This window comes from Sciurus carolinensis, chromosome 11 (genome assembly GCF_902686445.1).
Source record: "Sciurus carolinensis chromosome 11, mSciCar1.2, whole genome shotgun sequence".
Lineage (NCBI taxonomy): Eukaryota > Metazoa > Chordata > Mammalia > Rodentia > Sciuridae > Sciurus > Sciurus carolinensis.
Genome location: NC_062223.1, coordinates 73,836,912 through 73,909,000, shown reverse-complemented (window position 1 = coordinate 73,909,000; position 72,089 = coordinate 73,836,912). Strand labels below are relative to the sequence as shown.

At 37.7% G+C, this 72,089-nt stretch overlaps 6 protein-coding genes across 6 annotated transcripts; 3 read left to right on the top strand and 3 right to left on the bottom strand.

Annotated features, from left to right (window-relative positions):
- Positions 1–2,935: 2,935 nt before the first annotated feature.
- LOC124960160 (olfactory receptor 51I2-like) lies at positions 2,936–3,898 on the bottom strand. The gene has a single exon (XM_047518732.1). The coding sequence runs from the start codon at positions 3,896–3,898 to the stop codon at positions 2,936–2,938; it is 963 nt and encodes a 320-aa protein (XP_047374688.1).
- Positions 3,899–19,055: 15,157 nt separating this feature from the next.
- On the bottom strand, positions 19,056–20,054 carry LOC124960408 (olfactory receptor 51E2). Its single transcript, XM_047519163.1, has one exon. The coding sequence runs from the start codon at positions 20,025–20,027 to the stop codon at positions 19,056–19,058; it is 972 nt and encodes a 323-aa protein (XP_047375119.1). The 5' UTR covers positions 20,028–20,054.
- Positions 20,055–29,491: 9,437 nt separating this feature from the next.
- On the bottom strand, positions 29,492–30,436 carry LOC124959918 (olfactory receptor 51F2-like). The gene has a single exon (XM_047518398.1). It carries the CDS (start codon positions 30,434–30,436, stop codon positions 29,492–29,494), a length of 945 nt encoding a protein of 314 aa, XP_047374354.1.
- Positions 30,437–44,464: 14,028 nt separating this feature from the next.
- On the top strand, positions 44,465–57,374 carry LOC124958677 (olfactory receptor 51F2-like). Its single transcript, XM_047517013.1, has 2 exons — positions 44,465–44,557; positions 56,391–57,374. Exon 2 carries the CDS (start codon positions 56,427–56,429, stop codon positions 57,372–57,374), a length of 948 nt encoding a protein of 315 aa, XP_047372969.1. The 5' UTR covers positions 44,465–44,557; positions 56,391–56,426.
- On the top strand, positions 49,936–50,880 carry LOC124958678 (olfactory receptor 51F2-like). The gene has a single exon (XM_047517014.1). The coding sequence runs from the start codon at positions 49,936–49,938 to the stop codon at positions 50,878–50,880; it is 945 nt and encodes a 314-aa protein (XP_047372970.1).
- Positions 57,375–65,568: 8,194 nt separating the features above from the next.
- Positions 65,569–66,516, top strand: LOC124959895 (olfactory receptor 51F2-like). Its single transcript, XM_047518355.1, has one exon. It carries the CDS (start codon positions 65,569–65,571, stop codon positions 66,514–66,516), a length of 948 nt encoding a protein of 315 aa, XP_047374311.1.
- Positions 66,517–72,089: the final 5,573 nt, after the last annotated feature.

Here is a 72,089-nt window from a genome sequence, read left to right as displayed (position 1 = left end):
AGGTCCACCAATATAGGCATCTTGATTTGAAGTAGTGTCAGGGCTTCTGAGCCCTTGCCTGAGCTACTTCATCCATTAACCACAGAAAGGGAACTAACCTTCTTGGTCTTTTTTTTTTTTCCTCTTATGCAAAGCATGTAACTGCCAGTTCGTGATATTCAATACCTAGGTTTCTTTATTTGCCTGATACTTCTGCCTCTGTCACTTCTTTTTCTTTGACTATTCTTTTGGTGGAGGGGAGGGGGATCCCTCCAGCACTCTGGAAGTAGAGCACAGTGGGCCAGGATTACTTACCCTGGCTGCTGGTCTAGCTGTTCTCTTGTACCACATCTATAGAAGTCTAGGAACCCTGGAGAGCTAAGATGCTCTTTTATTCTGCAGCAGGAAAATGCAGTCAATCTCCAGGGAAAACAGGCTTTAGGTCACAGAGAAATTTCTTTCTGCTCAGCTTCACTCCTGGGTTGGCAATATTTGATGAGAGGGTAATGGGGCTGGAGGGAGCAATGAGTAGAAAGGAAAGCTTAGAGGTATTAGAGATGAGAGCAATCAGAACTCTCTACCTAGCCTTCTCCAAGACATTGCTTCTGGCAGGTTTTGTTGTTTCAGTGATCCAGTTATACTTTTCACCTTGGTTTTAGAAAGTATATCTTTCTACTTATTGGAAGGAGGCAGACTTAGTTGACCCTGGAATCAGACTGCATAGGGCTAACAATAGGTTAAAGATTCAGTAGGTGTCTGAGGAAGGAAGTAATGGATAAGAAGGAAAAAAACAACATGATGCACCAAAAGAGCTTCAAAACCCAAAGAAACATGATGTATCAGTATGGATGTTGAGATTGCTGAACAAGGTGTCAGAAATCAGCAAGTAGCAAACATTTGAATGCCCCAGTAAGACACTGTTTTGATTAACTCCTCAAACATTCATCAGCCTACCACTTTAGTGAAATTCTTACAGGTTCAGTAGTCTTTGCCCTGATGGTGAACCTTCTGCAAAGTAAGGACAGGTTATTGCTCCTTATCCTTCTTACCTACAGGAAAGAGGCCAGGGTTTGGGGCATTGGCACACTTCTTTAACCCCAGCTAATCAGGAGACTGAGGCAGGAAGATCACAAGTTTGAAGCCATCCTGGGCAACTTAGCAATCCCTATCTCAAGATAAAAAGTAAAAAACAAAAACAAAACAAAACAAAATCCAAAGAAAACAAAACAAAACAACAATAATAAAAAACTGGATTTGTAGTTTAGTGGTGGAATACCTTGGGGTACTGCAAGCAAAGAAAATGAAAGAAAAGAGGCTCAGCACTTGATAGTTTTCTTTGGATTTCAGAAATAGCACATAATACACTTAGAAATAATTCTGTGATTCACTTATCAGGTAATTCATCAGGCTGTTAGTTGTTAGAGGACCTAGAGCAAGAGAGGACTATGCAGCAGATCCAATCTGTGGGACAGGCAGTTTTGGTGTTAGTGTCATATAATCTAATAAAACCATTCCAGTTTTATCTGTGGTAGACAAAGACATTGTGTGGAGTCTCTATCAAGTCCAAATAAGAGATGATTTGGAGGTATTTAGACAAAAATAAGGGAAAAAAAAAACCCTCCCTCATGTGGAAGTGACTGCAAATTCGTCATCATTAGAATACAGAGCAGATGTAGTAAGTGTTTTATAAAAAACAGGATTCTTTTGGGATCCCATTTGCACTTCAGATGGTATCTGACCCATGAAACTAGAGTGTAGCTCATGTTCAAGAACAGATCCAGCACTCTTGCTTGGCACAGCCTGAAAAAGCTGTCCTTGTGCCAGTCTGGCCTTCTACTCCAACCTCACCCTCTGCCACCTCACGCTCTTCTCTCCTCATACTTAACCACTGTTTTCCCATGCAGGTAGGGTACTTACTCCCCGATTCGCAATGTCTGCTCCCTCTACATTTCTCCACTTCCCCATACCACTTCACATCCCTTCATCAGCAAAGTGTGCCTCTTTTTTTTTTTTTTTTTTCTAAGTTGAATCAGAACACTTCGGAACTCTGTGCTCCTGTTTCTCCCACCTCATTCCTCTGTTCTTACCCAATATCATTACCTTGTTACTGGTCATTGTATTTCCTTACTTATTTCTCTCTCTACTCTAATGGATTATGTGAGCCCTAAAGGCAAAAAATTATGTCTTATTCATTTCTGAGGCTTCAGAATCTTAAATAAACACAAATAAAATATTTTTTTGATGAAAGAACAATGAATAATGAATACACTAAAAAGAATGGAATATCTTTATTTACATTTACTATATTTCATGGGTCACTTAATGTACAATGATCCTCACAATACTGCCAGCTAGTAATAGTTTCCATTTAATCATAGAAGGAACTAAATAATATATGGGTAAATAACTTGTTCCTGTGCTTGCCTAGCACTTTAATATTGTGCTTATTACATTGTATTAAACATTTACCCATGTGTCTATTTTGTATGTATAATCAGATTTGAGCTTTTGAGGGGCAAGTTATCATAGAAATCATTGTTGAGATCCTGGTACCTAGCATAGCACAAGAAAATAGTTGTCATGAACAAAATGCATGTCAAATAAATAGTATAATAGATGAAGAAAAATAATTTTTCAGGACTAGAAGGTAGCTCAGTGGTATAGCACTTGCCTGGAATGTATGAGTCCCTGAGTTGGATTCCCCAGAACATATAACCTTGTAAAACCATGGTGCTTGTTGTATCTAATTAGACAAAATCATTGTACCACACAAACAAAATAATAATAACAAATTTTCACCATAATCTGATACCTCCCTTCCCACATACATATAATGAGGCTGCAGGTAGGACTTGATTAACTAGCCAGGAGTTGGCTGTTTAATTTTTATTTTTTTGCCTGGGGGGTGGGTTAGCAACTCTTTCAGGGCTCCAAGTTCTGCAAACATTCTACATCATCAGCTCTGGTCTCTCTTCCTCAACACCCTGAGCATGGCCCCCCTGATGGGCTTGGACTTGACGCTGTAGATGACGGGGTTGAGCACAGGAGGCACCACCAGGTACACATAGGCAACCAGAGCATGTACAATGTGAGGCAGGTGCCTCCCAAAACGGTGGATCATGGACACACCTATGACTGGGATGTAGAAAACCAGGACGGCCAAGATATGAGAAACACAAGTGTTGAGGGCCCGGGCACGCTCCCTGGGAGAGGCCAGCCCCATCACTGTGTGAAGAATAAGGGTGTAGGACAGGACAATAAGCAAGGAGTCCACCCCCACGGTGGACAGAACCACATAGAGCCCATACAGGATGTTGACAGTGATGTCAGCACAGGCCCTTTTCATGACATCGGCATGGAAACAGAATGAGTGGGACAGGAGGATCTTGCCAGGGCAGTAGTTCAGTCGTTTCAGCAGGAAGGGACCTGGGAGGAGGGACAGAGTGGCTCGAGCCACAATGGCCATCCCAATCTTGATGATGACATTGTTCGTGAGGACAGTTGCATAGCGCAAGGGGTTGGAGATGGCCACAAAGCGGTCAAATGACATGGCCAGGAGCACTGAGGACTCCACTACAGAAAAAGAGTGCAGGAAGAACATCTGGACCAGACAGGTATTGAAACCAATGAGCCGATGGTCAAACCAGAGCACAGCCAGGGTTGTGGGCAGTGTGGACAAGGTGAGGCCCACATCTGAGAGGGCCAGCATGGACAGGAAGTAGTACATGGGCTGGTGCAGGCTGGGAGTCCTCCTCACAGCCAGGAGGATGAGGCAGTTTCCAGTGAGCGCCACAGTGTACATGGAGGAGAAGGGGATGGAGATCCAACCATGAAAGTCCTCCAGCCCTGGGATGCCAATCATGAGGAAAGCAGGTGGCTGAAAGAAGGAGATGTTGACATAGGACTGGGAAAGAAGCATCCTTGGAAGGCAGCTGAGGGGTCTAGAGAGATGTGACCTCTCCAATCTGGGAAGAAATGTAAGGGAGAAAAGATAAAGTTATTGACAAAAACAACTCTGATATCTGGTAACATGGGTGTAAGCAGAATAGCAAATATGATGGACATGAAGCAGATTAAAAATAAAACATAGTTCCATTCTAAAGAAAAATGGGTAGAAATATGCTATAAACCCAATGATTCCAAAAGTATCACATCACTGTGTGAAATACTGTTTTGCCTTCCATTGAACAAGGCAATGCTTTCTTTAAATATATGCAAACTAATTTTGAGGAGCCCAATGAATAATACTCCATTTTGAACAGCAAATAGTGACTTCATGGAGATAGACTGCAAACATATGTGGACATCCAAAGGGTAGATATTAGGGACTTATTTTTCTTTTCTACAATTCATTTTTTAAGTCAGAGAAAACAATAAACAAGCAAACAAGAATATAAAAAATAGCTTGAAGGCAGATCAATTAAAAAAAACACAAGAGAAACAGTCACTCTTACAACTTTTAGCACACATATAAAAACATGCCAAAAAGAAAAATAGATCTGTGAGCTAAAGCTTTATTATGATCACTGAAGTCTACAGTTAATGCCAAATCTGGCAGTGTAATCAGCTCACTCTGAAGGAATGGTAAAAATGACCAAAAGTTTTTGTAGTGTGGGAATAGAAGGACGTAGGGGGTTGGCAAGCTTTGGTCATTTGTGCCTATAGGGTAGAAGATTGTGTATGTATTTGTAGATTTTTTTTGGTGGAGGTACCAGGGATTGAACTCAGGGGCACTCAACCACTGAGCCAAATCCCCAGCCCCGCCTTTTTTAGTTTCTTTTCTTTTTTTTTTTTTTTTTTGTATTTTATTTAGAGACAGGGTCTCAATGAGTTTCTTAGTAACTTGCTTTTGCTGCGGCTGCCTTGGAACTCGTGATTCTCCTGCCTCAGCCTCCCAAGTCACTGGGATTTCAGGTGTGTGCCACTGTGCCTGGCTTATATTAGTAGATTTTTAAAGAACACGCAGTAAAGTTACTGGTGGTGTTTTTCCAGTCACAAAGATGAGCAAAGAACAAAGAAGTTCCAATACAAAATTTGTATGGATCTTTTTTAAACCAAAAGAGACAAAACAAGGTAACAATATGTCAAAATAACTTTTTGAGGTAAAGAATTATTAAAGGAAAGAGGAAAATTATATATACAATTTTTCTAAATACTTTTAAAAGTTAAAGAAATCATGTACCAGATTAAAATTTTTGATATTAGGGGATAAAATTGAATTGATAATAAAGGGAGAAAATGAAAATCAAAATAGTAATGCAAAAGAAAATAATTTATAAAATCCAATATAAAACTGAAATTTTCTTATTACAAAATGACATTCTGTTTAAAACACTCAGAAATATGGAGAATGTGGTTGGGGATAAACAAAAAACTCCCTAAATGATAAAAAATATTAGAGTATGAGATATATTGAATATAGTGGAATTATAAACATAACATGTATTCCTGAAGAGAACTAAAATAAAAATGAAAGAAATAGGTGATATATTCCAATGTATAATAACATATTTTTATGAAAAATTAAGAAAATCTTTATACACATATCATTAACATATATCAGAAAATAAACACTAATCTTTGCAAATATTGATATATTTAGACATAGTTATTGTATTGAAAGGATCAACAAAAATCCTACGAATACCCTGGTTAGTAGCAAAAATATCTCAAAGAAAAAAAGAACAAAAAAATAAACCAAAATAAAGATTGATATGTATGGAGACTTGTGGAAAAGTGGATATAATCTGAGTATCCTTAACATGTCTAGAAAATTGTTCTGAGAGAAATACAGAAGAAAAATACACAGAATACTATTTGTAGTGTGAACTAACATTTTAGGATAACTCTTTTGATTAATTAAGTGAAGGTCTTTTGGAATGGAGACTTTCAGGATAAGGACTAAAGGATGTGTGTTTAAAATCAAACGAGTTAGTTAAAATGTTGTCATTATGAAGCTGAGTCTGGAACAGCAGAACACACTCAAGAAGAGAAAACAAAGGCAAACGAGCAGCTTAGAAGCAAGGAGCACAGATGCTTAGATGTGGTCTCTAGCCTTCTGCTGAAAGGAGTCAGGTGTTCTTTGGTAAATGGATAATTTCAAACTTTGTGCTAGAAACACATCAAATAAATTTGAACACCTTTCAATACAAGAAAATGGGGTTAACTTTAAATAGCTGGTGTTGTTTTCCAAAGGTCAACTTGAAGAGGCTTCCACTTGCCAAATATGGGTTTACTGAGCATCAATGAGAATAACTGCAATGGAATGAAATACATTAAATGTGTGCCCATTTGTCACTCTTCATTGGTCAGTGAACACTGATAAATAGCCTACTCTTATTCTACAACCTACTGCATGATATAAACAAAGAATGGAAATTTTCTCTTTATATAAGAATTAGAGCTAATACAAATGACAAAACTGGTTATTTTACCAAAATAAGAAGTCTGACTCAAAATTAACTATCGGTTTATAGAAAATATAGGAGAGAGCAAGCAATTAATCATGCTAAAAATTACCAGCAGATACAATCAGAAAAATTCAATGGAGTTTTATTCAGTCATAAAGTTTTCTCTGATATGTGGATGCTAAATCACAATAATGAGGGGATAGGGAAGAATAGAGTTACCTTATAATAGGTAGAGGGGAGTGAAGGGAGGGGAACAAGGATGGGGGTAGGAATGATAGTAGAGTGAAACAGACATTATTACCTCATGTACATGTATGACTGCATGACTGATGTGATCCTACAATATGTATAATCAGAAAAATGAGAAATTATACTCTATTTGTGTATGATCTATCAATATGTACAAATGCATTCTACTGTCATGTATAACTAATTAGAACAAATAAAATAATTTAAAAAAGAAGAATGAATGAAGTTATGTCATTTGCAGGAAAATGGATGGACCTGGAAACCCTGATTTTGAATGAAGTACATCAGATACAGAGAGAGAGGTATTCTGTTTTCTCTCATATGGAAATTAGTAGGAAAAATCAGGAGAAAAAGGGATACCAGAAGGGAATTATTAGGGTAGAGGAAGGGGGCCACGGGTGGGGAGGCTGGGAGGGTAGGGGAGATTTGGGGAATAAAGTTGATCAAATCACTTTTTTAGGTGATATTGTATATACAAATATGCCACAGTGAAACCCACCATTCTATATAAATAATACACCAAAAAACATACACCACCCCACACACGAAGTACAAACCCAATGAATCTGAGAGGACAAAATGCCAGTTTCTTCCACAAATAAGTTATAATAAAATAAAACAATGAAGAGGGAAAACCTATTGAATTAAAGTGACCTCACTCCTATCAACTAAGTGCAATGTGTAGACTTTGTTAGGATCTTGTTTAGAGCAAATTAAATGTAAAAAAGTATACAAACTAACAAAGAAAAATATTTTTAACAGAATAATCAATAAAATGTGAATAAATACTGGTTGAAGGTTGTAATATCTGAAAATATTTTAAAACTACAGAATGACACAGTGGCTTAGACTGATTTAAAAATTATTGGAACCCTTATGACTGCGAGAGTGGCTAGGAGCTAAAGATTATGGCAGCTGGAAATGGTATACAAAGATCCATTTTATCCTTTCTCTAATTTTGAGTACTTAAAATTGTTTGTATAAAACATTAGTAAAATCAATAGCATCCTCTATAACAAGTAACATTAATGGAAAGAGTTAAATAAGGACATAAGTGCAAAAATTTATCTCCACTCTTTCCAAAATCTCATTTAAGTGATAGTAAAAAAAGGAAAGTTATTAACTCACAAAGAATAGGATGGGATAAAAGGGATGCAAACACATTATGGTTTATGGGTAAAAATAGGAAGAGTGGTAAGGAACTGGCAGAAATGGTCTAATTTCTTATAGATAGGTTACACCACAGATCCACTTCAAAAGAAATAACAGGATCTTCCATTCTGGCAGAAGACAGAATATTTCCTGGAAAAACTTCACTAGGAAGGCTGTGGACCCAGACATGCCAGACTGAAACCAAAGATACACAGTATTGAAAACAAGTGACTTGAAGAAAGATGAAACTGCTGAGCTCTCCTCACTTCGTTCAGGGTCCCCACCTGAGGTCACAGAGTCTTCCGCCCTCCCAGGTGGAAGAACATGACCAGGAATGCTTTTGGAAAAATGCAAGTCCAGACAAAGGGAGATAAGATGCTGAACCAGTGCTGAGAATGGCACTCTGAAGAGAATGGAAGAGAACTGCACACATCCACTCATTTACTCCATGAGGAGCATCTCTCCCTGAAGATAAGGTCTGGGATTCCGATTTATATCTGAGCTATAAAAACTTTAGGACCTTGGGAAGGCAGCCTCCTTCAGCCCCTCTTCTTGCAATAAGACTACTGTCTCTCATTGTTCTAGATTGCATATTTCTCCTTCTTTTCTTTTATATCTAGCTCTTTCCCACTGATACTGCCATCTGAGCTGAGATACGGTAGCCATCCATCTGGGAAGTGGAAGAGGGGATGTGTTGAAGCCCCAGGTACTCACCCTGGCTGTTGTTCCAGACTGCCCTGACACTCACATCCTTCAGGAGCCCAGGGTGTCTGCAACAGAGGGATTGAGTTTTATCTCACTACACAGGACACCTTGGCAGAGCACCTGTCTTCAGGGAAGGCTAAGCATGAGCCACAGAGGAGTAATTCCACTCAGGTCCTGTGGGGTGGGAAAGCTGAGGCTGGATTTGAAATCATGGGCCAAGTGTTTGGAAGAATGAGACCCATATAAGGGAAAGGGAGCCCAGAATCATAAGTTGGTATAATATTCCACCAAATTAAGTTGTCTTTGGAGACTCTTAGCTTCAATGGTCTGAAAGAATTTGAAATCCTTCAAAGATAATATTCCTGAAGCCTCCTCTGAGCCAGACCACAAGATTAGTTCTACAGGAACTTGCAGTTTTTTTTTTTTTTTTCTTTGCAGAAGGCAGGGATATGGGGAGATATGGTAGGGAGCCCAGTGTTGACCTAACCTAGCGTAAGGGAGTCAGGGAGAGCTTTAGAGGAAGTGGTGAGTGTACAGATTCTGAAAGGCTCCAAGGTCCTGTGGAAAATTCTGAGCTATCATTCTGGGACAGGTACCAGGACTGAGGACTCGAATCCCTTGAAGGAAGTTAGCACAGATTCTGCCCACATTCCTCCCTGTGAAGTTAGCACAGATTCTGCCCACATTCCTCCCTGTGACTGACCCACTGAATCAAGCAGGTTCAAAAAGGAGAGAATTTGGACAAAGGAAGAAAAAGAATTACAGGCCAGTAATTCTGGATTCAAATTCTTCACTTGGTTTGTCACTACATACAAATTACTTTTCCATCCTGTCTCACTTCCTAGAGAACTTCCATAATAGCTCAGGCCTCAGCTCTTGGCTAAATCAAACGAGACCATGGCCAGTCACCTGGAACTACTTTCTATGGGTGTATTTGACTACTCTCATCTTTGACTTAGGCAACACTGTCCTAGGCTGAATGGGACCTGGCCTTGTTACCTTTATCTTTATGAGGAGATAAGTAAACTTACAAAAAAATCACAAAATGTTTTACATTTATATCAAAGGCTTGAGTGAGACCTTAGAGACACTTCATAATTATTTTCTTTCAATTTTTGGATCATCACCATTTTTCTCAGACTCTTTATCCAGACTGCTCACTCTTCTCTTAGTAGCTAATTTGGTATTGCTCCCATTTCACACAGAAAGTGGACCTTTCCTAAACTTCCTGCCCAACCCATCTGCTGTCTTATTTATTTCCATTCCTATCTGCACACCCTGTCAGACAGACATGAACATGTTGCTTCAAGCAAACTCCCTTTCTACCACTTTACTTCTTTGTTAACTGCCTATGACTTGCAGAAAAAAAGAATTGTGAATACCATATCATGACACTGAAAATTCTTTAAGATTTTTTAAAAATAAAAATAAAGATTATTAGGTATAGTTGGTTGTGGATTCTCATGTACTTCTAATTCAAAAAGATACCATGTGTACTTTCCCCAACTTCCTCAGTGGTGATATCTTGCAAAACAATAACACAATGTCAAGATAAGCATATTGAAGGTCCAAAAGGAAGGTACACCAGCATAATAAAGACCATCTATGGCAAGCCCATAGCTAATATTATCCTTTATTGTGAAAAACTGAGAGCATTTCCTCTAAGCTCATGGGAAAAACAAGGATGCCCATCTTGCCTCTTATGTTTAACATAATACTGAGAGTATCAACCAGAGGAATTAGACAAGATAACAAAAGGTATCTGAATATAAAAGGAAGAAGGAAAAGTGTCTGTTTGCAGATTAATTTATAGAAAACCCTAAATATTCCACCAAAAAATTGCCAAACTAGTAAGTGAACTCATCAAAGTTGCCAGATACAAAAAAAAAAAAATCAGTTGCATTTTATACACTAACAGTGAAACACCTGAAAAAGGAATTTAGAAACCCCACTGACAACATTAAAAAATAAATATTTAAGGGCCTGTAGTTGTACAGTGTGGGCATAAAACACATAAAGCATTGGGTTTAATAAACATTACCCAAACCAAAAACAACAAAAGAAAACATAAAGCCCCCCAAACTTTAAAATGCCCCCAAACAAAAATGTTAGGAATAAATTCAATCAAAGAGGTAAAAGGCCTTTACATTGAAATTTATAAAAGAAACCTTGATGAATAAAATGAAGAAGGCATAATTCTTAGAAGAATTAACATTTTAAAAATGTTTGTACTACCCAAGTGATTTATAGACTCAAAAAAGTCCCTGTCAAAATTCCAATGGCATTTTTCAACAAAGTGGAAAAAAAGATGGTAAAATTCCTATGGCACCACAAAAGATCCTGAATAGCCAAAGCAATCTTGAGCAGGAAGAACAAAGCCAGAAACAACACAAAACAGTAGTAATCAAAACATCATGATACTGACATTAAAGCTGACATACAAAGCAATGGAATAAGTCAAAAAATAAATCTGCTTATTATGGTTAATTGATCTTTAGAAAAAGTTACAAAGAATACATTTTGGGGAAAGAATAATCTCTTCAATAAATTATGGAGGAAAACTGAATATTCACTTAATGAAATTGAATCCATATCTTACCTGTTTATAGGAATCAACTCAAAATGAATTAAACACTTGAATTTAAGACCCCAAACTGTAAACTATAGGGAAAATACATTGGAGAAAAGTTTCCCATCATTGAACTTGTGAAATACATTTTTTTCTGGATGTGATACCAAAAGCATAGATGACAAAAGTAAAAACAGTCCAGTGGAATTACACCAATCTAAAAGGCTTATGCACAGAAACAATCAGTTAAGTGAAGAGACAACCTATGGAATGGGAGAAAATGCAAACCACACATCCAATAAAATATAAATACCCATAATATGTAAGAAACATAACTCAATAGCAAGAAAACAAATAACCCAATTAAAAAGTGCACAAGGGTCTTGAGTAGATATATCCCAAAAAAAAAATACACAAATTGCTAATGGATATATGAAAAGATGGTCAACATCACTAATCATCAGGGAAATGCAAATAGAGACCACAGCGAGATATCACCTCACATCTGTTAGAATGGTTATTATAAGAAAAAAAAAAGATGTCTAGAGTTGGTGAGGAAGCAGAGAAAAGGGACCCTTACCTTATATAGTTGTGGTGGGAACATAAATTGGTACAGTCATTCTGGAAAATAGCCTGGAGTTTCCTCAAAAATTAAAAATAGAATTACCATATATAGGAAATGAAATCAGCATCTTGATGAGCTGTCTGCATTCTCAGATTCTTTTAGTATTATTTGAAATAGCCAAAATATGGTATTATATTTTGTCATATAGTCAATGAACAGATCAACTGATAATAAAAATGCGATACATATAAACACATAGAAGAATATTGTTCAGCCTTTAAAAGGAAAAAAATATCCAGTCACTTATGACAACATGGATGAACCCAAAGAATAATGTGTTGAGTTAAACCAGGCACGGAAAGACAAATACTGAGTGATCTCATTTGTATGTAGACTCTAAAAAGGTCGAACTCATAGAAGTAGATGAAACTGAGTCATAAAATGGTAACTTCCATGTTGCTAAAATCTGTTCAAGCTGTTCTTCAGGATGCAGAAGTCTAGGACCTGACCTAAAATGAACAGGAGGAAGAAGAATAGGGCCTCATGGACCTGGATTAGAAGTGAGGGGTGCTGACAGTTTTAAGATGGACTAGAATTATCCATAAGTTCCATCAGGACCAGTGCATTGGGTGTTGCAGACTTTCCCTCTGATATTCCTGGTTACAATTAATCAGCTGTATATTTCCCCTAACCCTAGGGTCACTTCAATTCCTTCACTATTGGCTCATGGGGAGACAGATTTGCGTGTGTTTCCCATCTCCATGTTGGTTTTCCTACATACACTAACGGTCTTTCTTTTGCCAAAACTGGTACCATAGTATTGGTTTGTATGCATGTTGGGAAATGAGCCCTTGCCTGGCAGCATGGAGAGAGTAGAATGGTGGTTGCCAGGGGCTGGGAAGTGGGGTGGGGAAAAGTATTCAAAGTATACAAAGTTTCAATACTTTGTGGGATGAATAAATTCTGCAGTTCTCATGTACAGTGTGGTGACTACAGTTGTAGTGTATTGTATGCTTGAAATTTGCTGAAAGAGTAGATCTTAAATGTTCCCACCACAAAAATGTAATTATGTGAGGTGACGGATATATCAATCAGTCTGTGGTAATCATTTCATTAAGTACATGTATATTAGAACTAAAAGTTTTATAAATGCATGCAATTTTTGTCAATTATATATCCCAATAAAGCTGGAGAAAACTATCTTTTTTTTTTTTTTTTGCCTTAGCTTCTGATAGAGTTGTAAACCACTTTAAAGTCACACAAATGCAGTTGTTATTCCAGTCACTGTTATGACCATAACATGTAAGCTCCGGCCAGCTTAACAAGGTGCAACCTGTCAGAGCTTCACCTCAGCCCTGAACATGCACCTCCTGTTTTCCACATGGGGTTTCTCCTTTGATGCTATGTCATGGGGATCATGGGAATCCACTGAATATTCACTTATAGGCAACATGCAGTGTGGGAGTTAGTGCCTGTAGGGCAATTCTTTACTACCATGGTAGAAGAGGGAAAGCTACTACTCCCTTCTTTCCAATAGGAAGAAGATTTTGAGACAAATTTCAGGCAGTCTTGCAATATCCATCTGCAGTTGCTTTTGGGGTGGACAACTCTGCCATGTATCTTTTTGGGGGGAGCTCACCCTTTCCCCTGCTTTAATTCCATTGTCCCTCACACCTGGTCACTGGATCTGAACTCCAGAAGAGTAGCACATAGGCTTAGGTTTCAGGGGAACCCAGAGGAAGACACAGACTGTGCTTTGACAATCAAGACTCTTGTAATGTCAGAGATCATCTCATTTTTCTTCCCTCTATATATCCCTCTGCTTCTCCATTTACTTCCCTCAACCCCAAACTGACCTCATTTTAAATATCACCTGCTCATGAATCTCTCCCTAATTCTTAGAGCAAAGCTATGTTCTCCCTCCTTTCTGTGGACACTATACCTCATAAATCCTTCTATGGGACACTGAGGGCTCAATATTAATACATTCTGTTTTATATCTGATTTTCACTACAGTTTATTTTTGCATTTCTCATGTTTGAGGGCATTGACCATTGTAAATGATTCTTGAATGTTTATTGAATGATATTAAGAAATGGATAAGAGCTGGGGATGTGGTCCTGTGGGAATATTGCCTAGCATTCATAAGGCCCTGGGTTTGATCCTCAGCACAAATAAACAAATAAAAGGATATTGGGCATGAACTTTGGCATCAGTGGGGAGAATAGGTAATTATTGTCGGAAAGAATCCCAAAATTTTGATGCTGGTAACATCTGGTTGTAAATATATATTGTAAGTAAACCTTAAAACGGACAAACAACAACAACAACAACAACAACAACAACAACAAAACCCTAGGGAAATTTCTATTCCCAGAAACAAATTCAAGTGTTTCTTTTACTTTTTTACCAATTCAGTCTGGGATAAATGATGCGCTGGTTAGAGATGGGGGCTAGATAAAACTACTAGGGGATGGGAGCTGTTCTATTAATTGGGCAACCTTGACTGTGACTCTCAAGGGGAATTAGCTACCTAAACTGGTGCCCTCCACTGACCAGGCCAACATAAACATGCCTGGGAACATGGCTGAATTTTTATGTTCCTCAGTCCCTAGAGACACTGTTTCACTGGGAAAGATATTCTCATTATAGTGACCAGTTGCCTGAGACTCCCAATTTCAGAGGCCTCTCAGAGCAGGGGCTGCCTCAGGCCATCTCTGTGAGCTGACTCAGCTTCCCAGGCACCCAGAGAACCTCCTCCAGGAAACCCTTCCAGAAAATGGGAGCAGAAATGCACTCTCCCAGGACCCTGGTCTGCGTGAAAGAGGAATCGGCAGTGACCAATACTTCTCCCATAAGACTGCCACCTTCTGAAATGCAAACACATTTTCCTGGGAAAACTTCAGGAACTGGTCTTCTTATTAGCCTTCATCCTCCAGTGCACAAATCAGTCGTTTCAATCCCATTTGAATCTCATCTCTCTCCCCACTGTGCTCCCCTCCTTTTCCCCAACTCCCAACCTTAGTCCTGGTGCTGGTGAGAGATAGATGATAGATGAGATGAGATAAGAAAAGACAGAACTCAGTTCTTAAATTCCAAGCTCCCAGGCTAATGTCACCAAGTGAGTGCTTTAAATGTTTTAAGAAAATCTGTGTAGTTTTCTTGTCACAGTTCCAATGCACATTCATAGTCCTTTGACTCCTGGAGGGGCAGGGATTTTTCCTGCTCCAAAGTAATAATAAGTATTTATTGAGTTCATACTATGTGCTAGAAATGGTGCTAAGTATTATCCATGAGTTATTGCACATAATTCTCACGAAAGCCCTGAGAGGTAGATACCATTTTCATCCTTAGAAATGAGGAAAATCAGTCTTACAGAGAGTGAGTTGACAGGGTGAGTCATAGAACATCTGCTCTTTCTATTGCCCTGGGGCTTCCTTTTAGAGAGTCTGTGAATATCTCCCAGGTGGAAAAACACAGTCTCTGGGAGCAGTTTTGATGTTTAGAAACAACCATAATTGGCAGGAACCATGGGTAGGAGATCAAGTGGAGAAATGCCATGTTTGGGCAAATAGCAGGTGTGACCACAGAGGAGGGAGCTGGTTCTTTTTCCTGTGGGCCTGGGGGGCAGTTCCAAGGAGGTCCAGGAGTGTCGGCCTTGCAGGACCTTGGAATTACCTGGGCTTCTTACTGGTATTCAGAATATATCATATTTGAAATGGGGTTGGAAATTAGAGATAATTTGATTCAGGCACCATATTAGTCCAAAGAGATGATGTAAATTAAATAAAATAACCAACCTAGTGGCAGGACAGAAGACAGCTCAGAGCTCACAAACCCTATCTCACAGCTCCTCATGCAGACTCCAGGGTAGGCTAAGCTTCTTACCCTCTCCAGATCTCTCTGAGCCTGTTGTAGGGGCACATAATATGGGGTAGGAGCACAGGTAGTTCTTCAAAAGCAACTCAATTCAAGGCCTGTGAGTCACAATACTGTATTGCATATTTAAAAATCTGTCAAGAGAGTAGACCTTATATTAAGTGCTCTTACCACAAAAGGAAAACGATGACAAAGGGAACAGGAGGAAACTTGGAGGAGATAAATTTATTGTGTTGATTGTGGCAATAGTTTCAGGAGTGTCTACTAGTATCCAAATACACTGTTGTGTACCTTAAATCTCTACAGCTTTTCGTATGTCAGTCATTCTTCAATAAAGCAGTTTAAAAAATACAAAATGTCTCATATCACTTCACAGGACGGAGTAGGAACAGACTGGTATCACTCTTCCATTATTCTTTTTTTTTTTCTTTCAGGAGAGGCAGGGAAACTTTGAAAGCCAATGATTCTTTGCTTGAGTCAATAATCCTGAAACCTCCTTGAGGGCTGGAAGGAAGGTGTTACTCTGTCCTCATGTTTCACACGGAGAAACAGAGGTTCTTAGGGAGATATGACTTCTCTAAAATTACCTCCTGTAGAAGTAATTTCTCAGGACCTGTCATCACTTACCTGGGCCAGTTCACGCCTGCCTGCTCATGCCTCGATTCTTAGCCAGTGCTATAGTGGGGTGTGAAAGAGGAGACCCCAACCTCAGAAAGACCTGGCTTCAAGTCTGGATTCTGCATTTTACTACTGAGTGAGTTTGAGAAAACGGTAATTCCTTTGTGCCTCAGCTTCCTAGTCTGCAATGAGAGTAAGAGTTGATGGACAAATGCCTCCACATGCCTCTTAGATAGATATTTTCTTAATACATCTTGTACAGAAGTTCTGAGGGAGTCAAGCACCCACTGTCTCAGCTGCAACCTTGGTAATAACTCTATTGAATGTTCTTCCCCATGCCACCCTTGCTGCTACCTTACTCCTGTTTCTTGAAAGCAAGTCTTATTCATATTACTTCACCCAAGTCCTTATCTCAGACTCTGCATTTGGGATATCCAAATCAAGACACCAAGTATTTGTTATACAAGCCACTGCTTTATGGTTATGAGATTCTCATGTTTACAAATTTTGCTAAAGACCACCAGGGACATACTGATAGTTGAACAAAACTAAGTTTATTAGCTTGCTACTGTTAGGGAGAACCTATCTAGGGGATCATTAAGTGTATCAAAAGGATAAAGTTAGGGAGTGGGTGGGTCTTGGGGTTAGTCAGGATGGTTTTGATAGGAATTGATTGGGAATCTTAGCTTTAGAAAGTATGAATCCATGCAGAGTTGGTAATCAGTCTGTCCTTGATCTTGAGACATATGATTTGGATATACTAACATTACAAAATTTGAGCTTGGATAGATAGTTTATGATGTCTATTGAAGGTTGAGTTTGCACAGTTAATGTTTTTTATGTTTTACGTAGTACAGTATGTGTGGTTTCTCTTTCAAGTTTCAGTTCTTCTTTCATAACTTGGCTGTCTACAGGGATGATCTTTTCCAAAATATGTCTTGTTTATTCAGGGTTCTTCAGAGAAATAGAACTAATAGGATGGATGGAGAAATAGATATAAATGGAAACAAAAATAGAGAAATGGAGAGAGAGACCTTGCTAACTTATTATCTGATATTCATAGAAGGATATACAAAGTAAACTTGAGATTTTTGTCTATTTCTGTATTTTTTACCTTAGAAATGAAGCCTATTATAAAGTTGTAGCAGAAAAAAATGAGCTGAGTAGGTAGGTGATTTATCCAAGTATGCACAGTGATAAGAACACTTGCTGTCACCCTTTTATTGGTGCGCCCTTAGGCTATCTGCAGATATAACATATTTAGTGTCCTTCATGATAGTATTTGAAGGCCAGAAATATTGCCACTGAAATCATGGGCCATTTACAATGTTAGTAGTCCTGCTATTAAAACTTTGTTACTTTGGACTAAATATCATTCTTGTTTATATAATATTTTCCTCAACCCAATAAAGTCAAAATAAAACCATTTCAATATGTTCTTGATAAAAAATTAAGAATGAAATATTTTGCATTAAATTTGATGATTTTTTATTGTGGCAAAATATAGATAATATAAAATTCACCATTTTAAACATTGAGCATATAATTCACTAGTGTCAAGTACATTAATACTGTTCTACAACCATCACCACTATCCATTTCCAGAACTTTTTAATTATCCCAAACTGAAATTCTGTACCTTTCCAAGCTCACATAGGCCCAGCAATTGTATTCCAATTTCAGTTACTCATTAGAGTTTCTCAACCACACAAGGAGAATATTCTACCTTGAAATAAAATGTATTTAACATCTTTACAGTTATGCAAACAATATCTGTCGAGGATCCCTGCACTGATGAAAAAGAAGATTGAAGAATCTCACACATTTCCAAATATCAATTTATAGGATTCTATAAACATAAAAGTAGTAAGCATAACAAAATTTAAATTTTTTTCTGATACCTGTATTAAAATTCAGTATCATTCAAAATATTGGACAGATACAGGACACTCTGAAAAAGAGAGACATGATCCAAGACATATAAGATATGAATGAGACAAATAGACAAAACCATTCTCTCTTAACCTGGAAAGAAGTAAGCTATCAGGCCATGGCTACTAAATATGAAGTGTGAACTAACCTGGTTCTGTTGCCATCAACAAGGGCAGGGTTATCTCTCAGGCACAAATACAAAGATAGCCATCTTAACACACAGCAGAGAGAAAACAGGATTTACACAGGCAGAGGAAATACATGGCAGATGTTAAACAGGAAGCAATATAAATGGCAGTTAAGTAACTGTATTCAATTATCAAATTTAATTTCAATACTTGGCACAGGACACACAAGCTGTGTGATTAGTTAAGTCACTTTGCTAATACAAGCTTCATTTCTATCACTTGTAATCAGTGGAAAAAAATGGTACCTACCCCATAAATCTGTGAAGATTGCAAAAAAAGCTATAAAGCACTTAACATAGTGACTGGAACATTGTAAGTACACAGATAAGTGTATAAACACTATTATTAAGGGATTGGATAAATTCCCAGGTAGTACATTATAAACCAACAATGAGGACTGTGGCAAGCCCTAGCTTCCATAAACTGTCAGTTTCATTTCCCACATTAAAAATAAAAAACTGTACGTGTCAACTAAACAATATGACAAAAAGTTTAAAAAGTAGGAATAAAACCAAATCACCAATTATTTGAACATATTTCCTCCAAGGCATAGGCTGTTCATCAACGTAGTTTCAATCATGTATCCTTTATTATTTTACTTAATATTGCAGTGTTTCATTTTTACCAGTCTTTTAACCAGGCAATATTTCATTAATATGGATTATCCCACTTATTATTCCATGGAGCAACTAGACTATAGTTTACCATTGTAGCTAGAGAAAAGTGTTTATGGGCAACTGGAATTAAACTAGTGTTATGAAATAATTATATCAAACCAGTAAGCATAAGGGGCAGTAGAATGGCAAAGGTCACCTATGTTCCACAACTTGAATGTCCTTGTCACAACTGATCTTGAGCATAGCTAGCACCCGTGTTCTGATCTGCTTGGTCTTGGCACCGTAGATGATGGGATTGATTACAGGAGGCAGCAGCAGGTAGATATCACCCATGAGAACATGCACAATGGGATCAAGGCTGTTTCCAAAGCGGTGCACCACTGAGAGGCCAATGAGTGGCACATAAAAGGCCAGGACCACACCAATGTGTGACACACAGGTTCCAAAGGCCTTGGCCCTCTCTGACTTAGAAGGCAGTTGCAGAACTGTTCGTATAATCATAAAGTAGGACAAGGATATGAACATGACATCCACACCCATGACCAGGAGAATGGCAGTAAGACCATAGACCATATTGGGCAATGTGTCTGCATAGGCCAACTTCATCATATCCTGGTGCACACAGTAGGAGTGTGAGAGCACATTGGATCGGCAGAAGGCCAGCCGCTTAATGAGCAGGGGCAGTGGGAAAAAGAAGAGGGATCCGCGGATTACAGCCACCATGCCAATCTGGGCTGTTACTGTATTGTTGAGCACTGCAGCATGGCGCAGTGGGTGGCAGATGGCCACATATCGGTCAAAGGCCATGGCCAGGAGGATGGTGGATTCAATGGCTGAGAGTGCATGAATGAAGAACATCTGGGCAAGACAGGCCTCAAAAGAAATCTCCCGGGAGTCAAACCAGAAGAGGGCGAGGATCTTGGGCATGGTAGATGTGGACAAGGCCAGGTCAATGGCTGCCAGCATGCAGAGAAAGAGGTACATGGGTGCGTGCAGGCTGCGCTCTGTTCTTACAATGAAGACCACGATGCAGTTCCCAAATAAGGCCACGGCATACATTGAAAGCAGGGGGAAGCCGAACCAGAAATGAGCTTCCTCTAGTCCTGGGATACCAATAAGTACAAAGGTGGTGTGTGTGAAGTTGCAGGAACTCATAGCTGGCATTGAGGAGGGGCAACCGGAGAGGTCACACTGGCATCCTGTTAAGACATGGCACAATCAGAGAGTCCCCTGGAAACCTGGAAGCGAGCACTTCCAGCTTTCCTTTCCTCCTGTCCCCCACCACCACTGAAGCTCTTTTTGTAAGCTCCAAGGCCCTCTTTTCCAAAGGAGAGACTGTGACAGCTCAAATTCATTTATTATTCACTGCCCTCCAGGTAGATTTAAATTTTGAAAGGGAATTCAGGGAGAGAAATGATTACCCCCAAATGAAGCATTCCCAAATTTCCTCAGACTTCCTTCTGGCTCATACTTTCATCTTTCATTGTCTGAAAAGGATATGGCTTTTTTTTTTTTTGTAGAAAGGTACACTCCTTTTAGGTAAATCTGTCTTCTTTCTTTCCCTCTCTCCTCCTCTCCCTCCATTTTCCTTTCTTCCCTACGTTTATCTCTTTCTTTCTTTCCTTCTTTCTTGTATTTATTTGTATTCCATAAGCATTTCATTGTATGGCAGTTTAGTCAGCTTTTTTCACTGTGACAGAATAACCTGAGCAAATCAATTTAAAGGAGGAAAGATTTATTTTGGCTTAGGGTATTACTAGTTTCAGTTCACAGTCAACTGACTTTACTGCTGTGGTCCTACAGTGAGGCAGGGAATCAAGGCAGAGAGGGTATAGTGGAGCAGAGTTTCTCACCTCATGGTGACTGGAAAGAAAAAAGAGAAAGAGAAAGGTGGAAGAAAGAGAGAGAGAGAGAGAGAGAGAGAGAGAGAGAGAGAGAGAGAGAGAGAGAGAGAGAGAGAGAGAGAGAAAGAGAGAGAGAAAGAGAGAGAGAGAGAGAGATGCAAAAGACAAGATATACTTTTCCAGGTCACTCACCCTCAGTGACCAGAGTCCTTATAATCCAATACTTCCAAAAAGCCCTACCTTTAAACAATGCTTCACTGAGAACCAAGCCTTCAACACATGAACATGTTGACGAAGAGATGAAAATCATCCCCCTTGCCCTCTACGTGGCTTGCTTAGGGTGGAAGACAGACAAGTAACCAAGGAATTGTGATAAGTGCTAGCATAAGGAACACATTTAATGCACTGGATGGGGAGAGGCATGATCAGAGGAACCTTTCCGGAGAAAATGATTCTTTTGTTCAGTCTTGAAACAATAGTGGAAGTTAGAGAAGGGAGTAAAGGCAAGGCAGTGGGAATAGAAAACACTTTGCACATTTTCAGGATTCTTGGTGGTTGGTCTTCAGTTCTAAGATCAGCAAGTGGGAAAATGCAATTGCAACAGAAAATTAAAAAAAGAAAACAAACAAACCAAAGCTAAGATAAAAGGACCCAAAGTCAATCTCTTAAGGAAAAAAGAAAACTCATCTGAAATTGTAAAATCAAAAGTAGTTGCTTCCTCTGATAACTTCTTCAGAACAAAGTTGATAGAAGAACCATGGACTCCAACAGATCCTAGCATGTTCCCTGCAGAGACTCTTCCCTCTCCTCCTGACTGGTGGATACCACCCCACTTGAAAGCTACCCTTAAGTCATTCCTATTTCCTCAAAGAGGGTTTGGGTCAAGTCCTGACTTTGGAAGTTCTGATTTTACAATGATATTTTGAGAACTTTTTCTTTCCTGGAACCTGTGCCAACAAATTGCTTATGTCAAGGATGATATTTCATTTTTGGAAGCCCAGTATTGTTTTGCCCCAGCCTCCTACTATAGTCAAACACCTGGACTCTGACATCAGTAGTCTTTTTCTTTGCTAGGTTCCTTTAGTACCAGCCTTAAGAGATAATTGTCTTTAAAAAGCAATTCTAGAAGCAGGTTCTAACTCCTGGAAATAAATTCTGCAGATGTTTCCACTGATAGCATTGTGGTTTTCAAGTGATCCCTCCTAGAATTTTTCATGTCTAACTTGGGTCCTTATTGCAGCTGGGAGATACCCTTCAATATGCCTTAATAGGGAGAGTTTAGAGACCAGCAGTCTTAAAATATCATATGATAAAATGAGTACTATACTAAGAAATTTGAATTGAATTCTCCCCATCTTGGATGAGCAAGGGCAAATAGATCCAGGGTTCAAAGGTTAAAAAGTCACTCCTCTGACCTCTATTTTCTCTTCTCCATCTTTAGAACTTGTACAGAGGCATAACAGCTTCTCTTCCTAGACAAATATCAAATCCCAAATTAGTCCCCCAGCTGCTATTGAAACACGAAAAGCACTTTTCAGAGGCAGACAATTGTATTCTTCAAGGAGACAAAAGAACTCGTATTTGGATCCATCCATCTTTCTATGTATCCATCATAAAGAGCTCAAGGGAGGACACAGAAATTCAAACAAACAAGTTGAACAATGTGGGGCATAGCTAAGGAATGTTTCTTTGAGAGAGGCCAGGTCACTAGACCACTGTCTCCAAGACCCATGGGGTGAAGAAAAGTCTAATATGGAGGAGCATCGAGGGGAGCATGATGATATTCCCCTGTGCTGACAGACACAAGGGCCTCTTCTGGCCACAGAATCCCATAGTTTCTTAACCTCTGTCTTCACGGATCACCTTTTCTGTTTTGCTGGTACCTCCACTTCCTTACGAAGTCCAGGAACTCTGGCCCATCATCTTGTCTCCCAGTGTCCCTATCCAAGAAGACCTCATGTCTTCCTGCCATGTTGTCTGGTTTCCTACCTGAAGTGACTCCTTGAGAGACCCAGCTTCAGCTTCTCTTTGGATCTGAATGTGACTGTTAGGTTCATTCTCACCTGCCTTTCGGAACTGGCAGCTAAGGGACTTTTTGTTTTAGGTTCATGAAGGTGTGGTTAGGGTATAAGGGTTGTTCTATCATGAAGCAGTTTATGACCTGCAAGGTCTGTGAGACTGGCAGGAAGCCTCAGGCTGCCAGGCTCCAGGTGAGGATATACTCACGTGAAAATGGTGCAGTCCAATTCAGAGAAAGTGGCTGGAGCTGGCCTTTTATTTCTGTAATGGGTTTTTTTTTTTTTTTAATTTTTTTATAATGCTCTCTGGAAGGCCCATGGGAACAGGCTGTGGAAGTAGGAGCTGAGCTCCAGGGACATGGCAGCAGAGGAATAGCATTTGCATGTCCACCTGTTTGCCACTCTCACAGCTTCTCACTGCTTCTTTCTAGGGGAGCAATCTCAAAGGGCCCCTTTCCTCTGCTATTACCATCACACTGACACAGACAGATCTCTTGACAATGTGTCCTGACTCTTCTAGCCAACCCAAGCCCTCACAGTTAGCCACAGGAGTAGTGTGTTTCCTCATTAGCCACTCTGCTGGACACAATAGGCAAATGGGTAGACAGTTATGGTCCTTGGGCTCTTGGAGTTCACATCTTTAAAAACCAAGATGGAACCACCATTTGACCCAGTTATCCCACTCCTTGGTTTATACCCAAATGACTTAAAATCAGCATACTACAGTAACACAGCCACATCAATGTTTATAGCAATTTAACACAATAGCTAAACTATGGAACCAACCTAGGTGCCCTTCAACAGATGAATAGATAAAGAAAATGTGGTGTGTGTGTGTGTGTGTGTATATATATATATATATATATATATATATATATATATATATATATGATGGAATACTACTCAGTTTTAAAGAAGAATGAAATTATGGCATTTGATGGTAAATGAATGGAGTTGGAGAATATTATGCTAAGTGAAATATGCCAAACCCCCAAAACCAAAGACCAAATGTTTTCTCTGATATGTGGACACTAATTCATCATAAGGTTGTGGGGGAGGCTAGGGAAAAAATAGAGTTAGTGTATATTAGGTAGAGGGGAGTGAAGGGAAGGGAAGAGGTATGGGGGTAGGAAGGACAGTAGAGTGAAACAGATATTATTATCTCATGTACATGTACATGACTGATGTGATCCTACAATATGTACAATCAGAAAACTGAGAAATTACACTCCATTTATAAATGATCTATCAAAATGTATAAACACATCTACTGTCATGTACAACTAATTAGAACAAATGAAAAAATTGATTAAAAAAAAGCAAGATGGATACATAAAAATGAAGCCTTACAATTCAAAATAAGGGTACACACATCTCCATATCTTTCTTGTTTCTCTTTCAGTTGAAAAACATCCCTTGAGGTAGTGATATCTTTTGTTATTGCACCTGTGTCACAGATAAATGACAGATGAGATGAGAACTCTGCTTTCAGTCACAGTGTTTACATTGGTTGGAGAACTGTATATGCAGACTTTTCATTCATTCCACATTCAACAAATATTTGTTAAGTGCCTATAATATCATAAGCAAAATAGACAAAGAACCCCCACCTTATGTAGTGTACAATCTGATGAGGGAGGCAGACAATAAGTGAAATTAATATATAAATGGAATAGAATGTTAGGTTTTCATAAGAAGAACAAATACTGGAGAGAAGGAAACAGATAAATATCATGGAAAGGGAGTTGAACTTCAAATGAAGTTGCCAAGAAGGCCTCACATAATGGAGAGATTTGAGGAGAGGCCCAAGAAGTGAGGGATATATCCATGGAGATATCCAGGGAAGATCATTTCAGGAAGAAGGAACAGATATTACAAATAAAATCCTTGAGGAGGGAGTGTGTCTAGTAGAACATAAGAAAGTCAGTGATTCTGAGCAGAGAGAATGGGGGCAAGTAGTAGGGATGGAATCAAGGAGGGTTCTGGAACCTGGACCATACAGGGCCTTAAAGGACTTAGAGGCCATTCAAGAACTTTCACTTAGCCTCTGAGTGTGCCGAGGGTCTATGGGAAAAATTTATAAAAAGGAGGTGAATGATTTGATGTGAGTTAGGCTCTAAATTTATCGGACCAGTTTTCTTTAACTGCCCACTAGGCTCATTTGCACTGATGTTACCAATTCTGGCCTTTCTTTCCTCATTTCCTTTCTGTGACTTCTTCATGCTTCAAGCTTTTAAGACCCAGCTTAAGCACCATCTTTTCCAGCAAGCATCCCCAGTACCTCTGACCCTCTGATCTTTCTCCTCCAATGATATGTGCTGGGCATCACACACACCAGGGCTATCTTTGTACTTTATGTGGCACTTTATCCTCCCCGTCTGTCCACACTTAGAGAGCTGAGTGTGCCTCACACATGAGTCTTAACTTACCATTCATTGCAATCTCTGAAAACAGGAATAGAAATGCTTTCTTATCAATCAGACACCAAGAATTTTTTATTACTTACCTTTATTCTAGCAGTGGAGTTCGTTCATTCATTCATTCATTCATTCATTCATTCATTGTGTTACAAACATTTCCTTAGCTTATGTGGGCACCATTGCTGAGCTTAGGGGTTACAGAGGTAAATAAGATTAAGTCCTTGCTTTCAAGGTATTCACAGATGCTGATACAATCTTGAAATAATATGGAAAAGCAGCAAGAGTCATTGGTTTTTATGAAAACTTGAGAAGTGGCTTTTATTTAGACTGGAGGTAGATCCAAGAAGAGGGTATTTGAGCAGAGAGAAAGTAATGGAGCAAGGAAGCAATTTTCCTTGGGGGACTATTAGGTGTGGTTCAGTGTGGCTGGAGCATAAAAGAAATACAAATGGGAAAGAGAAAAATTGGAGAGGCAAATGGATGTGAGCTGAAGGACTTCATTCTGTTAGAGTTGCAGGGAGAATGAACAGGTTTTAGCGGGGACATTATATCCAGATGTGTATTATATTTTGCATTTCCAGAGGTTGTTGGGAGGGTGAATTGGAGGAAGATAAGATTGGATATGTTTACAAATTTAGTTAAGAAAAATGGAAACTTAAGTTTCATAATTTTCTCCATTCCTCACATCTAATTCTTGAACTAATATTGTTTAATTTTCTTTCTAATAACCTATTGAATGTTTCTCTTATTTTCATCTTTCATCCATAACTGTGTTCAAATAGGTATAACAGTGGCCTATGACTGCTACTGCTCTGGCTTCTGGGAAAGTCCCTGCACATTGTCAGCTTGTCCATCCTGGTTGGAGCATGACATTTGCTCTGCAACCAACCCATTCTACAAGCATCCAATTTGTCCACTTCTTAGTGATGAAAGCTTACAGGTTTCCACAACTATTGGACAGTAGGGCTGTGCACAGGTTAGTGTATGGGAGGGGAGGTGGGGGAAGAAAATCTGTGGAAGTGGTATGAACATTCAGATGTTTGGTTTTCAAGACTGAAATTCCTTCTTTTTCTTTTCTTTAGGACTCTCAGTACCTCTATCCTTCTCCTCCAGCCCAGGTCACTCCTTTTTCTTCGTCACTTTGTCCACACCCCAATTTATGTAGTGTGTGGTAACAATTAAACAAAAATCTAGTGTCTCAGCCCATGTCATTTGAGTTCTTCTCCTTTCCATCCTAGGCCTCCTGTAGCTTCTTTGGGGTGTGTGTAGGGAGGATGATCCATAGGGTACAGGTGAGGGAATAGAAAGGGATGGAAATAAACAGAAACTGGATGTTGATTCAAAATATAAATTACCTCTTTAAATTACCTCTTCTCACTTCTATATTTTTACTGACACTCATAAGGCATGTTGGAAAGAGGAAGAACTAAGACCGTATGGGATTAGGGCAAGCTTACATGAAGCTACATGAATCATGGTAAAACTTTCATGTTGAAGGATGCATCTCCTACTTCATGAAAATATATCCGTAGACACTAAAAATAATTTTCTGATATTAGAGAGATTTATCTTCTTGTGTGCCCTCCAAATGCCTTATGCATCTTTTAAGATGTGGTTTGTTTATTCATTAATTCAAAAAAGATTAAAAGTTACTGTGAGCCAGACACTGTGGACAGCAATATGGGCACAACAATGAATATGACACAGTTCCTTGTCTTGAGAAGCAAGCTCTCAGCCCGTTGTGGGGAGAAAGGTTACCAGGGAGTCTGAAGAGGGTTGTCAGGAGAAAGAAGCACAAGGTGCTGCAGGAGCATCTGGAAAGACACCATGCAGACGGAAGGGGTCAGGAAAGACTTTGAAGTAGGGTCACCTCTCCTCTATGTCAGGGGGAGGAAGGCAGTGAGAATGCTATAGCTGGAGGAAACAGTTTGTCAAAGGCTTGAAGGTGACAGCCTTCACTCAGGATTAAGGAAATGCAGGGCGTTCATTGTGCCTGGAGCATTATACAGAGGAGAAGCAGTGAAACTTGAGAGGTAAACAGAGCCAGGTCATCGGAACATTTTATTGTATTTACTATGTGGCAAATCCTTGGGAGATAGCATGTATGAAATAAATTCCCTATCCTTAACAAACCTTATTTTCTGATGAGGAAACTAGAAAAAAACCCACATATTTATATCAATACGTTGGGTTATGAAAGTGCTAGAAATTAAAAACAGCAGGTATGAGTGAGAGTGGATACTAGGCATGAAATGAGGGAGGGGAGGTGGTGTTGTTTTCATATAATCAAGGATCCTGCAATAAGGCACTTAAATAGGGAAGGGACTTGCATAAAGTGAGGAGGTCGACAGGGAGAATAGCTAGTGTGAAGTGTACTGATGAAGCATGCTTGGTAAATTAAAAAATTATTCAGACTAGTGTGCCTATAGTAGAATTAGTCAAGGGAGAGTAAAAGGAGATAGAGTTGGGAGGGTGAAGGGAAGTCAGATAGATAGCTCATGAACTATTACCGTGAATTTTCTCCGGGTAAAATAAGAGGCCACTGGGACATGCTGAACAGAGAAAGTGACAAGATCTATCTGTGTATTAAAGCAAGTACTCTTTGGCGGTTGCTATTAAACCCCTACATTGCTGAGAGGGGGAAATGGGCTATCAAGCAAGGATGGATGAAGGAAGACTCTCCAGAAAGCTACACACAAATGATTTCAGGTCTAAAATGATGGCTGTCATTATGGTGGTAGCAGTAGAGGTGATGTAAGTGGGTGGATTCTTGACTTGCTGATAGGTTGGTTGTAGAATTAAAGTGAAAGAAAGGCCATAGGGATAAGTTCAAGTGTTCTGTCTAGAAACTTGAAAAGTAGGGTTACTGGGTTAGAAGACCAAAAGAGCCTGAGTTTTCCTTGGTAGGAGTAGGAGGATATGATTTTGGGCAGGTTGAGTCTAAGGATTTTGAGACATTTGAGTATAGATATTGATATATGGGCAACTGGGTGAGTGTGGAGTATAAATATTAACTTGGGTTTTGTCAGGACATAGGTGGTATTTAAAGTCATGATGTTAGGTGAAATGGGAGTTATGACAAAGGAAAAAAAACATTCTTGTAACAAAATACCACCAACATATGAAAATAAAGACTAACTACAATCAAGTCTGGAAATAGTATAGTAAACATGTTGAGAATTCTTACATCACCCTTATTATTAAGTAGCCAGCACTGCAGTCACTTAATAATTTCCTTGTAAACATGAATGACTACTTCTGTTTTCTTTCTGGACCTGTTATCAGTTATAGGCCCCAGCTTACCTGAGTGATATCAATGAGTCATTGAAATATCTGCTTTAAAAACTTGAGAATTAGTGTAAATACACAGGGTATAGATGTATAATGTTCTGGATTAAGCTGTCACATGACATGACACAGATTTGTGCATTTCTAAGTAAATGATGTGAATTGTAATTATTTTGTGATTCATGGTCACTTCAAGTGAAAGTTGATGAGGGACTGAGAGAATTTCAGAATACGTTTCAGTCAGGACATATTTTTGAGGTCTGAAGATTTTGATTTGAGTGTTGTCTTCCTAATTTGGTTTAAAATTTGTAGAGGAGAGAGGTGTATGTTTCTTAAAAACATATTTGAATTTTTACTTTGTATATCCTCTAGTACAAATCATATGGATTGATGTACTTACATATATACTAATTATGTATCATTATATATTATATTACACTACTGTCAGCAGTATGGCACTGAATTTAAGAGTGTGGGGGACCCTGGAGTAAGATTGTAAGGTATGCTCTGCCACTTACTAGATGTTTAAGCAAGTCACTTAACATTTTATGCCTTAGATTTCTCATTAGTAAAAGAGATAACTGCCTTAGAATGTAGTTTTGGAAATAAAATATTTTAATTCATGTAAAAATTCTTAGAACCATAACTTGTCAAAGGAAATGATGAACATTAGTTTAGATTATTATTACAGCTGGAAAACATTACTTTTCACAAATGAGTAACTTTTTCATGTGTCATTCTAACTTCTATGAGGTGGCTGAAGCAAGAACAGAAAGACCGTTGAAAGGGATCAGAGGTAACAATGGTTTGGAAGAAAAAGTCCAAGGGGGAGAAATTCTAGACTTAATGCTAATGTTCATGCTTGCTTTTTGTATATCTCTGCCTCCTCATCTGTCAACTAGAGGGATTAGAGTGTCTGATGTTCTGAGAACATTCCCGCTTTAACTTAAAATAATTGTATATTCAGCTTCAATGAGCGACAGATTTTGTTTTGATTTTTTAAATTGATAACGTGGCTGGAGGTAGAAGGGGCCATCTATCTCTAGAATGCTATGATTCTATGTTTCTTTAGAATGGAGAATTTTTATCACAGCTCTACGTATCTGTTTGGTCTTCACACTGTAGATGATGGGGTTCATTACAGGAGGGATCAACAGGTAGGTGTTAGCGATCAGGGTATGTACGTAGGGCGGGGCTCCTTTCCCAAATCTGTGCACAAAGGACAGACTGATCAATGGAATGTAGAACACAGCCACAGCCCCAATGTGGGAGACGCATGTGCTGAAGGCTTTCCTCCTCTCTTCAGGAGAAGCAATGCTGAGGACAGTCCTAATGATCAAAACATAGGAAAGGAGGATGAAGACCGAGTCCACACCAACAGTAGAAATCATGGCAGTTAACCCGACTGCACTGTTGATCCTGGTGTCTGTGCATGAGAGCTTCATCACATCAGGGTGGAAGCAGTAGGAATGGTGGAGCACGTGACTGCTACAGAAGGACAATCTTTTAAGAAGTGCTACCATTGGTATCAACATTAGGGTCCCCCTGATGACAATTGCCACTCCAATTTGAGCTATTCTATAGTGTGTTAAAATAGTGGCGTACCTAAGGGGATTGGAGATGGCCACAAAACGATCAAAAGCCATAGCCAACAGCACCGAGGATTCCATGACAGTGAAGAGTTTAATAAAGAACATCTGTGACAAGCAGGCATTGAAGTTGATCTCCCTGGCATTGAACCAGAATATACCCAGCATGGTGACCAGAGTGGATATGGACAGCCCAAGGTCAGTGGTGGACAGCATGGAGAGGAAATAATACATGGGTTCGTGGAGACTGGGCTGTGTGGTAATGACGAAGAGAATCAGGCTGTTCCCTGAGAGGGCAGTTGCATAGAGAAAGCAGAAGGGAATGGAGATCCAGGTGTGGAAGGCTTCCAGCCCAGGAACACCAGTTAGCAGGAAAATGATGGAGGAGGATGTGAAGTTCTGGAAACTTGACATGCTGGATTAAAAGTACAGAATAAGTCTGAAACAAAAAAAGCTACATTTGTTTGTGTTTTGTTCTAATTACAAATAATTTTATTCAACAGAATACCAACCAAAGTTGAATATCTATATAATATATAGAAATGCAAATGAATCACTTAAGTTGATAAAAATGACATGTATGATTTCAACTACTATGGTAGATTCCCTAAAAAATTTGCCTCAGCCCACAAGTTTTCTCTTCTGGGGCCTTTGCTGTTAGCTATATTTATGCCATGTGACCTTTCTTCCTCTGCTCTAGCTGTAGATGACTGGACTAAATATAGACACTTTATCCTAGGTTGCCAAATCATATTTCATCTTTCTTGGGATTTCTGTAAGAAAGAGATAGCAGATTAATTTTTTTCTGTATAGTTGGCACCTGAGAAAAATAGATTGGGAATGTGGAGTGGTAATTAGCTATTAGGTATGGAAAGCAGAGAAGCTTACAGAAAATTTTGGAAGCCAGAAATTATAGAGAAAGTGAAAATTATTACACAAAGTAGCACATATGAACTGACAAATAAATAAACTAGAAACCAGGGTAGTCATGCACATGCCTGCATTATCTAACCATTAAAGGGGCCCTTTAGTGGCAGCACCTGCCACCACATTTTGGAGAGAGAAAGAAGACAGGCGAACCACCAGGCTTAGAGACAGAGAATGCTGCTCTTCACCTGAGATAATGTGCTGCCATGTTCAAGTATATTTCTGTCTACTTTATGCCTGAAGACTTGTTCTCCAGAACAAATTTTCTCCGTTTTGTTAAGACATGGGAGGTACTTAATAGAACATCACTGTTTTGTTTTAGAGGAAGAGATATAGCTTTGTTGATAACATCACAATACTTTTTTCATTGAGTGGAGAGTTGCAGACTATGAAGATGAATATGTGAGTTTAAAATGGGGGTCAACAGGAAAAAATAGAGAGATTAGGGCTATGTCTAGAGAAGGTTCAATCAATGAAAGAGAGAGCAATTTTAGAATAGGTTCTTCAGTGGAAAAAAAGGTACTGGGCAGCTGACAGTAAATGTAGGGGAATTAGAGGATCCCAAATTTCCAGACCCCACAAATTCACAGAAAAGGTGCCAACTCAAAGATCACCTGAAGAAACTTTAGAAGAAAATTAGAAAAAAAATTAGCTAAAATTATCAGAAAATCAAAGGGGGGGAAAAAAAAAGAAGTGGGTTATATAAGCTGAATAAATAAGTAAACTATAACTTTATATTCTGATGTTGACTGTAATGAGTGTTTTGGGGAATGATGGAATTAATGTTAGAAATGTATGATGAAACCTCAAAACAGGGAAAAAATTAGTAGTAATAAGAATGTATTGTTTATTTCAAAACAGCTAGAAAATAGGATTTTAACTGTTGTCATCACAAATAAATAATAAATATTTGAAGTTAAGGATATACTCATTAGCCTGATTTGACCATTCCAAAAGGTATACATGCATGGAATGCCACATTGTACCCCATAAATATACATATTATTATAGGTCAATTAGAAGTAAAAAAAATTTTAAACCAAAAAAGTCAAACATAAAGTGAACATTCAATAGGTTTGTAGAATTTGGAGAAGTATTTCTAGAAAAGGTGCTGCTAAAAGAACAAAATAGAAGAAAGATCCGTGGAGTAGACTAAGGGGATTGAAGGAGAGGGAGAAGGGATGGGATAAGGAAAGACAGTGGAATGACTGACCTAACTTTCCTATGTACACGTATGAATATACCACTGTGAATCTCACAATCGTGTGCATCCACAAGACTCTAATTTAAAAAAATAACTGTAAGTAAATAGAAGAAAGATCAACAAAGTAGAGGGAAGAGAATAGAAGGAGGAGAAGGGAAAGGAAAGGGGAAGTACTGGGGACTGAATTAGAGCAAATCATATTCCATGCTTTTCATAATTATGTCAAAATGAATCCTAATGTTATGTGTAACTAAGAAGAACAAAAGCATTTCTGTGCATTGTCTCAATTGATATGAAGAATTACAAAGCCTTTAAAATGCAATATGTAAAAATGTCGAGCAACAATACTCTCATGTTGTTTCTTGCCTTGATCTTAACTTTCACTCTCAGGACATTTACTAAGTACCTATTTTTTGAATAGTGCTATTAGAAGTTAAGGGATAAAACAAATGAAAACCCCTTAAAGAGTTTATAATCAAGAAAGTGAGAAAGATCAGTACTGCTTTTCAATAACTTCAATACCTAGTACATAAGATAAATATTAAAAATGTATAACTAATTAGAACAAATAAGAAAATGAAAAAAAGAAAAAAGAGACAATGGAAAAACAAAATAAAATCATGTGTCAAATTTGTGGAACCAAAAAAACAAAAATGGATATGAAAGTACAGAGGACTTTCTGTATATACCAGTTAATTTTGGATATCATTACTTTTATTTCATATGCAATGATTGACTTCCGATTTTTGTCATTGAGTTCTAGAAAATTCTATAAAAAATCACTTTAAAAATTTAACTGCTTTCTGAATTATTTTCATCTTTGCCTCTTAATGGCTCTCTTTATATGATTTCGATAACTCATTATTCATTGCCCATTTTCATTCTTCCTGGTATTCTTTTTCCTTCCTTTTCTTGCTGAGAGATCATAAACCAAACCTGACACCAAACCACAGAGCACAGTTTGATTTGATCTGTGTTCGAATTCTCTCCTTTTCATTGCTCTACAACCATATCTTCCTGCATTCTCTCTTCATTCATGCTGGGCCCAGAGACAGATGCTTACATTGTGCTTTTTCACAGTCAATAACTCTACTTAACTACCTATTGTGAAGATTTAGTTCAGTTCAATAGCAAACACACACTGGGCACTCCCTGTGTGTGTTTCTAAAAATAGAAAGCAAGTGAATTTCCTTTTGTGCCCAAGGAAACCACAGGGTTTGTCAAAGGTTGAAAAACCCAGACTTAGGAGGATGAAAATCTTATCTTTATTAAGAGTCTGGTAATTCTTATTAAAATGGAAATTGATTTTGAATACCTACTGTATGTCAGACACCGTATTAGGGACAGTGCATATCAGAGGAGTAAGAGACAAAGAAATAAAGTCACTAGCTGTAGATTGTACAAAGATAACAGGTATCTGAGAGATAAGACAAAGAATAGTGTGGAGTGACAGATTCTAAGTATGTGCGTCTACTCTGTGTCAAGAGGAATTAGTTCCGAGAAATCGGAACAGAGTAGATGAATTATAACTGTGTAAAGTTTTGATGGATGAATGTGAGTTTACAAGGATGAAAAACAGGATAAGGGTGTTCTTGACATAGATAACAAGAGCAGAGATAACTTGAGATATGAAGGAAAGAATAACCACAATCAGTTTGTCATATAACTACAAGAAAATTAAAAGGATGGAAACTTAAATGTAAGACTGGGTGCTGTGTGAGATGAAGCTAGAGGAATCAGCAGAGTCAGCTCACACAACTTGAATTCTGCAGGAAGGATGATGGACTTTGACTTTAGTTGCACAGCATCAAGAGCCAGGTGTTTCCAAATAGTTTATGAATAAATCAGCAAATCATTCACCATCTCTTTTAATTTAACTCCAGCTAACTCCTTTCCTTCTTTATTATCTTGTTTGATACCATTGATTCCTTTTCTGCAGTCTCCAATACTCAAGTTTTGTCCCAACTCAATCATGAAAGTTTCCTACACTTTATTGTAGATATTTTCAACACATTCAATTTAATCAGGATATACTGAACAGCTCTCATCATTGACCTCTATGCTTACTTAGATAGCAAGAAATATAAAACATAAATCTTGTTTCCCTCCCCATGTCCTACTCTACTTCTTATAGTGATAAAAAAGTTATTTGAAGAACAGTCTGCTTTTGTTCATTATTTCCTTATCTTCAGGAACAGGACTTTTTTTTAAATTTATTTTTATTTTTATTTAGCTTTTAATTTTTTACAGACTGCATTTTGATTCATTGTACACAAATGGGGTACATAATTTCGTTTCTGTGGTTATACACGATGTGGATTCATACCATTCGTGTAATCATACATGTACATAGGGTAATGATGTCTGTCTCATTCCACCATTTTTCCCTCTAAGAACTCTCAGAACTGCTCCCCCTCAACTGATGTCACTTTATGATTTTCTAAATACCAAATATAATAGTTTATTTTCAGATTTGTTTTTCTTTCCACCATCTCAAGTTTTGGCAATGTGGATGACCTCTTCCATGAAATTTTCTTCTTCTGTAGCTTCAATGCCAGTTGTTCAGCATTTTTCCTATTTATCAAGCAATGTTTTTGCTCTTACAAATTGTAGTATCTTAGAAGGGTGCTTTTCTTCCAAGAAGTCCCTCTTCTTTCTCTGTATATACTCTCCTTAAGATATCCTAACTATTCCCATGGCTTTAAATAGACCTTGCATCTGGATAATTTACAAGTCTGCAATCTAATTATGGCATCTTCTGAAGTCTGCATTTCAAAAGTTAGCAGAATCTTTAAAGTTATGGCAACATGTCTGGGCTTAAACTGAAGGCAGTAATGAAATGTGGAAGTAGACAATCAAACCTGCAATTTAGAGAAATTCTGGCAGAAGTTTGGAGAAAAATATCAGAACTCTCTCCTTTGGTAAATAAAAGGTGAATAAAGTACTTTATCTCTGAGGGACAACCCCATCCATAATCCCCCATGCACTTGATCCTCAATGCATGCCAAACAGAACTCATTCTTTCCCTCATTCTAATCCCAGCTCTTTCTCCTGTTTCATTTATCAGCAAATAGCATGAAGCTCTAGTAATTATCTAATTAGAATTAATCTCCATCCCACAAAACACACACGCGCACACACACACACACACACACACACACACAGAAACACACTCACTTGCTTTCTCTCTCTCTCTGTCTCTCATTCCCTGCATACAAATATTCATTAATTTATACTGATTCTACTTCAAAATGTCAAAAACTGGAGCCTCAGGAGGTGTGTATGTAAACACCAAGTATAGCAAACTGTAGCAAACTGTGCTGGGGTGGACTCAAAGTTGTATTTCATACTTCGAAAAAAAAAAAAACTGAACTGCTTGTATCAGAGAATAAAGAAGGGTTGATGAATATAAATTGAGGGAGGCACTATACTTCCCTCAAGCTACCTTTTTTTTGGTGTACCATCACTCTCAAATCTGACTCATTTTCACGGATCCACATACACTGAAATTCTCTTTTGTGTGAAATAAGCTATAGGCTCTCAACTAATTTTCCTATCTGATTCTCGAATATGTTCTTTTCTCATTGCACTGTTAAGGGCTGTAGCTTGTGACTGTGTTTAGCTGCTAAATTAGACCATATTATGACCTCACCAGTATTCTATAAACCATAACTGATGGCATGGTTATAGTCGGTTTAGATCCTTGCTCAAATACTAACTAGTTTTGAGGTCTTGTATAGCAATAAAAAAACTACTCAGAAAATTTTTTGGACAGTTGGTCAGCAAACACTATTGTGCTAAGTGCTTTACAAAATCCTATCTTTTAATTCTTATCAGAATACATGTGGTAACTATTATTAGATTCACTTTAAACTCACTTTTCTGATAAATAAACTGAATTTAAGAGAAGTTATAAGATATATTCAGGATCACACACAACTGGTGAATGTCAGAGTTAGGATTTTTAAGCCTGTTCTTTTTAATTCCAATGTTCATGCTCTCAGAAAGGTTTATTTCAGTGACACCTACAAGTAATGTAAACATCCTCTGATTCAGTTTCTTAATCTATGAGATAGGATATGTACTGTGCCTAACACAATTCCTGGCATGCAGGTGTTCAAAACTGGTAAGTTTTAAGTTTTAGTAAGAGTCATTGAGCTTAGAAATGAGACTCACTGACCATGATAAATATATTAGCACACTAATTAAATGATCTAAAAACAGTTGTCCAACCCCTGCCAGTCAGAACACATTGCCCATTTTCTGAAGATTTCCTGGGAATGAACAACTCCACAAATTGTATCATCTTCTTTATTTCCTAACCGATCTAATTCTGCCCATTGTGATAAAATTCTTCTCTGTGGATAAAAAGGTGCATCTCATCTAGAATCAGGCATGCTCACTGATCAGTTAGTTACTTACAAAGTACATCCAGCAGTTCTACTGTTCTCTCAGGCTGACTCAGATGGCAGGGGAAGCTTCAGATTCTAGAAGATGACTGAACTTATGAGACTTATTTCAGCTTGGTTGGAGAAAGGCACAGAGCTGAGAGGCCAGTTCCCATTGGTGGTGCTAATTCACTGTGTCTCTGGGTTATGGAGATTCCCAGAGGACTTGCCTGATACAGTCTTTTTATATTTGTTCCATTTTGTAATTATTTATTGTGGCTTCATGATTTATGGGATGACGTAAATCTTTTCTTGTGCCATTTTATTTAAAATGTTGTTCTTTATAGCTTTATTGAGACCTAATTCATATGCTATAAAATTCACCCATTTGCAGTGTATAATTTGAAAGATTTTAGCAAAGTCACAGATTTGTGCAGCAACCAACTTCACAATCTAATTTTGTAAATGTTTTATCACCCGCAAAAGAAACTCCATCATTATTAGCAGTCTCTTTGAAGGGGATTTTAAAATATGAAATACACCAAATTGCTTAAAGGCATCTCCTATTATGAGTGTGAGTCATACTTTCCCCTATAACTCTTTAGCATCTGTCATTATCCATACTAGCACTGTTTCATTAGTGTGGGATTCTTTTATTACCTGTGATTCTTTACAGCAGCAGAAACCTTTTTACAACTAGGAACAATAATTCATTTATTCAAGCATGCATATATCCAGTAAGTATTTCATAAGAGTGTCCTATTGTTACAGTTTGGATGTGAGGTAACCCCCAAAAGCTCATGTGTCAGACAAAGCAGGAATTTTCAGAGGTGAAGTGATTGGGTTGTGAGAGTATTAATCAGTAGATTTATCCACTAATATGGATTAATTGGGAGGCAACTTTAGGAAGGTGGGGTGTGACTGGAGGATATGGGTCACCCAGGGTCTGCCTTTGGGGTTTATATTTTGTCCCTGGCGAGAGAAGCTCTCTCTGCTTCCTGATTGCTGTGTGATGATCTGCTTTCCTTCTCCATACCCTTCTGCCGTGGTGTTCTGCCTCATGTTGGGTCCAGAGCAATAGAGTCAGCTGTCTGTGGTCTGAGACCTCTAAAATCACTCACACCAAATAAACTTTTAACCTGCTAAAATTGTTCTTGTCCATGGTTTTGGTCAGAGTGATGAAGAGACTAACTTAAACACTTACATTCCAAACATCTTGGTAAATGCTTACTTTCCAGGATTTTAGTGCAAAAGATAATTAACCAATGATTTCATGTTAACCAATGATAAGGTTATCTTAGGGGCATAAACCAAGTGCTTGGTGAATACCATGGGTCAAAATCTCAGCCCATAACTTAGGGGTATAGAAGAGACTGTTTCATTTATCTTTTCTTGATTTGATCTATTTTCTAATTTGAAGTCCAAGTCCATTAGGTAGAAGAAAATTAATCAGAATAATTTGGGGTTCTCCCAAATGATTACGTTCAGATTTTGAGAATCTTGTATTGTGCCAAGGATTTGCAGTTATTTGGCCAGAGATGTCATCTGATATGACATCTTATTCTCTTGTTCTTTGTATTAGTCAACTTTGCACCATTTTGCCCAAAACACCCCAAACAAGAACAGCTTAGAGGAGAAAAAATTTATTTTAGCTCACAGCTTCAGAGGTCTCAGTCCATAATTGGTCAGCTCCACTGCTCTGGGCCTGAGGTGAGGCAAAACATGGTTGAGGAAATCTGCTCAGCTCATGATAGCCAAGAAAGAGAGAGAAGGAGATGGAGAGAGATAAGGAGAAGGAGAGGGAGGAAGGGGCCAGGGAAAAGAAAAATCCTTCCAGAGCATGCCCCCCATGACCAGCTTCCTTCAACTAGATCCTGCTTCCCAGTGGTCTATCCGATTGTCAATGGATTAATCCATTGATGAAGTCAGAACCCTACTGATCCAATCATTGTCTAAAAATTTCCTTTTGGATCTTGCTGCATTGGGGCTCAAACTTCAATATGATCTTTTCTAGTTCCAAATCATATCACCCTCATTAGTCTTTAGTAAATTGTACCCATAGATTGTTATGTACTATCTAGCCATCATTTTTAATTCTGGCCTTTTTAGATTCTCAGATATTCCCAGAATTTCTGCATCCCTCTTGGGTGTGGGGATCTTTGAGTCATCCTTGATTTCTGTCCTTTTCATCCTGCATCCAATCTATTGGCAAGTCTTGTCAGTCTCTTGGAAAATAAAATAAGAATTTGATCATTTTTCATGATGTTTAAAATTTCCACCTTTATCAAGTAAGAAAATATTCTCTTATTAGTACAATTTCAGTAGTTTCCTAATTTTGTTTCCATCCTGATCTCATTTTCCCCATACCAAGTCTGTTTCACTGTATACATAATAAAAAAAAAATGTCTTGACTTGAGGTATTTTATTCTTTGCAACATAACAAAAAAATAAATAATAGCAATCATATTTTATTGTGTATTTTATTTCCAAGATACTATGCCAAGAGTTTGTGGTAGGCAAAATTATTAGGTAGGCAAAAATATTTTACTATTTACTGCAGCAAAATGCTGACACTCAGTAAGATTTATTGCAAGTCCCTCCAGCACAGTTTTCTTGTGTCAAATTTTGCCCTTCCTTTTTGGATTACCAAGTTTGGGAAACATTACTTTGAAGCCCAATGAAGTCACAGACTATGATGTGTTTTCCAGATTCAATGGTATTGATAATGACATATCCAAGATGTCCACATCCTAAACCTGTGGCTATGTTAACTTATATGGAAAAAGGGACTGGACAGATGTGATTAAAATTAAAGACTTTGAGATGCAGAGATTAGTTGGGTTGTGGGTTACTTCATTCTAGTCACATGAATCCTTTAAAAATGGAGAAACAGAGATGTCAGTTGAAGAAGGACTTGATTCACTGCTGCTGGCTTTGGAGATGCAAAAGGAGGCCACAAGTCAAGGAATGTGGATAACCCCCAGAAAGACAAATGACAAAGGAATTAATTTTTCACTAGACCCTCTATAAATGAATGAAGCTTGCTGGTGCCTTGATTTTAGCTCAGTGAGACCCATGTCAACTTCTGACCTATACAACTCTATAAGATCTATTTCGTAGGAAATATCCACTCTTAGTTTGATTTTATGCAGTGCCCAAGTAGTAGAGAATTTAAATAACTTACTTAGGTCTCTCAGTGAGTGGTACAATCAGTATTCAGAACCTCAGCTATTGGACAGTCCTTCAATTTTCAAAATTCATTGTTTAAAGTCTTCATATGATATCCATCTACCACTACTTCCAAATTTATGTCATTTAAACTCAACAGCAGGCATTATGCTTATGTGCCAGACTGGATGCTAATAGTTATCACTTGTGTATGCTTAAATTTTTTACATAATGGCTTCTTTCCACCAATGTGTCTCCAGACAGTGAGTTTCTTGAGACCTTTGAAAAACTCTCCTCTGGCAGGTTGAGCAAGTTCTAGGGTTGTTTTCCCACCTGTCTCAGAAACTACTTGAGAATAATCTCATTTATTCTTTCTGATGATTAAAGAATATTGTTCTTCTCTCAGAGAAATTTTTAGCATAGCAGTTGTTTGTAAATTCTGTTTTGGAGCTTTGTACATGTACATAGAACCAGTGTGCATATTGGTCAAAGTACTCATGCACACCCTGATCCATGTGCTTCAAGATACCTTTCTGGCTGGGGATGCAGCTTACATGGTAGAGTGCTTGTCCTGCATGCACAAAATTCTGGGTTCAATTCCCAGCACTCCAGATCTATCTCTGTATATATAATATGTAAGATCTAATAATTATATAAATATGTATTTGTATATAATAAACATCATATGTATTAATATAATATGTATTTTGTTGTCCTACTCTCATGTCAGCTTAGCAAAACTGTCACTGGTAATGTTACTGCACTAAAAGTCTGAGCACAATGTTTCTCAAAATGTTACATGAAAACATACATTATTAATATATCAATATCAATACCATTGAATCTGGGAAAAAAAGTCAGAGCCTGTGAAATTATTGGACTTCAGAGTAATGTTTCCCAAACTTGGTAATCCAAAAAGGAAGGGCAGAATTTGACACAAGAAAACTGTGCTGGAGGAACTTGCAATAAATCTTACTGAGTGTCAGCATTTTGCTGCAGTAAACAGTAAAATATTTTTGCCTATCAAATTGGCAATTTTTTTTTAGACTTACTCAGTGTTGCTTTGCTGTCCTATGGTGGACTAAGTATTGTTTTATAATATTTGCATGAATTTTATGGAAGTAGATTTTCCAGTATACTGTCTTAAATGCTCATAATTTTCCATTTCTAAAAATTTATTGAAAGGAAAATATCAGAGTGAGTCCACATTTTATGCACAGGAACATTTATTGCAGCATTATTTTATACTAGTAAAGAATATTGGTTAAAAATTCTCAATGACATGAAATACATAAGGTATATTATTTGGTCCAGGGATGTTATTTGACCTTTAAATTCATGTTTGTACTGCTCCTGTGAATAGTTATGCCAGATCTGGAAACAGGAAGGCAGGTTTTAAGTCTGAGTCTTACAAGGCAGCAGACAGTATAGGTTCAGAAAGAAAGATTGATACAGGAGAAAGAAACCAGAGACAGATCAGGAAATCTGGGGTGATGAAAATTGTAGAAATAAACTTAAAAGCAAGAAAACAATAGTAACAGCAACAAAAACTGGTTTCTGTATCAAAAACTGCTCTGTTTAGACCATTGTTTACAAAAACAAATTAAGGCCCTACATCACCTACTGACCCTTCATGGTCTGAGGAAAGCCCCATTCACCTTTCTAAAGTCCCATTCACCTTTCTAAGGCCCCATTCACCTCTTTTCTTGGCTCCATCCATGTTGAATTATGAGCAGTTTCCTGCTCTGAGGATTTGACTGACAAAGACCATTCAATGTCCATCCATATAGAAATGTAGCTCACCAACCTCTTCCTATGAACTTCTGGTGACAATTTCTGTTAGTTCTGTTTACTCCACTCATCTCTACTCCCATCATATCTTGTACATGCTGCTATCAGAGTTTTTCATTCATTTAGCATTACAAAAACATTAAATATACATTTCATATCTGATATTGAATAAGATGTTGAGGGTGTAATGGTGAATACAATAGACATCACCCCAGATATTTCAGAGTTTGAAGTCTAGTAGGGGATACAAATAAATACATGGGAAATTGCAATACTGTGTTAATAATTAAAAGAGAAATATTAACAGAGATCTTTGCTAATAAAGGATCAATAGTATTGGTATCACCTGAATGCCTATTAGAAATATTTTTAGAAATTATATCTTCTGAATCATAATCATAAGATACCTAGGGTGTTCACTTGATACTTAGAGTATTACTTGTTATGCCTTCTGCCTGTGGGTCCACTGGTTATTATTGCCTTGTGATAAATGACTTAACTCCCTTAAACTGAAAACAATCTTGGGGTTCTGCTGTGTCTCATCTCCTGCAGCTGTGTTCATGGACCAACAGTCCTCAGAAGAGAGTCCTTAGCATAGTAGAATTTTCACATTTATATTCCTGTAATAGTCTGGTCATCTCCTTTTGCTTCCATGTCTTAGAAAGATATATTAAAATTGTACATTTTCCCCCATAGAGCCTCATGCATTTCATGGCAAGTTTATCCAGAACTGAAACTATTTCTCCAACTGTTGAAGTGGTTTCTTGGAAAGTTGTTTTTATTAGTCCAGAAACTACCTTAAAAATAATGTTTTCTTAGGTTCTTAATGAAATCCTAGTGGGGAGAAAAACAGACTTTTCCAGGAATCTAGAATTTTGTGACAAAGGAAGAAAAAAATTAATCAGGTATTTGCTCTGTGATAATTCTAATGGAAATAGTTTTTTCATTTTCTTTTTTCACATAGCAGGTCTTTGTCAAGTAATACCATATTGACACAGTTTTTATGCCAAGGAGCATGTTTAATTAGTTATTCTTGAACTTATCAGTCAGTTAAGCTCACTACTAGGTGTCAAAGGCTATATTAATGGACACAGCCTGAGACCCAATTTTGAGTGTCCACAAAAGCTAGAGGGTTAATAAAAGCTGTCCATCAAACATGATTAATTCTCCACTATGTAGTGGTAGAAGTTTGGGTCCAGCTATCAGAACAAACTCATAACTCTATAAAGTGGCAAGAGACACAGAAGGAACTTACAGTATATAGTAGTCTTACTTATTTACTTCCTCCTAAATTGTTTTTTGAGACTATGCACAGGTGGGCAGCAACTCCTGAGATATTCAGAACACCTAGGGAAGACCTTGGGCTCTGAACCAGATAACGATTGCACTGACTTCAGTGAATGCAGTTACTTGGCAAGTCCCTTTCTATATGGGTTCTATGATTGCTGTGAATCTGGCAAATGACGGCTGAACAAATTCATGGATGATCCATTAACATTTCTTTATCCATTCCTTTACAAAGCTTTGTCCCACAACTGTTTGTGGGTGACACTGTTTTCAAATAAGACCTGAAATTGTAATTCATTGTCAGGATTTCCCATGGGGAAGTTAGAGTGAAGCTAGACTGAAAATAAATTGTTTTTTACAATCTGTCATTTGGAGCACAAAGGGTTATTAGGACACAGCTGTACAGAGTTCTCCCCTGAGAATTTGTTGTTTTTTTGCTGGGCAAATGACTCTCACCAGACAGCTTCTGGGTTCCTTATAAAGCTCTCTTCCCCAAATCTGATAGTACTTCCATTTCTGGATTTTTTCTCCTATGGGTTTATAGTAAAAGAGAGCCACTTTGGAGACAGTGTCAGGGAGCAGGGTCAATCAGGGATTGATGCCCCAGCTTTAATCTAGAAGGAACATTCCACCAGTGAGTCTGGGAGGTTGACATAATCTCTCTCTCTCTCTCTCTCTCTCTCTCTCTCTCTCCTCTCTCTCTCTCTTTCTTTCTCTCTCTCATACACTCCCTGTTGCCTGTGATGACTCTTCAAAGAGCAGGGACCAGTTTGAACATGGTGGCATATGCCTATAAACCCAGCTACTGGGAAAGTTGAGGAAGGAGGATCATAAGTTTGACGACAGCCTGGGAAACTTAGTGAGATGCTGTCTCAAAATGAAAAATAAAAGGCCTAGAGATGTAACTCAGTGGTTAAGCACCCCTGGGTTCAATCCCCAGTATCAAATACATGAATTAAATATTTTACAAAAGCAGAGGGTAGGATAAATGACCTCACTCCTTAGAATTCTTCTGTGCAAGCAGTTGGTGTTTTAGAGCACTGAATACTAGGAAGTTTATAAAACAAACTTAGAAAGGTTCAGAGGAACCCTTTAGTACCCATTCAACAGATTAATATATTATGTCAATTAAAAATTTTAGTGTTCTAAGTAGTCACTACAAATATAGACTATAATCATGAGCATGTGTTCATTCATTTTGCCATTTTTGACATTAAATTCCTTTAAAATAAATAGTGTCAGAGCCATGGAATTTAGTCAGAACAGAGTTCAATTCCTGGATCTGCCATCATCGTGTTGGGTGAATGTGAGAAAGTAAGCCTATTTCTCTGAGCTCTGGTTTTCTTATCTTGTTTTCTTATCTGGTTTTCTTATCTCTGAGCCTATTTTCTCATCTATAGCAAGGAGCTAATAATACCCAATCATATTGTTGGAATAGTGATTTGTATGAAGCATTTCAGTGAAGGCTATTTAGCAGTTCCTGGTGTTTTGAATGAAGAGAAATTCATGGTTCCTGGTTTAAAAGAACATCATCAGTGTGGGAGAAAGAGACATTTAAATATATCCAAGAATAGTTATTAAATATTTGTTCATTGTACAAGACAAATGAATGGTGATTTAAGAATCAGAACTTTTTAAAAACCTAAATTTTTAAAATTTAAATTTTCTTCTTCCAGGTTTGCTAAAAGAGTTTCCTGTCTTAGAAGAGCTTATTGCTTCCCTTTGAACATAGGAGTTAAGAAAAGGATACCATGAGAAATGTACAGTGAAGTAAGTTGTTTGGCATAGGGAAGGTATTTAACATTATCACTGTTGTTATTACAGAGAAATAAATTGTGAACACTTAGATAATCTATTGTGGTCTTTCTTTCTTTAATTTTATTTATTTAATTACTTTTTGTTGTCAGCAACATAACTATTTTATTTATTTATATTTATTTCCTTATTGTGGTAAGAACATGAGTTCTACCCACTTAAAATTTTCATGTGTGTGATTATTATTCACTATAGTTAAAAGGCTGTATAGCAGCAGACATTTATAACTTACTCATTTTGTAAAACTGAAACTTTATACCCATTGAATAATAACTCCCTGTGCCCCTCCCTTTATACGCTGGCCAATACCATTCTGTACTCTGTTTCTATGAGTTTCACTATGATACCTCATAAGTAGAATCATGCAGTATTTGTCCTTCTGTGACTGACTTTTATCATTTAGCATAATGTTCTCCAAGTTCATCTATGTTGTAAAATGCATCTGGATATTATTGCTTTTTAAAGTTGTTGTATGTATATATTTTCTTTATCCATTAACTTGTTTTATCCATTAACTTGTCTCATTAGAAGATACTTCTGCTTTTCCTTAAATACTACTATATGTTATTGCACAGGGCTCTGTCCTCAGACATCTTTTCCCTAACATTTATTACTCCACAGCATTTTTTCACTCCTTTGATTTCAACCAGACATCAGTTTGACAACACTTAAGCCTTATTATCAGGGGAGAAGTCATTTCCCCTGGGGTGCGAAGGTGGGTACTTTTTTCAGTTCTTGGGTGGAAAGTTACAGGTGAAAAATTGAGCCTTATTTTTTAATTGAAGTCTAAGGGTTAACTCCAAACCAATAGAGTTAGTTTTATTTTCCATTAACTTTCAATTAAAAAAAGTTTAAAAAACTTTGTTGGTGCATTATAATTATACATGTTAATGAGATTTGTTCTTACATATTCATACATGCACAGCACTTCTTAGAGTTTAGATCTTAAATGTCCAAGGGCTTAGTCTCCAGCTTGATGCTTTTGGGAGGTTGTGGAAACTTTTAAGGAGTGGGAGCTAGTGGGAGATTTAGGTTACTGGGGAATTATTCTGAAAGGGAATTGTGTGTCTTTGGTCTCTTCCTCTTTCTCTCTAATGCTTACTCTCCAGAAGTTGAATCCTTTGCCCTGCCATGTGATTCTGCCATGATATGCTGCCACAGGCCTAAAGTAATGGAGATACTCAATCATGTAATGAAGCCTCCACAATTATGAGGCTAACTAAACCTTTCCTCTTTATAAGTTGATTATTTCAAGTATTGTGTTATAATGATAGAAAGTTGACTACCACAGAAAACTGGTACCAAGAGTACATTCATTGCTATAACTGTACCTGAAGATTTGACAACACCTTAGGAATTGGTTTGCAGGAGGAATTTGGAAAAATTTGAAGATCAGACTAGAAAAAGTCTAGAATGCTGAAAACAGAACTTAAGAAGAGATTCTGACAAGGGCTCAGAAGTCCAGAATGTTGATAGAACTGCAGACAGAAAATGCTTTAGTGATGAGATTTCAGATGGAAATGAGGATTCATGGGAATTGGATTTAAGGCCACCTGTATTAGAAGTGGCAAATGCTTTGAATGCATTTTGTTCTTCTGAAAGTTAATGGGAGGCTGAGTTTAAAGTGACCTAATCTCTTTGAGAGGCTGGAATGGGAGGATCACTTGTACCTAAGAGTTCAAGACCTACCTGGGCAACATAGCAAAACTCCTGTCTCAAAACAGCACAGCAATAGCAACAACAATGAACCCAATGCCTGAAGAAAAGGAAAGAAAAAGGTAAAAATAAATATGACCTACTAATTTATTTGCCAGAGGAAATTTCAAGACAGCATAGTATTCAGGAAGAGGTATGGGTCTCACTGTTTGCTTTTGCCAAATTTATAATAAGAATTGGGAGCAAAAAGGAACAGAGGAATAAATTTAGAGAATTTGTAGTTTGACCAGAAAAGAAGCATTTTTAGAGGAGCATACAGAGAGGGTGCAGTTGCTAAAGAGATGAGTGCCATTAAGAAGGAGCCACATGCTTTGCACAGAGTTACTAGGGAAGATTCCTTGAGGGTATCTCAGGAATTAGCAAGACCCTATTCATCACAGGTCCAAAGATATAAAAGTGAAAATTTTGTTTCAAAGACTTTTTTTTAAATTCTTTTGAGATAGAGCTGTGGGGTACCCTGTAAATAGAACTGCTTTGGGAATCTTTGTGAGCACCACACTCAGTGGCCACTGCTGTTATGCTTCTCCTGGGCCCAGGTTCAGCTTGCACTGGTGGCAGACCTTGGCATCATCCATGTGTAGATGATTTTTCAGGTGTGCAGAATACAGGTTACAGGGTCATGGAGGTTTCCAATGACATTTCAGAGAAGAGCCTGGGGGACCAGGAAGGGTGCTGCAGGGTTGGAATCCTTGAAAGTGGAACCTTGATAGGAAGTGTGGGGCTGCAACAGTGAAGCTGAAGCTGCAATGGAGAACCCAGGAAGGAAGAGATGCCAGGTTTGCAGAGAGTAGCTGTGTGGGCTACAACCAGCAAGGCCGTAGGGGCTGGGTAGTCCAAGTCCTTGGGTATGGATATCCTACTAAAATGGGCTTTGGTTACCTTAAGATTTAATACTTGCCTGCTGGGTTTCAGTCTTGCTTTGGTTCAATACTTTAATAATATTAATTCTGCATATCTATAAATATGGGAGGTCTTTCCATTTTCTTGTGTCATCTTCAATTTTTTTTTAAGTATGTTATAGTTTTCATTATAAAGGCCTTTCACCTCCTTGGTCAGATTTATTTTTGAGGCTATTGTCAATGAGAATGTTTTCTTCATTTCTTTCTCAGCAGATTCATTATTGGTGTATAGGAAAGTTACTGTTTTTTGTATGTTGATTTTCTAAACTGTTACTTTACTAAAGTTATTAGATCTAGTAGTCTTCTAGTGGAGTTTTTTTGATCTTCCAAGTATAGGACATATCATCTGCAGTGATAATTTAACTTCTTTCTTTCCTATTTGTATCCCTGTTATCTCCATCTCTTGCCTAATTGTTCTGGCTAGAATTTCTACTACTATATTGAATAGGGGTGTTGAGAGTGGACATCTTTGTTTTGTTCCTGATTACAGAGGAAATATTTTCAGTTTCTCTCCATTCACTATGATGTTAGCTTTGGATTTGTCATATACAGCCTTTATGATGTTGAGGTAGGTTCCTTTTATCCCTAGTTTCTTCAGTGTTTTTTATCATGAATGAGTGCTAATTTTTTTCAGAAACTTTTTCGACCTTTATTGGGATGACTGTGTGAATTTTGTCATTAATTATATTTATGGGGAGAATTACATTTATTAATTTGCATATGATAAACTATCCTGGCAATACTGGGATAAAACCAACTTTTGGTCATGATGTACAATCTTCTTAATATGTTGTTAAATATGATTTGCTAATATTTTATTAAGGACCTTTACATCTAAATTCATCAGCAGTATTGGTCCATTGTTTTCTTTCCTTGATGTGTCCTTATCTGATTTTGACATAAGGGTAATTATTGGCTTTATAGAATGAATTTAGAAGTGTTCCATTCCTTTCTATTTCATGGAATAATTTGAAGAGTATAGATATCCATGTTTATAGCAGTATGATTCACAATAACTAAACTATGATATCAGTCTAGGTGTCTATGAATAGATGAATGGATAAAAAATTTTGTTGTATATACACAGAAGGGAGTTATATTTGGTCATAAAGAAAAATGAAATTATGTCATTTACAGGAAAATGGATGGAACTAGAAACCAATATGTTAAATTAAATAAGCCAAACTCAACAGGGGCACAAACCTGTAATCTCAGTGTTTTAGGAGATTTGAGGCAGGAGGATTACATGTTCAAAGCCAGTCTCATCAACTTAGTGAGGCCCTAAGAAACATAGCAAGACAGTCTCTCAAAATAAAAAGTAGGAAAGGGGTTGGGATGTGACTCAGTGGCTAAGTGCACCTGGGTTCCATCCCTGATACACACACACACACACACACACACACACACACACACACACAAAGCGCTACACTCAAAAGGGTCAAGAATTGTATGTTTTCTCTCATGTGTGGAAGTTAGGAAAAAGTAAAGAAAGGTGATGGGGTAGGAATCTCATGGTCAAAGGGAGATCAGGAGAGGAAAGGGACCAGGAGATAATAGGAGGGAGTGGGAAAGCACTGGGGAGTGATATTGGCTAAATTATGTTGTTATAATGTGTGCATGCACAGATATGTAACAACAAATCCCATCACTATATACAACTTTAAGGCACCAATAAAAATATGGAAAAAAAAAGATTAAAAGAAAAAAATTTGAAGTGCGTTGGCATTTCTTCTTTAAAGGCCTGGCAGAATTCCACTGATAATCCTTCTGGTCCTGGGATTTTTCTCTGTCAGAGGGCTTTTTAAAAATTATTACTGCTTATATCTCATTGCTAATTATTAGTCTGTTTAGTTTCTCTATGTCCAATTTTTTCTATGATTCAATGTTGGCAGGTCATGTGCCTTTTGCAAAAATGGAAAAATCAAGAGACTTACTAGGAAAACTCTGCTCCAATTATTATCCATGAGCCTCCAATGAGTTATTATTATTTTTTTTTTGGGGGGGGTTACTTTTAAGCTCCTTTCTGCAGGCAGAATTTTTTTTTATACACGATCAAGTTCTCAGCTCCTACCTTTATGTATAGACTGTTTCCTTCTATCACCCAGTGTGGTCTTTTTGCATAGATTTCATTGGTTCTTTTGTAGTGTTTGTTTGTTTATTTATTTATTACCAACAGCTGTTGATTTATTCAGTTACAAGTACTTTACTAAAAAAGTCTTTAAAATATTGGCTCATTTTTCTACTTTCATTGGACTCATAAGAACTTATAAATCTTAATGGACCTCAGTGTCGGAATTGTGACTCAGAAACCAGGGAGTGGAGAAAAGCAAGACAGAAGATTTCTTGCCTTGGCTTATGGGTGTCAAGAAATATCCTGTCTACCCATGTCTACAGTCACAGAACTGGAAAACACTTTCCATTATCTAATTTAATATCCTTTTTAAATGTATGTATATGTAAATATATTGAAGCCTAGATGGAAAATAATGGAAATGTTTTCATGGCCCAGATTTCTTCACACAGTTTGTATTTTCTCTCTTCCCCAAATTTACCTGAGAAAAATTCCAAATCTAAGAAAATCAAAAATAGCTATACATTTCCATTGAAGGGCATGACATGGTTAAATAATGATCCTAAAGAGAGTGAAAACATTTTTTCTTCCCTATAATTACAGGTTATGGTCCTTTTCCTCAAGGATAACTGTTTCCTTCAGTCATCATGTTACCCTTCAACCAGAGTATTTCCCATCCTGCTGTCTTCTTCCTTACTGGTATCCCTGGTCTTGAAGCCTCTCACATCTGGATCTCCATCCCATTCTGTTGTCTGTATGCCATTGCCATTTCTGGGAATGGCATGATCCTGTTTGTCATCACCACTGAGTCCAGCCTGCATGAGCCCATGTACTATTTCCTCTCCATGCTGTCCTTCACAGACCTAGGTCTGTGTCTTTCTACATTGGTCACCATGCTGGGTATTTTCTGGTTCAATGCTCGAGAAATCAGCTTTGACGCCTGTATTAGCCAAATGTTCTTTATTCATGGCTTCACATTCATGGAGTCCTCAGTACTCCTAGCAATGGCCTTTGACCGCTTCATTGCCATCTGTAACCCTCTGCGATATGCCACGATCTTAACCAATTCGCGGATCATCAAAATGGGCTTTGCAATCCTTGTCAGGGGCACAACAGCTCTGGTGCCTTTACTCCTGCTCCTTAAGCGTCTGTCTTTCTGCCACAGTCATGTGCTCCACCATTCCTACTGCTTCCACCCTGATGTGATGAAGCTTTCATGCACAGACACAAAGATAAACAGTGCATTTGGCCTGGCCATTGTCATCTCTACCGCTGGTCTGGACTCTGTGTTGATTCTTCTCTCATACATTCTCATCATCCGCTCTGTGCTCAGCATTGCATCCACAGAGGAGCGGAAAAAGGCTTTTGGCACCTGTATCTCCCACATCAGTGCAGTTGCCATCTTCTATATCCCCATGATCAGTTTGTCACTGGTGCACAGATTTGGGAAGCATGCCCCTCCTTTTGTGCACACTCTCATTGCCAATGTTTATCTGCTCATCCCTCCTGTAATGAATCCCATAATCTACAGTGTGAAGACCAAACAAATCCGCAAGGCTGTGCTTAAACTCTTTATTGCCAAGCTAGTTTAGGCAAGTTTTAGAGTATTCCATTTTTAGAAAACCTTCCCTGACCTATGTGTGATTAGTGTGAGTTAAAACTAGACATTTTGAAAAAGTCTATGATTACAGCTTTCTCTCTATTCTGATGAAGCAGTAACTTACTGTTTACACAGTTCTAAATTATGGATTCTTTGAACACAGGGACTTCATCTTTTGTCCTTCTGGCCATATCATGAATACTGCACCTGACACAAGATAGGGCTATGGTTAAAATTTTAAGTATGGAAAAATGAAGTCATGCTTTGTAGGTCCAGACTGTCTCAGCCCTTGTAGAGTGCATAGCTATTCAAAATGTGTCTCACAATATAGACAAGTAAGAACAGTATCTGTTTCAGTAATTCTTACAGTTTAATGAATATCGTTACCCAAATAGATAATTAATGACTGAGGAACACAAATAAGTGCAATAATTAAGAAGAAACATAAATGATAGAAGTACTTTCTTAATTCTTTTAAGAATTCTTTATAATAAAAATAAATTAAAAAAGAATTCTTGGAATTACTTAGGCAAATTAATTAATATTTTAATTATATGTGATTCATCTTCTAAATATGTGTCTAAAGGGAAAAATCACCCTGATTTTATCAACACATAGTGTATACATTATTGATTCTCATATACACAATTATTGCACACTAATAAAAAACTTTTAAAATGTTTAAGGAAATAGAAATACTAATGACCCTGGTTTGATCACTACACATTATATACATATACTGAATTAGCACACTATGTTTCATAATATACACAATTAAAATAAAAATTAATAGAAAATAAATACCTATTGTAAACACTGAGCTTTATTTAATTGTGAGTTCTGGAGGTAAGAGATCCAGTTTCATACTCTGCATCATCTATGCAAACACCTGGAATGTGTTAGACATGTAAAGTACTTCATGAGAGAATGAAGAATATTTTTCTTCTGGGTGAAGCAGAAATGAAGAGACTTCTAAAAATTTTATAGAATCCACCCAAATGGTATTGAAAAAGACAGATTTATCACTGGATTTATAGTCTGTGGGGAGGAAAGGTGAGTTCATGGATATAACAGGTGTTATTATTTTTAGAGTTGTACAAACTTAATAAAATAGATGAAAGTAACATATGACTAGTTCCTTCATGGAAACTATACAATTAGAGTAGGTGTAATGAAGTTAAGGGGACAGAAGCCACAAACTTGAAGGAACCCATGGGAACACCACACTCTGGGGCCACAAAAGTCCCCACCAGGAGTTTTCTGATTAAGAGGTGTTAGGCAGCCTGAGACACGGCCTCTGATATATGCCACCCACCACTGAGCAGCACACTGCTCTGCTCCTCAGGTCCCTTCATGGAAGACCAGGCAGGAAAGAACACATCCCTACCTTCCGTAAGTGAAACCACTGCATTCAGGGGAAACATTAGACTCTTTAAATGTTCTTTTTAAATCTGGAAGGTTTTAATAACTTCAAAGAGCTCTCCTGGATACCTAAGGAAAACTGGGGGAAGTTCTTTCCTGAAATCTCTATTTCATGAGGCCTCTTATTTAACCAAGGAGGCTCAGTTGTTCTAGGTGCCATTTTTCTTTCTGCTTAAAGCAGCTTAATATGCCCATGCAGGTGTGAGTTTTCAGTTAGTTGTACCACATTTTAAGTTGTGATGGAAGGTGAGCTGCCACTAACAGCACCATCCAAAGCTACCCTCATCTTCATCTTCATCACTACTGTGTCAAACAGTCCCCATGTTCTAAGATCTAGTCAGCACACGAGGTGACTTCCAAATGCTAATCTCATTGAATCTTTCCATGCTAGTGGTGAGCTACCAATTTCAGAGACATGGAATCTAATGCAAAGTGCTCATTTGCAGAGCTCCCTCTTGCTGGAGTCAGAGACAGAAGTTGAACCCAGGTTTGCCTTGCCCATATAACCATAGTGTTGAATCCATAATCAAAGAAGAGAGACAAGTCAAGGTAGCTCTGCCCAGAACAGGCAATGTGTTCTTCTAGTGGGAATGGCATACTAATATCATATGAGAGAAAGTACTATCAACCATTGGGGGAGCATGCCAATGTTGATTGTACAGTGACAGGGCAGAGTTCTCCATGAAAAACCCCAAATGTGACACACAGACATACATACGCACAACTCAGTTTGTGGAAAAGGGGGGAAACTCTGAAATTTTTCCAACAGCCACCAGTGTAAATTCAGGACCTGCAGCATGATTTAAATAGACAAAACTGGCAATATGTTGAGATCCAGGGATGTGTGGGGAATCCTTGTTCATCCTGAAACTCTTGGATTGAATTTATATCAATAAGCATATTTTATCTGCTCACAGTGTTCATAATATAGTGCAGGTAACAGGGGTACGATGATGAATGAGAAAGGAATGATCCAAAAGACCAGTAGCTTAATTTGGTTGGAAAGGCACATTTTCAATAATTCATGATCATACCATGAAATGACCACTACTCTAGAAACATAAATATAAAAGGATCTAACTTCACAGAAAGAAGCAATTTCTTTCAGGTTGACTTACTGAAGGTAATGTTACTGAGTTCTTCCTAAAATACATCATCATACTTATGTAGATTGTGGTACTGCTGCAAATTCATTGCTCTTTTTAGTGTGGCAGGATGATCCCATACTTGATTCCTATTATTCCTGGAACACTACCCTTTGGTATTTTGTATCTCACACTCTAGAGGAATTTCTAAAATATCTGAAACTCCATTTGAAATGCTTCAGTGGATCAGATAATGAGTAATCAATTTAGTATCATTCAAAGAAGAGGGACCTACATGAAAAAACAAAGTACATTAGTGTGAATTAACATGCTCTCTTTGGTGCTTTGGTAAGTAAGGAAAACTCTAGGTTCATTACATCATTTTGTTTCTGGAGATAAGAAGTGGGTAGGTTTTGGTTAAAGTAGGTAGCCAGGGGTTCTTGGCTGGTGTGAAAAAGAGATAAAAAGTTTGATATCACACTGAAGGCAATGAAAAGTTGTAAGTGAGGAGGAGCATGAAGATATATCCAATAGATACCACCAGCATCCATGTGGAAAAAGTCTGGAAACCCTTGAAACACAGAGCAAATTACTTATGCAAATATTGCATAGATCCTGCAAAATCTGATGACATTGTGATATAACGTAGTGGTGATTGAACTGGAGGATACAGATAGTCAACCAAGGAACACTGAAGAAACTGAATCTATTAATGTGTGGGGAATGGATGGTTTTGACAGTGGCAGGAGGTAGAATTTTCAAAAGGCCTGAAAGATTCCTACTTGCTCTGCTATGTTTATCATGTATGGTGACCATCCCTTTGGTGTGAGTGGGGCCTGTGAGTCTGAGGGGATATCACTTCTGTGAACATATGACAAAAGGATTTACAGATAGAAATAAGGTCCCTGATTACTGAATTTCCACTTAATTGAAAAGGGGAGTATACTGAATGTGACCTGAACAGGAGCCTTTGCAAGACACAAGAAGTAGCAGAGAGATTCCTCTGTTGGATTTGAGGAAGAACCATGTCATGATATGATCAGACCACATGGGTGAGACTGAAAGTAGCCTCCAGGAGCTAAAAGCAACCTCCAGTGCACAGCCAGGAAGAACTCAGAGACCCCACGCCTGCGCCACAAGGAACTGAGTATTGTCAGCATCCTACATGAGCTTGGAAGAGGACCTGTACTCTAGATGAGGGCACTGATCTGGCTGAAACCTCTGACTCAACCTGCGAGATCCTAAGTGGAGGACCTGTTTGGTTGTGCTATGACATTGTACTTACAGACCTATGGCATAGGAAAGGTTCCTGGTGCCAAGCTATTAAAATTTTAGTAATTTTTTATGCAGCCATAAATGACTAACCCAAGAGTGTGTTTTGGTCAAAAAAAAAAAAGTCAGACTTCAAGTACATGTAGGAACCATTCAAGAGGTTCACATGATGAGTACAGGCAACTAGAGTTTAGAGTGGTTGGTGGAGGATAGAGACACATGCAGCAATGAGGAAGAGTAGAGAAGCAAATTGAGGCTGTTATTTAAAGTTATGCTTAGGTTGAGGAAGAAAGCAGCATGTCCTTGTAGATTGTGGTTCTGGTAAAAATTACCCATTGTTTTGAGTTTGGTAGGATAATTCCATGTTTAATCCCTGTTCCTCTTAAACACTACCTTTCAGTCGTTTGTGTATAACACCGTAGTGGTATTTCTAAAATATATGGAACTCCATTGCCTTTGGATATGCTTAGAATTTGTTTCACGATGATTGACAACTTAGCCTTTACTCAAAGAAGCCTTTTTATGCCTCCTCACACAAGTTTCTAATATGCACAATCTCTGTACTTTAAACACAATCTCTCTGTTGTCTAGATCACCCTGCATTTTCTGTGTTTGTTGGCACATTTTTTACTGAACTCTATTTTTTTCTTTACTTTCCTTAAGGGTGACATCTGATTAGGTTTGCCATCCATATTATGAATTCTGGCTTACACTGTAAAGTTTGATGTTAAAATAATTGAGTCAATAACGATTGACAACCTAGATAGTAGAGCTGTGTAGAGAGGAGCGAGTATTCTTTTGATGAATCAGGAAGGATGAGGAACTTCTAAAATATTCCACTGTCATTCTCTCAGCTGTTAGATGGAAGGGGAAGTAGATGAGTGGAGAAGGGTAGGAACAAACACAGGTAAGGGAAGGGTGAGAAGTGTTTGGGTAAATCTTTAACTTCAATGTTTCTCTTTAAGATAATAGCTAATATTTGGTAAAATTTAACCATAGTGATGTATTTTATAGAGGTTTTCATGTGCATAATTTAACTTTCTAAGTGATTGTGTGGGATATGCATATCATTGTTAATTTAGAGAAAAGGAATATGTAGTTATAATATACAAGGGAAAAGGTGCATGGACTTTAATCACTTGTCATGTCATAACCTAGCTAGAAAGTGTAAGAACATTTGAACCCAATCAAAGTTTAGACTATGCAGCTGTAAGAAAATTGATGTGGGATTCTGGATAAAAATTCATATTACATATTTCTGTTTGTAATTGTCTTATTTGGTCATACTTGCTATGTCCTTTGAAAATTAGTTATAGTTCAAGCTTTGCTTTTATAAATATATAGTATTAGAATCATTGAATGAACAATTTGTTACTCATCCAAAATTTCATATAATATTTTGTACATATTTCAACTGATATTACCTGACTGTTTACAACTTGAATTCTGAAAGTAGTGTCCTAAAACCCAGCCTCATCAATTATTGGACCTGTAGAACTAAAGTGAAAGTGTGTTTCATTTGTTACTAAATAAATTCTGTAAATTCTTGTAATTCTTGTGTTTTCTGCTCCTTTATTTGGTGTGGCTTTAGTTGTTTGTTTCGTAAAACCAGTTCTCATAAGCTCTTTTTATAACCCAAATATTGGCTTTTAGAAATGTTCACCTGGGAAGAAAATAATTTAAGGTTGAATGCATGATAAATAAATACAGTTTATCATTGCAGGACACAGCTTAAGAATTTTTGTTGTTCGAGTTCCATATGTCAAATTCCCAGAACTTCACATCTTCCATCATTTTCCTGCTAACTGGTGTTCCTGGGCTGGAAGCCTTCCACACCTGGATCTCCATTCCCTTCTGCTTTCTCTATGCAACTGCCCTCTCAGGGAACAGCCTGATTCTCTTCGTCATTACCACACAGCCCAGTCTCCACGAACCCATGTATTATTTCCTCTCCATGCTGTCCACCACTGACCTTGGGCTGTCCATATCCACATTGGTCACCATGCTGGGTATATTCTGGTTCAATGCCAGGGAGATCAACTTCAATGCCTGCTTGTCACAGATGTTCTTCATTCAGCTCTTCACTGTCATGGAATCCTCGGTGCTGTTGGCTATGGCTTTTGATCGTTTTGTGGCCATCTCTAATCCCCTTAGGTACGCCACTATTTTAACACACTATAGAATAGCTCAAATTGGAGTGGCAATTGTCATCAGGGGGACACTAGTACAGGCTCCTCTTGTAGTACTTCTTAAAAGACTGTCCTATTGCCGTAGCCATGTGCTCCTCCACTCCTATTGCTTCCACCCTGATGTGATGAAGCTCTCATGCACAGACACCAGGATCAACAGTGCAGTTGGGCTGACTGCCCTAATTACCACTGCTGGTGTGGACTCGGTCTTCATTGTGCTCTCCTATGTTTTGATCATTAGGACTGTCCTCAGCATTGCTTCTCCTGAAGAGAGGAGGAAAGCCTTCAGCACGTGTGTCTCCCACATTGGGGCTGTGGCTGTGTTCTACATTCCATTGATCAGTCTGTCCTTTGTGCACAGATTTGGGAAAGGAGCCCCACCATATGTACATACACTGATTGCCAATGCCTACCTGTTGATCCCTCCTGTAATGAACCCCATCATCTACAGTGTGAAGACCAAACAGATACGCAAGGCTGTGCTAAAAGTTCTCCATTCAAGGGTGACAAAGACCTAGATGGTTTTTTCAAAATTTTTTTCTAGTTTTTATCATTTTGTGGAAGAATAAAAAATGCATTCAAAGAGTTTCAGATAAATTTTTTGATACTTTTGTTGAAAATTTCCCAAAAGATAACTTCAATATTAAGTAAGAAGATGGTGATCTGGAGATTCTGAAAGATGTCACTATTTTCCTAAAATTAATGACAATAGAAACATGTATTTGTTCAAGATGAAGAATTTTCAAAGATGCAGATAACCATTTACCCTGCTTAGCATTCTTAGGTTGTATTGTTTTTTTAAATGCAAGAAGGAAAGTATCTAGTTGTGTATTTAATTTCTCCTTCACTGTGATAAATAGCCTCACTCCTGTTCACAAACAGAATAAAAAGTGCATAAAAAATTTCAAATTACTGAATCTTTTATCCCTATCTCCCATAGACAACTAGCAGTGCCCATGGTTACTTAAATGTTTGAAATATTCTTCTTATTAAATTTATTTATTTTGATCCTTGCCTCTGATATAGTTTGGATATGAAGTGTCCCACCAAATTAATGTGTGAGACAATATACAAATGTTCAGGTTTGGGGATATAGCTCAGTTGGTAGAGTGCTTGCCTAGTACGCACAGGGCCCGTGGTTTGATTCCTAGCACTACCAAAAAAAAAGCCTCTTCAGAATGTTCAGAGGTGAAATGATTAAATTATGAGAGCTTTACCCTAGCAAGTGATTAGTCTGCTGAAATTGATTAACTAGGTGGTAAATGTAGGCAGGTAGGGTGTGATTGGAGGAAGTAAGTCACTGGGGGTGTGCCTTTGGTTTTTATATTTTGTCCATGGCGAATGGAGCTCTCTCTTTGCTTCCTGGCCGTCATGTCCTGAGCTGCTTTCCTCCACCACGCTCTTTTGCTAGGGTGTTCTGCCTATCCTTATGCCCAGACCATAAGATTGGCCAACTACTGAAGCTCTGAAACTAGGTGCCCTCAAATAAAGTTTTCCTCCTTTAATTGTTCTTGTCAGGTTTTTTTGGTCACAGCGATGCAAAGCTTTCTAAAACAGCCTCTGGCCTCCCTGACTCCCTTATTTAGCTGCTAGTACAATAATTAATAAATGTTTTCTTGCCCCATTAGTAGACCAAATCTCTTGGTCAAATATTTATATTTTCTGTCAGCTCTGTAGGAAAGATTTTTAGTATAAGCCTTGAATGCAAAATAATCTTTTTTATTTGAACTCCAATCTAGTGTCTTCAAGTGGTACTAATGTTGTGATTACTAGTTCATAAAACTACTGTTTTTGGTAAGTAACACCTCTAAAGAAATTAATTCTCTTTGAAATCTTCAAATTAACAGGAACCAATGTATAAATATTTTAATCTGGTTAAATTTATAGTACTGTATTTGGGACTTCTCCTCTAGGAAATTTGTAGTCAGGCTCTAGATTTTAAGATAGAAATCATACCAGTGATGGACACAGGAACATTTAATATAGGGAACTGGATAAAGAAGTATTGAAGGTATGAAGGTAAAAAGGAAAAAATAATACAGAGATAATCATTGCAGGAAGTTTCTTCCATTTGCATGAGTTTAGGAACTAAGAGTAGAATTTGGGTTTGTTAAAGTCTAGAACCTGGAATTGTGTTCTCCTATTGCTAACATTCAGAACTGTAATGAGAGGACACTGCACTTTTTTTTTTTTTTTTAACCCAGCTCTTAACCACCAACCTACATCCATAGCCCTTTTTATATTTTATTTTGAGACAGGGTCTAAGTTGTTTAGGGCTTTGATAAGTTTCTGAGGCTGGCTTTGAATTTGCAATCCTCCTGCCTCAGCCTCCTGAGCTACTGGGATTACAGGCATGGACTACTGGGCCCAGAAAAATGAACTCTTATTTCACTGAGTATTCCATCTGAGCCAGTGATTCCCCTTCAGTCAGAGTTTGGTATGATATTTACCAAGTTACCTTTCACTGGTGATCCTATATTGTATGTTATGAAGAAGAAAGAGAAAACATTTTTATTTCTTATTATGGTAGAGTATGATCCTTCCCCTCCAAGGAAAGTTACTTTGCATAATCTACAGTCTGAAGACCAAACAAATTCATATGACTATGCTTAATATATTTCTTTTCAAGTTAATGTTTGATTATTCACTAGTGTGAGTTACCCTTACCTACATTTTGAAAAAGTCTGTAATTACATGCTTTCTCTTTATTCTACTGATGCAGTAACTTGCTGTTTATACTGTTCTAGATTATGAGTTCATTGAGGATGGGGTCTTCATCTTGTCTTATGACCCTATCATGAACACTTTACCTGGCACTGTATATAGGATATGTTTGTAAGTATAAAAAATTTAGTCACACAATGTGGGTCTAGTGTCTCACTTTTTGTAGAGTGTGTAGCTATTCAAGGTATGTCTCAAATAATATAGATCAGTAAGAAAAGCATAGATTTTAGTAATAATTGTAGTTTATTGGTAATGATTACTATTATCCAAATAGATTATTCATGACCAAGGTATATGAATAAGTGCAATAAATAAGATAAAACATAAATGAAAACAGTGCCTTTCTATTTTCTTGAGTCCTTCCTTAATTTCTTTAGTAAATGCACTAAAATTTTAATCATATAAAGCCTAGAGTTCAATCTTCTAAATATGTATGTAAGGGGCAGAAACTTACACTGATTGCATCAATACACATCATATACATATATTGAAATGTTGCACTGGATATTATAAATATGCATGTATGAATTATTAAATGCTAATCTAAACTTTTGTAAATTTTTGAGGAGATGGAAATGCTATTAACTTTCCTGATTTTATCATCACAAAATGTATGCATATCCTGAATGACCACACTGTAATTCATACATATTTTACTTTAAAATATTAATTAATAAAAATAAATAAACCTGTTGTAGTCACTGAGTTTTATATCTGTTTTCTCATTGGGTTGTGAGTCCTGAAGTTAAGAAACTCTGTTCTATTTCCTTATTATTTGTACAAAAACCTGAATGGGTTAGGTACTAAAAGTGTTTCATGAAAGACTAAGAAGACTCTTTTTTATTGGGAGTGGAACAGAAGTGAGAAGCTTCTCAAAAAATGTACAAATAGTATTGAAGAAAGACAGATTTATCACTTGGGATTTGTAGTTTGGGGATTAGGGTCAGCTCATGAACATAACTGTTATTATTTTCAGATTTTTATAAATTTAATACAATTTTATCAGGAAATAAGTGAAAGTAACATATTACTGGTTCCTTCATGGAAACTATACAATTAGAGTAGGTGTAATGAAGTTAAGGGGACAGAAACCACAAACTCGAAGGAACCCATGGGAACACCACACTCTGGGGCCACAAAAGTCCCCACCAGGAGTTTTCTGATTAAGAGGTGTTAGGCAGCCTGAGACACGGCCTCTGATATATGCCACCCACCACCGAGCAGCACACTGCTCTGCTCCTCAGGTCCCTTCATGGAAGACCAGGCAGGAAAGAACACATCTCTTCCATTTGTAAGTGAAACTGCTGCATTTGGGGGAAACATTAGGCTCCCTAAATGTTCTCTTTCCTTTAACAATCTGGAAGGTTTTAATAACTTCAAAGAGCTCTTCTGAGTGCCTAAGGAAAACTGTGGGAAGTTCTTTCCTGAAATCTCTATTTTATGAGACCTCTTATTTAACCAAGGAGGCTCAGTTGTTCTAGTGCCACTTCTTTCTGCTTAAAGCAGCTTAATATGCCCATGCAGGTGTGAGTTTTCAGTTAGTTGTACCACATTTTAAGTTGTGATGGAAAGCGAGTTGCCACTAACAGCACCATCCAAAGCTACCCTCATCTTCATCTTCATCACCACTGTGTCAAACAGTCCCCATGTTCTAAGAACAAGTCAGCACATGAGATGACTTCCAAATGCTAATCTCATTGAATCCTTCCATACCAGTGATGAGCTACCAATTTCAGAGACAGAGAATCTGATGCCAAGTGCTCATTTGCAGAGCTCCATCTTGCTGGGGTCAGAGACAAAAGTTGAACCCAGGTTTGCCTTGGCATATAACCATAGTGCTGAATCCATAATCAAAGAAGAGAGACAAGTCAAGGTAGCTCTGCCCAGAACAGGCAATGTGTTCTTCTAGTGGGAATGGCATACTAATATCATATGAGAGAGAGCACTGTTAATAAGTGGGGGAGCATGCCAATGTTTATCCTCCAGTGACAAGGCAGTTTTCTATCACAAACCCCCAATGGAACACACACACACACACACACACTCATGTACACTTCAGTTATAGAAAAGGAGAAAAGCTTGGTGATGTATAAATTTAGGCCCTGGAGCATGATTAAAACAGATGAAACTGCAAAATGTATGAGATGTGTCCAGAATCCTTGTTCATCTTGTAATTATTGGATTGAATTTATATCAAAAAACATACATTGCCTGCTCACAGTGTTAGGAATATAGTGCAAGTACCAGGATGTGATATTGAATGAGGAATGACCTAAATAATTTGGATAGAAAGGTGTATTTTCAAACAACTCGCTGTCATACCATGAAATAACCCCTATTCTAGATTTTCTGCATCAGTTCAGAGGAAGAAAGAATTTCTTTTGACTTGACTTAGTAAATGTAATGCCACTGTTTGTATTCTAAAGTAGATAAATTTATGATGAATTTATATGTGGTACTATAAATCAAAGAATGGGTAAAGAAAAAGTACCTACATGAATAAAGTAAAGCACATCAGTGTGAAAGAACTTGCTATAATTGATATTTCAGTGACATAAGGAAAAGTCCAGGTTGAATGTATTACAATTTTTCTCAAGGTATTCAAGTGGGTAGGTCATTAATCAAACTGGGAAGATAAAAGGACAGAGTCTGACTTCACACTGAAGGCAACGAAGGGTTATATATGAGGAGTATGAAGACATATTTTTTAAACATTCTATCAGCATCCATAAAATGAAAGTCCAGAAACCCTTGAAACAGGGAAGTGAAATTACTTATGCACATATTGATGTACATCCTGAAAAAAACTGATGAAATATCATGTAAAGTAGTCGTGATGGAACTGGAGGATAAGAATAGTTATCCCAGGGACATTGCAGAAGTTGAACCTATGAACATTTGGTGATTGCAATGCCTTGGCAGCTGCAGTAGGCAGAATTCTCACAGCACCCCAAAGATTGCTACTCGTGGTATATCGCGTCCCCTGCCCGCAGAGAAACACGAAACCGGATCAGGGCAAGTTCTTTATTTTCTGCTTCTTCTGGCTGGCCGGCGGCTGGCCGCTCTTGCAAGCGCCTTACATTACATACAACAACCAATCAGCTTATAGATCACGAGGGGAAAGCATGGACAGTAATGGAGCATAATAGTGTGCATATAGCAAGCATGCAGTGTCCACGAGGACCCATGGCCAATCACATTAACTTCCTCAAATAACGCCACTTGTTGCTCAGAGAATTAGTCTGCTGGAGGTACCTGGTTTTGTTCTCAGCACTTCCTTGGCACCTTGCCAGGCGCCATCTTGGCCACGCCATAGGGCTGGGGGTACCCCGACAGTGGTGGTGTATTTTCACAAATGGTAACAATCACTTTAATATCACTGGGGCTTCTGAGTGCAGTGGGATATCACTTCTGTGAGTACATGTCAAAGAGTTTACAGATGCAAACAAATTCCCTGATTACTGAACTTCAACTTAATTGAAAAGAAGAGTATGCTGAGTGTGTTTGACTTAAACAGAGCCATTGCAAGGGGCAAGAAGTAGCAGAGAGATTCCATGTTGGATTTGAAGAAGTACCATGTTATTGTGACCAGACCACATAAGTAAGACTGAAAGTAGCCTCTAGGAAATTAGAGCAACCTCCAGGGCACAGCCAGCAAGAAATCAGAGACCCTAAACCTGCACCAGAAGGAACTGAATGCTGTCAACAACCTGCTTGAAAGAGGACCCTGAATCTAGATGAGATCACAGACCTGACTGAAATCTCAGTCTCAACCTTGTGAGATCCTAAGTGGAGGATCTTGTGTGGCTGTCCTTTGACATTGAACTTAGAGAACTGTGAGATAAGGAAGGTGCCAGATGTCAAGCCATTGAAATTTTAGTGATTTTTTTTTGTAGTCAGATATGACTAATGCAGTAGAGTATGTTTCTATCAAGAAGAGAAGCCAGGCTTCAAAAATATATGTGAACTATTGAATAGATTCATATGATGAGTACAGGCAACTCATATTTTCAGTGGTTAGTGGAGGATGGAGACACATGTAAGAGTGAGATGGAGTTCAGAGGCAAGATATTATTTAAAGTTATGTTTAGGTTCAGGAAGAAATTAACATGTCCATGTAGATTGTGGTTCTGGTACAAGTTCCTTACCCTTTTGAATATGGCAAGATAATTCCATAGTTAATTCCTGTTTCTTCTTTTTTATTTTGTTATTTTTTAGTTTTACATGGTGGTAGAATCTATTTTGATATATTTATACAAGCATGGAATATATCTTATTCTAATTAGGATCCCAGTCTTGTGGATGTACGTGATGTTGAGATTCACTGTGGTGTCTACATATATGTACAAAAGAAAGTTATGTCAGATTGATCCCACTGTCTTAAACACTACCTTTTGGTATACTGTAGTGGTATTTCAAAATGATCTGGAACTCCATCGTCTGTGGATATGCTTAGAGTTTGTTTCACGATGATTTCCACCTCTCATCCTCTGTATTCAAAGAAGCTTTTTGATGCCTCCTAACACAAGTTTCTAGTATGTACAACCTCTGTACTTTAAACACAGTCTCTCTGTTTATATGTTTATTTACACATTTGTTTACTGAACTCCCTTAGCTTTTCCTTACTTTCTTTAAGGAAAATGTCTGATTTGGTTTGTTCTCCATAAACAAATTATGGCTTACACTATGTAATATTTGATGTTACAATAACCAAGATTCAACAGTGATTGAGAAGCTAGGTAGTAGGGCTATAAGAAGAGGAGAAAATGTTCTTTTGATGAATCAGGAATGATGAAAAAAAGACTGAGAAAAATATAACTCTGGAGAAAGAAGAGACCAAATTAGGAGGAGATATTAACTGATGACCATTGTACAGTCTGACTTTGAGTATACTCCCCCATCATTCCTAGGCTGTCAAGTGGAAGCACAAGCAGATGAGTGGAGAAGGGGTAGGAAGAGATATAGATAAGGGATGACTGATAAATGTTTGGGTTATTTTTTATTTGTATTTAAGAGATTGCAGTAAATATTTGGTGAGACTTAACCCTTTTGCATACATTAATTTTAACTCTTTCAGTGACTGATGGGGATGCATACCAGTTTTAAATTAGATAAGAAATAAATGTTATAATATATGAGTTGAGCCATACAGTTCAGTGATTTTTCATATGATAAACCAGCTGCAAAGTGATAGAGTCTTTGCATCAAATCCAAGTATATACTATGCAGTGATAGGAAAATTGACTTGCTATTCAGGATAAAAATTCATCTCATAAACTCTCCATAAAACTTATATTGGAGAGGCTGGGATTGTGACTCAGGGGTAAAGCACTCACCTAGTGTGTGTGAGGCACTGGGTTCAATCCTCAGTACCACATAAAAATAAATAAATAAATAAAATAAAGGTATTGTGTCCATCTACAAATAAAACAAAACAACAAAAAAACTTATATTGGAGATCCTCTAAGCTCAAATGATTCTGTTGTAATTGTCTTAATTGCTGATACTTGCAGTCATATAAAAATTACATAGTTATAGTACAAATTTTGGTATTGAAAAACATGATACTGAAATCATTGCACATACTCTTTATCATTCTATTTCATAGAACTGTTCACACACATTTCAACCAATAATACCTGACTGCCTTACCACATGAGTTCTGGAAATAGTGTTCCAAAATCACAGTCTTAGCACTTATAAGACATGTAGAGATAAATTAGAAATGAGTGACTCATTCATTTATTTTTGAATAAATTCTATATCCTCATGTATTTTTGCAATAACTGTTTTCTGCTCCTTTATTTGATGTGACTTTAGTTGTTTTTTTGTAAAATCAGTTCTCATGAGCTCTTTTTATAACCCAAATATTGGCTTTTAGAAATGTTCACCTGGGAAGAAAATTAATTTAAGGTTGAATGCATGATAAATAAATACAGTTTATCATTGCAGGACACAGCTTAAGAATTTTTGTTGTTCGAGTTCCATATGTCAAATTCCCAGAACTTCACATCTTCCATCATTTTCCTGCTAACTGGTGTTCCTGGGCTGGAAGCCTTCCACACCTGGATCTCCATTCCCTTCTGCTTTCTCTATGCAACTGCCCTCTCAGGGAACAGCCTGATTCTCTTCGTCATTACCACACAGCCCAGTCTCCACGAACCCATGTATTATTTCCTCTCCATGCTGTCCACCACTGACCTTGGGCTGTCCATATCCACATTGGTCACCATGCTGGGTATATTCTGGTTCAATGCCAGGGAGATCAACTTCAATGCCTGCTTGTCACAGATGTTCTTCATTCAGCTCTTCACTGTCATGGAATCCTCGGTGCTGTTGGCTATGGCTTTTGATCGTTTTGTGGCCATCTCCAATCCCCTTAGGTATACTTCTGTCTTAACTGACCTTAAAATAGCAGTGATTGGGGTAGCGATCATCACAAGGGGTACCCTTATACTTACAATTATGGTGGTGCTTCTTAAAAGACTGTCCTATTGCCGTAGCCATGTGCTCCTCCACTCCTATTGCTTCCACCCTGATGTGATGAAGCTCTCATGCACAGACACCAGGATCAACAGTGCAGTTGGGCTGACTGCCCTAATTACCACTGCTGGTGTGGACTCGGTCTTCATTGTGCTCTCCTATGTTTTGATCATTAGGACTGTCCTCAGCATTGCTTCTCCTGAAGAGAGGAGGAAAGCCTTCAGCACGTGTGTCTCCCACATTGGGGCTGTGGCTGTGTTCTACATTCCATTGATCAGTCTGTCCTTTGTGCACAGATTTGGGAAAGGAGCCCCACCTTATGTATATACCCTGATTGCCAATGCCTACCTGCTGATCCCTCCTGTAATGAACCCCATCATCTACAGTGTGAAGACCAAACAGATACGCAAGGCTGTGCTAAAAGTTCTGCATTCAAGGGTGATGAAGACCTAGTTGGGTCTTTTAAATTTTTCTTTAGTGTTAATTATTGTGTGGAAGAGTGAAATACCTATCAGAGTGTTCAAATGATGCTGTGTTGAAACTTTCCCACTGACTACCTTTGGGAAGTCTTTTAGCTAACAGAGTTTGCTATGAAGTGGAAGTTTTTATTGGTATCACTAATTCCTAAAATAGTCACGGTGATAATAAGAGCATTTTTAAGTTCAAGATGAAAGACCTCAGTAGCCAATAACACCACTTAATTATCCTATATATGATTAATTTTTAAATGCAAGAAGTGGAATATCTATTGAGTGGTTTAAGTTTCTCTTTTATTGTGAGAAATGGCATCACTCCTGTTCATAAATGGAAATAAAAATTTTATTAACAATTCTGAACCACTAACTCTTTTCATGTAAATCTATTGTATAAAATTGGCAGTGCCCTTGACTACTTAATTGTTCCAAATATTCTTACTTTCCCCTGACCTTCCTGCTCTTCTTATTTAGCAGCTACTCTCATAATCAATAAATACCTATTGCTTCATCAGTAGCCTAACCTAATTTGGTCAAATACTTGTACTTTTTCCTTAGCTGTTCAGGACAATATTGCTGTTTTTTTTTTTTTTTTTTTTTTTTTTTTTTTTTAGTGACAATAGTGTTATGATCATTACTTCATAAATCTATTTTTGTTTTTAGCAAATAACTTCTCCAAATAAATTAATTTTCTTTGAAGTCTTTAAATTATCAATAAGCAAATATAGAAATATTTTTAATCTGGTTGTATTTGTAGTGCTATAGTTGAACCTTCTCTTAAAGAATTTTGTAATCCATATGCAAATCAGGCTTTAGATGGTAAGATAGAAATTTATCAGTGATAGACCCAGGGAACATTTAATTGGAGGTCTAAAAGGTTAAAAAAAAAATATATATATATATATATATATATATATATATATATATATATATATATATACACACAAATAATACAAGTTAACAATTGCAGGAAATTTCTTCTACTAACATGACTTTGGAAACAACAAACAAATTCAGGCTTATTAAAATATAGAATCTTGGAATTGCATTCCTCTAGAACTAACACTTGGACTTATAATGAGAGAGTTCTGCCCTCTTCATTCTGTTACCTGAACAGCTCAGAGGGTGGAACACCCAGAATCAAGACCCAACCTCAGAGGGTTGAGCACTTTCCACTGGAGCTCACTCCTCAGGAGAGAAGAGGAGGACTTTTCATGGAGTTGGCTTTTGGATCCCTAAAAAAGATGGCCTGGTAGTTTTCTCTGTTCTAAAGGGGCATGTTGGAACTGGTGCCAGAAGTATAAGATAATGTAAAACTAAAAACTGGAACTAATCCAGTTGATTAAGAACTATTGGATGGTGGCAATGACAGGCACAGTAAGCAAACATAATGTAAATACTTGTCTCTAGCATCTTCCAGGCTTCCTTCCTGCATCCTCCAATCAACAGCATATGTGGGGAACCAACTGGCAAACTATGACAGTGATTCTTTAGTTTCAACCTTCTTACATAAGCTGAGAGTCTATGGAATTGTTGGTTTGGAGCTGATACACAATAGTGTCACAACCAGCATGATGGGGCATGGTGCTTATAACATGGTTAAGGTCACTATGGATATGACGGAGGTTTTATTAGATGCTCCAACCTGTTATTTAGATAATAACAGCAGTAACCATTAATGATAGGAAGCCAAGTCCTTCTGCAGTTCAACAAGCATTATTAATTATGATCTGCTGGAAAGCCACTAGTTGACAAAGTTCAGGTCTTTCTTGGAGGCATCTTCTCTCCTTTCCAGCAAATCTCTAGTTTTCCCATGATGATCCCATCTCCTTTCCTATGGCCAGCATAGAGTTTCAGATCATTGAACAAATTGAAAGAAGTTCAAGTTGAAAGAATTTATTTAGTGGTTCCCTTGTGCTTTTAACTTTGTGGAATGCAGATTACAAATTTGCTTTTCTAGCCTTCCATGAGCTAGTACTCTGGTTTAGAAGCAAGAGTAATACCTAAATATTTTGTAGAATAGTAAGGCTAAAACAGAAGTTGCTGAAGTCCTACACAAAAATCTTCAGAAAGGGGTAAAATGGTCGGGGGCAATTTATGTGTAAATAAATGCAAGAGCATAGACTTCATTGATTCCTGTAATACAATGTTAAAATTAGATTTTTTTTTCTCTCTAGTTATGATTGAGGCAGGAAAATATAGATACTGAATTACAATGTGAGTTGTCAGATTATCAAGATGGAAGATAGGTCAAATGAGATTGTGAATATATAACTCAGAGAAGAAGTGAAGAAGTTATTACAGGCATTAAAGAGAAGGGACTAAAAAATGAAATATAAACTGTCTCTGTCTGCCAATCTGTATACCTAGAGAGGAAGTAGGGTTACATATATAGAACAGTCTTCTTTTCATCTTGAAGTTGCAAACATCTTTCTATAATATATAACTAGTTCTGTATCTGAAAAAAGAGGCAAGTGGCCTCTTTGCAAGAACTATCAGCCTTTGTTGTCTTAGCCTTATTTTGACCTAGAGGTAGCCGGATAGGGTACCATGTGACACAGGGAGATGCTATCAATTAGGGTTCTTGTTATAAGATTTGTGAGGAAGACTACTGCAGAGAAAACTGTGTCACTTGGGAACAAAATGGAGCAAATCGTTATACACATGACTGAATATGTTATTATGAACTCCACTATTGTGTGCAATTACAAGCACAAATAAAAATGTAACAAAAATAAATAAATAAAAAGGACCTATTTTCTCATCAAAGGAAGGAGAAGCAGGTGGGTGGGGACAGACATATTGTTATCTTTCAGAGAGAGCTGGGAAGGAGAGTGGACTTACACGTGATTTTCTCTGAGAAAAACCAAAGTGCTGAACAGGGGCGGGGAGTTTCTGTGATAGTAGAGAAAGGAGAATTGTCATTTTGTACATTGGGTCCTAGTTTTTTCTCCAGGTATGCCCATGCCAGGGCTGCATGAGTGTGTCCTGTGGCCCAGATATAAATTGTGACCCAGATGTAAGGGAGCCAGCATGAGCATCCTCTTTGGCCATGTCCAGAGGGATGTCTGAAAGCACAGAAGAACCTCAACCAAAGAGAATCAAGGGTAACCTCTGGGTCATGGAAGGAACTAGAGCACATTTACTAGATCAAAGGAACCTCTTTGAGAAACCAGTACTGCTTAGGGGGAAATCTCTGATGAATTCACAAAAGCAATCCAAGTGAGTCAACTCAAAAAAACACTAAGCCTAGCAAACAGGAAGCACCTTGTGATAGCATTGTATAAATAAGATTGCTATTGGTTTTACTTCTTTTTCCTTCCTTTTAACATTGACCTTGGCAGTGTTAAACATAATAGGCAGTGCTGGATGCAGTGGGGTGCACCTGTAATCCCAGCCACTTGGGAGTCTGAGGTAGAAGGATCGTAGGTTTGAGGTTAGACTCAGCAACTCAAACTCTGTCTCAAAAAAAAAAAAAATGCTGGGAATGATGTTCAGAGGTAGGATGCTCCTGGGTTCAGTCCCCTGCACTGCAAAAAAAAAAAAAAAAAAAAAGATTTGTTAGTGTAAAAGAGAGAAGTCAAATGAAGCCTCTTCCTAAATGTACCGAGGCCTAACGCAGCTTTGGCTCAGATAGCATGGAGAGTTATTGGTTTTAAATGAAGAGGTAAGTGTTAATTAGTTTATCAAACTGGATTCTTTCAATTTCTAAATTGAAAATGTGTTTTCTGACTTAAAGTAGGACTTTCAATTTCTAAGCATAAGCAGAAAACTTATATTGCTTGCCGACATATTCAATTAGTGTCAGGAAAGGATGTTTTCCTCTGGAGTAACTATAATGAGACTGGGAGAGGAAAAAAAACCCCAAAACTGCACTTGTTTTAAGGAAAACATCCCATGCATACTGTATGTTCATCACCATCAGGTACCTTATAAAAGACAGTCTCTTATTTTCAAGCAGTTCACTTAGAAGGTGATATTGCTCATGAGGTATCAAATGGTCTGTTTAATAGCATTTGCTAAAATGTTTGCTTATAGTCATTAAATACAAATAGGAAATATGAAACTTTTATTATTTAGAAAGAAATTTTTATGGCCATAATAGTTGAAAAATAAAAAACAAACACATCTGTGTTTTCCTTTAACTGTCTGGCTCAGTACCAGGTTCCTGGTAACCCTAATAAAAAAAGTTCCCAAGCCACTTTAGTATTTGTAGTGATCAAGAAGTCATAGAATAAAACAGTTAACTACCATTATATAGCTATTAAATTAGCAAAGATTTAAGTAAAACACCATAATGCTGCTAAGTCTAGAAGAGTAGTTAGTATGAATGTGAACTGAATAACTCTCCTGGAAGGTACAATGGACAATGGAATAGGTATTAGCAGTTGTAAGTTGTTCTTCCATTCAGAAATTCTAATTAGAGAGAAGTTAATGAAAATTAAGACATGAAAAATTAATAAAAATGCTATTCACATTTGGATTATTCATTGGGCATGAAAAGCTACATCTACAGCTGAACGCTTTTCTGGGGACATTTATCCAACAGCTGGTCAATACTAGGGGACCAGGCCTGGTGCACCTTGCCTTGACAAGTCTGAAGGCCATTCTAGCTCGAGAGCTCCCGTGGGATTGCTTCAGGCCTCTAAGTAAGAGGAAGACAGCATTCCCTTCTGCCCAAAGAGGTTGCCCTTTCTCTCTTATAGATGCTATTCCAGGAAGTACACTCTATCAAGTCTTTTGCACACAAATATCCACTTCAGATATCCATTTCACATTTGTGTGCATAGCTGCGAGTTGTTTGCAAATCAGATGGAAGGCATGGTATTTTTCTTTTGTTTATCCCCCACGCTGCTCCCCTTCCTTTCCTAGGAAATGCTCACTAGAGGTCAACATTATTCTCAAAGTAGTGAACATCATTTCCTTGAAGGTTTTAAAATTTTTGCTGAATACATATGCATGAACCACCCCCCACATGCACACACACCAAGTGTACACACATTGTTTAAAGATTTTAAAGTCAAAGAAATGCATTGCATTTCATATATCCAATGTTCATTTTGTTCTATTATTTAAAACTATTCTAAAATCATTTCTTTCTTTTTTTTTATTGTAAACAAATGGGATACATGTTGTTTCTCTGTCTGTACATGGCGTAAAGGCATACCATTTGTGTAATCATAAATTTACATAGGGTAATGTTGTTTGATTCATTCTGCCATTTTTTCCCTTCCCCCCCACCCCTCCCACCCCTCCATCAATACAGTCCTTCCTTCCTCCATTCCTGCCCCCCTCCCGAAACCCAACTCCAACCCCAACACTAACCCCTCCCACCCCCCATTATGTGTCATCACCCACTTATTAGCGATATCATTCTTCCTTTGGTTTTTTGAGATTGGCTTATCTCACTTAGCATGATATTCTCCAGTTTCATCCATTTGACTGCAAATGCCATAATTTTATCATTCTTTATGGCTGAGTAATATTCCATTGTATATATATATACCACATTTTCTTTATCCATTCATCAATTGAAGGACATCTAGGTTGGTT

Bases quoted from the DNA above. Each gene is read 5' to 3' on its own strand.
- LOC124960160 (XM_047518732.1), bottom strand. From the start codon at position 3,898: ATGCTTCTTTCCCAGTCCTATGTCAACATCTCCTTCTTTCAGCCACCT.
- LOC124960408 (XM_047519163.1), bottom strand. From the start codon at position 20,027: ATGCCAGCTATGAGTTCCTGCAACTTCACACACACCACCTTTGTACTT.
- LOC124959918 (XM_047518398.1), bottom strand. From the start codon at position 30,436: ATGTCAAGTTTCCAGAACTTCACATCCTCCTCCATCATTTTCCTGCTA.
- LOC124958678 (XM_047517014.1), top strand. From the start codon at position 49,936: ATGTTACCCTTCAACCAGAGTATTTCCCATCCTGCTGTCTTCTTCCTT.
- LOC124958677 (XM_047517013.1), top strand. From the start codon at position 56,427: ATGTCAAATTCCCAGAACTTCACATCTTCCATCATTTTCCTGCTAACT.
- LOC124959895 (XM_047518355.1), top strand. From the start codon at position 65,569: ATGTCAAATTCCCAGAACTTCACATCTTCCATCATTTTCCTGCTAACT.